The sequence below is a fragment of the Falco cherrug genome, chromosome 10, assembly GCF_023634085.1.
Source record: "Falco cherrug isolate bFalChe1 chromosome 10, bFalChe1.pri, whole genome shotgun sequence".
Taxonomy (NCBI): domain Eukaryota; kingdom Metazoa; phylum Chordata; class Aves; order Falconiformes; family Falconidae; genus Falco; species Falco cherrug.
The window spans coordinates 38887068-38947232 of record NC_073706.1 but is presented as its reverse complement, the minus strand read 5'-3'; the positions used below and the strand labels follow the sequence as shown (position 1 = coordinate 38947232).

The following is a 60165-nucleotide window of genomic DNA, read 5'->3' as shown; positions in this document are numbered from 1 at the left end:
GTCCTTCTCCTCAGGGCTGCTCTCCATCCGTTCTCTGCCCAGCCTGTGCTTGTGCTTGGTGTTGCCCCAGCCCACATGCAGAACCTTGCACTTGGTGCTTCTTTCCTACTTTCCGTTAGATCTAAAGATGTGGGTGACTTCCCTTCTATGGAACATGCAGCAAGAGCACTATGTCAAATCAAGGTTCTCTCTCTTTGAGTTTCAGATTTTTTTCACAGATTGGTACTTGCGTAATGGCTGCTTAGAAAAGAAATCTTTGCCCAGAGGAGCCTGCTGTGTGGCCCAGCCCTCAACGAGGTGTTCAGGCCTGGACATAACTTTTAATACCAAAGTGCAAACCAGTTCTGTTTTGATGGAGTTCTGAGAGTTCTGACACCGTTTAGGTAACAGCATGAAATGTTGGCATGTGGCTGAACTTTGTTGATTCCATAGCTGGTAAATATTCCCTGGCCAGCCTTCCAAAAGTAATCTGCCCAGGGGGATGCAGGAGGCTCGGCAGCAAGTAAAGCAGGGCTTTGCAGGGTGGGGGGTGGTTTCTCATTGAACGTGTCCTCAGGGAGACTGACATGTTTGAAGCAAACGGGAGGCTGGTGGAATAGGTGCACACAGCCAGTGTGCGTGTTGTAAATAGATGTTATGATTGCTAGCCTTAGACTCTGTGTTAGCAATTACTATATCCAAATATAAAAAAATTGGAAAATATCAGAGCTGCACAACAAAGGACAGCCCTGGGAAGCACAAAAGCCGGGAAACAAAACCAGTGCATTTACAGGTACCTTAACTCTGCATCTTCGTGTTATATGGTTTGCTGTTAGATGCTGGCAAAACAGAGTGTATTACTTCTGGAAGAACTAAATTCTGCAGCAGAGTAATAATGGGTGCTGCTTATCGTATGGAGCCTTTCCCTCTTTGTAGACAAGTCAGCTAAGAAGTTAACTGTATTTGTGATTGCTTTTGCTAAAAACGGTCTGGCGCTGGAGGCTGTCCCAGTGTGCCTCCCCAGCCGAGGGCAGAGCCGTGTCTTTTTGCTACTCTAACGTTGTTCCTTACTTGATAATACCGCTGTAAGGGTACCCAGTAATTCACAAGTGGAGCTGCGACCCTTTGCAGCCTGGGATCAGATGAGAAGATGCCAACAAGTGATGTTGCAAGGTGGGACGAGTGCTTGCCCCTGTGTCTCTCTCACTTTCATGCACTCTTCAGCCTTTGCCCTCAAGATCGAAGTCTTTTGGCCAGGAGGCTCGGTGAGGCCGTGGCTGCTTCTGGAGTGCCTTGTGCTGCATGAAAGGGGAAGAGATGAGAAGCCCTACGCTCAGTTCCTCCTCCTCCTTGCTCATAGTTCAGGAGAGAGCGCAGAACCCAGCTGGAGTGTGTGCATCCCTGTAGGGACTCTGTAACCGTAAGGCTGGTAGACTTCAGAGCTTTGGGAGAGCAGCTCTGAATTCATTGGGTCACAGATCTATACAACTTGCCACCAAAGGTACCACGTGATCAGTTTTCTATACAAAGTGTAATTTAGCTGTTAGGCAAAGCAGAAGTTCAGGTCTCCATCTCTGGGTCCTCAGTGGAGATGTACAGCAGAGATGCAGGAGCCTCCAGGCACAACAGTGAATTGTGTAAAACAACGCCAAGGATGCAGTTAACTATTCAGCTGACTGCAGAGGCAGACGGGCACTGTATGCCAGCCGCTCCTCGTTATTACTCTGTCTGCACAGCCACCTTGAGAAGACCTTGGGACTATGTTAGCGAGAGAGCTCCTCACAGACGCTCAGCATCACCTTGCCTTGTTCATGCTGCAGTGGCTGTCGGGGCAGCAGCGGGAAACCAGCGGGCGTTGCTCCAGCACCATGGCTGAGCGCTCAGTCTCGGGCTCTTCAGATCACGCCAGAGTGAGCCAGGAGTTTAGTTGAGACTTGAGAAACGAAAGCACCTGTAGACGTGCCTCTCAGCTGGGAACCTTTAGGTGACAGCTGTGTAAACCCTCTCTCGGCTTTTTCTTGTTTCAGGCTAAGCTGTTTGGCTTTGCGTTGTGGATGAGCACTTTTACAGCCAGAAAATAACAGAGAGGTTACTTGATGCTTTCTGGATGATTGCTGTGGGCTAAATGGCATGTACTGATGGTATCAGATGCACTTTAGCCTTGTGCTCCAAACGAATCTGGGAGTAAAAACTCAACTGATAAACTACAAATGCACCGCATACTCTGGCTTTGGGTTCTTGAGTCATTAAAAGTAAACTGAGGCTCTCTAAAGAATAATTTTGTCCACATATGTTAAAACACGATGGCACCTTCTGCCATTCCAGTTTCAAGAAAGGAGCTTTTTCCTTTCCCCCCCTCCTCCTCCTCCTCCTCTGCGGTGCGCGGCGGGCAAGAGGCACGGGCATCTCCTCTGCCGGGCAAGCTCAGCCGGCAGCCTCTGCACTGCGAGGCCCAGCCAACTCGGGCGAGTCGCCAGAGCCCCGGCGCGGCAAAGTCCCTTCAGTCCCTTCTGGCCACCCTGTCCGGACTGCGCGGCCGGGCTGAGGAGGGGGGCGGCTCCCCCGTCTCTCCCTCCCTCCAGCTCCCGGGCAGGATGAGCAAGCCAGCACCAGTGGGAAGCGCGCGCACCATCATGTCAAAAAAAAAGAAAAATGGACTCCGAGTGCGGGGTGTTCCAAGAAAAGTGGACTTCTGATTATTTTTTCAGGGAGTACAAAGAGCGAGCTGTTTGTCTGATATGCCAGAATTCAGTGTCTGCGTTCAAGGAATACAATTTGCGTCAACACTACGAAACTCAACATAAAGATAAATATGATTCTTTGGTCGGACAAGTGAGAAAAGTTAAAATATTAAGACTGAAACATGGGTTGACAACTCAGCAAAATACTTTTGTGAAGCAAAAGCAGCTCAATATATCATCACTTTGAGCAAGCGATCAAGTTGCCAAGCTTATAGCATGCGCTGGCAGAGCATTCATAGAGGGAGAATTTGTTACGTGTTTTGGTAAAGCGTTTAGAAGAAGAATTAAATTATTTAAACTAACCCTGGTACTGAATTGGAAATTATAATTGAAAACCATACCTGCATTGTGGCAAAATACGTAGATACACTATTCATGGTGGGTGGGTGGGGTTTTTTTGTTTCGAATGATCTACGCAAGTGAGTAAAGTGCTTCATATGTGAAACTGTATTAGGAGTCATCTGAAAATACTGAGGAAAAATAAAATATTGTGGAGGCAATATTGAGGCAAAACCCATCACTTGGATGCCTGGAAAAGGCAAGAGCACGCCTGCAGTCCAGGCAGTGAGGCTGTAAAGAGGCTGTGTAAGGGCACTGGTGATGACTGATAGGTTGTCCTCTCTAGATGCAGACTTGTGTGGTTTGCAGCAAAACAAAACAGCACGTCAGCACAGGATACGGATGCATTTCCACAAGTCATGACAAAACGAGCTGGTTTGCCTTTACAATTCATTTATCAAAGCCGTGGGGGTCCCGGTCCCGGTCCCGGTCCGAGCCCTGTGGTTCCCGGTCCCGGCCTGGTCCGAGCCGCAGGGGTCACTATCCCGGGGTTCCCGGTCCCAGTCTAGGTCTCGAGCCCTAGTCCGGTGAGTCCCGGTCCGAGCCCGGGGGTCCTTGTCCCGCTCCCGGTCCCGAGCCGCGGGGGTCCCGGTCCTGGGGGTCGCGGTCCTGGTCGTCCAAATCCCGAGCCATGGGTGTCCCAGTCCCAGTTCCAGTCCCGAGCTGCGGGGGTCCCGGTCCTGGTCCCGACCTCAGAGCCTCGTCCCGGTCGCGGTCCCGAGCCGTGGGGGCGCCGGTCCCGGCGATCCCGGTCCCTGTCCCGGTCCCCAGCCGCGGGGGTTCCAGTCCCTGTCCCAAGCCGCGGGGGTCCTGGTCCCGGTCATCCTGGTCCCGGCGGTCCTGGTTTCAGGCCCGGCCTGAGCTACGGGGGCGCCTGTCCTGGCTGTCCCGGTCCCTGTCCCGGTCCGAGCCGCGGGGGTCCCGGGCCCAGACATCTCGGTCCAGGTCCCGAGCTGCGGGGGCGCCAGACCCGGCTGTCCCGGTCCCCGTCCCGATCCGAGCCGCAGGGGTCCCGGTGGTCCTGGTTTCGGAACCAGCCTGAGCCGCGGGGGTGCCGGTCCCGGACCCGGTCCCCAGCCGCATGGGTCACGGTTCCGGGGGTCCCGGTCCAGGTCACAAGCCGCAGGGGTCCCGGCCACGGGGGTTTCGGTCCCGGTTCGAGCCGTCAGCCGCAGGGGTCACGGTCCCAGGGCTCCAGGTCTTGGTCTCGCTGCGAGACGCAGAGGGTCCTGAGCCGCAGGGGGTCCCAGTCCTGGTCCCTGATCCAAGCCGCGGGGGTCCCGGTTCCGGCCGTCCCAGTCCTGGTCCCCGTTCGAGCCGCGGGGGTCCCAGTCTCGGTCCCTGATCCAAGCCGCGGGGGTCCTGGCCCAGGGATCCCGGTCCCGGTCCCGAGCTGCGGGGGTCCCGGCCCCGGAGGTCACAGACCTGGTCCCGGTCCGAGCTGTGGGGGTCCCGGTCCCGAGGGTCCCGGTGGGTCTCTAGCCGCGGGGGTCAAGGTCCCGGGGGTGCCGGTCCCGGTCTTGAACCGCTAGGGTCCGTGTCCCCGGGGTCCCGGTCCCGAGCCACGGGGGTCCGGGACCCGGTTCGCTCCCGAGCCGCGGGGGTCAAGGGTCCCAGTGGTCCAAGTCCCAGTCCTGAGCTGCGAGAATCGCGGTCCCAGTCCCGGTCTCGGTCCGAGCCGGGGGTCCCAGTCCCGGGGGTGCGGGTCCCGCTCCCGAGCCGCGGGGGTCCCGGTCCCCGGGGTCCCGGTTCGGTCCCGAGCCGCCGGGGTCCCGGTCCCGAGCCGCGGGGGTCACGGGTCCCAGTGGTCCAGGTCCCAGTCCTGAGCTGCGAGAATCCCGGTCCCGGTCCCGGTCCCGGTCCCGGTCCGAGCCGCGGGGGTCCCAGTCCCGGGGGTCCGGGTCCCAGTCTCGGTCCCCAGCCGCGGGGGTCCCGGTCCCGGTTCCTGGTCCGAGGCGCAGGGGTCCGGTCCCGGGGTCTTGGCCCCAGACCCGGTCCGAGCCGCGGGGGTCCCAGTTCCCAGTCCCGAGCCGCGGGGGTCACGGGCCACAGTTGTCCGGGTCCCAGTCCTGAGCTGCGAGAATCCCGGTCCCGGTCTCGGTCCGAGCCGCGGGGGTCCCAGTCCCGGGGGTCCGGGTCCCGGTCCCCAGCCGCGGGCGTCCCGGTCCCGGTTCCTGGTCCGAGGCGCAGGGGTCCGGTCCCGGGGTCTTGGCCCCCGACCCGGTCCGAGCCGCGGGGGTCCCAGTTCCCGATCCCGAGCCGCGGGGGTCCCGGTCGCGGTCTCGAGCCGCAGGGGGTCCCGGTCCGAGTCACGTGGGTCCCAGTCCCGGTCTCGAGCCGCAGGGGGTCCCGGTCCCAGGGGTCTAGGTCCCGGGCGGGTGCAGTACCCACCTTTGGTCAGGAGGTGGCAGCAGGTCCCCACCAGCCCTGTGCTGAGCACAGGCCGGGCGAGCACTGGGCCGGGTCTCAGCCCAGTTTACACCACCGGGCCCCGGGAGTGCTCGCTGCGGCTGCGGGGTTCCCTGCGCTTTGCCCTTTGCCCACTCGCAGCCGGCATTCACACTCATTGCCTCCGTATGCAAAAGCATCTACGTGCCTCAAGCATTTCAGTCCTTTGCGTATGATGCGCTCTGTTTCGCTGTGGGGAACGGGTGCATTTGCTCTGTTTGCATTTGGAAGCAGCTGTTAGTAACAGCACCTTTAAATTATTTTTTTACAAAAGAGAAGAGACTTTGCAAGACTGCACTTTCTGAGTAGGGAAAAACGAGCGGTGTAAATGTGTGGCTTAGGAGAAGCCCCCACTAGGTTTCCCCTTGCACCACTAAGCCATCACGAGCTCTTGTGTTCATAGCCGCTCCCTGCGACGGGAAAGTGAGCCGTTACCGGAGTGAAGGGGTGCAGAGCACGCGGCAGGGCTGAAAGGTGGGACAAGGGAGCGGGGTCTTTCCTTCACCTGCCTCCCTCCCTCCCCCCCACCCGCCGCCCGCCCCCCGCCCCCCGGCAGCGGGTACCCTCCGGCGAGGATTTGCTTTCCGCCGTGCCAGCCGCTCGCAGGGGCAGCTCGGTTGCTCTCGGCAGGGCGTCTGTAAGCAAGTGCAGCGCCTTGCAGGGCGGGGTCAGCGGCGGGCCGGGGGGCTGTGACACCGAGCGGCAGCTGCTCTCGGCCAGCAGCTTCGCCTCGGGACCGAGCCCCCCCCAGGCAGCCGCTGTGGGCACAGCCCGCACCCCGCGGGCGGCCCCCGCAGAGCCCCGGGGCCGGCAGGCTGAGGGGAGCCCGCGGCGGCACCGAGCCCCGGCCCGGCGCGGAACGGCAGCCCAGCCCCCGCCCGCCGCGGCTCTGAACGGGCGGCTGGTGCTTCTTCTCGTGGTGGTGCTTCTCACTTTGCCCTGGTAGCCATGTGCAGCGCACCACAAGAGCTGTGCTGCCCGCTTTCTGGGGCGAGATGCGGAACCGCGGCCTTTTGCACTTGTCCGCAGCCAAAATGCTGCGTAAGCCTGGTTTTGGCTAGCTAACGACTGTGAAGTTGTTCTCGAAGCAAGTGGTGGAGTCATAGTGTTACCGAAATCTCGGAATGAAGAACTTATCGACACCAATGTGATGTAGATAAGCAGACACTTCTTTATTGACGGTCGGGTGCGTGAGCGAGTCCTCTCACGATCAATGCATGCCAGGTCTCAAAATCAGACACCATATATAGAACTTATTCATACATATTAAGTATTCATACATAATCATAACATTTCCAGTAAATCATTAACATACTCTCCTCCTATATCCGATTCTGCGCAGTAGAGCTTAGAAAGGTCTAGAAATGGGTCTGGGGTACGATTTGGGTAGGTGGTATGTGAGTCGGTGGTTGCGATCTCCCCCTGCCGGAATTACCTGCTACTAAAGTTCACGGTTTCTTGGCAGGTAACCACAAGCTGTGCCAGTCGACTCTTCCCAATTTCCATTAATCTCATATTCTGACATCTCAATACACTTTCTACATACAGAAGACTGGTCAGATACAAAGAAACCTTTCAAACCCTAAATTATTACCGAAGTTTCAACAATAATTCCAGCCCATTCTTCTGGCCTTGGTACAGGATGTACAGAGGGTCTCATAGCAGCTTTTACTGAGCAATTATAAGTTTCCTCAAAATATATTTTTATCCTTCTATATTTCTATTCTATAAAATAATTCTATAAAATCAAATAATCAATCAAATAAAGTCAATCAATCTTAACTTATTAACAAATCGATAACATTTCCCCCCTTTGAAAGTGTTGAAAATCATTATTTCAATACTTTCACATTATTTACATATCATTTGTTTCAACATATTTTGGTGGTGGCTATACCTTGGTGGACTGGTTGATACTTCTCTCATAATCATATGATTGATTGCAGTTCTATTGGTAAACTGCTTCTTCAAACATGCATATACCAACATGATCATCAAAAAGACAACCGGTAACAAAAACAAAGTTTTGATTAGGGATTGTATCCAAGAGCTCAAGTGTTGCAGAATGGCTGTGTGATCACGGCCATGACTCCCTTAAAGATCTTTGTGAAACAAAGTTAGCGTAAGTTAGCTGAAGCAGGCCTTGCAGCTATGCTGAGGCATGCTGATAAGGAAGCTGAGAAAAACTGACCTTGTGCCTAATGTTGTAAATAACTTTGAGGAATTCGCGTAGACAAGAGAGAAAAAAAATATGTAGCTAGCTAACCGCAGAAACCGCAAGTAGGAGGACGTATGAAAATGTAACCCTTTAGAGCTTAGCCAATCAGCAGATGACTTGTAGGCATAATTAACTGGAACTGTATATAAGACATAATCGCGCCGTAATAAATCGAAGCTTGCTCTATCACTCATATTGAGTTTGCCTGCTTGACTTCCCTCGCCGTCAACACTCAAGTTCCATCCTAATTTGTTAAAAATTTTTCCAAGCCAATCTCTTCTGACATATCCTTTTGAATTGTTTCAGTTTCTTTTTCAGTTTTTCCTAATAGGTCTAGATCATGTTCCACATCCTGAGTGGCATTTGGAATGTGGATACAACAGTGCTCCAGTTCATCCTTGAGATATCCACATACTCCATGTTCTTTAAGTAGGAGCATATCTAGTGCCATTCTATTTTGTAAAGTCATTCTAGAGGTCGCCTGTAATTGTATGTTCAATTCCTTAAACCCCTTTTTAGTAATGTTTGCTAATTTTTCCACTTGACCAGTTAACTGATAGAGCCATGCTCTGTTTCTATATGATGCTATAGGATTTAAAAGTGATTCACGTGCCCAGCCAATTTTCACTCCTGTAGATGGTTCATTCCAAGTATCATCATTTGTCTCAGATCTCTTTGTTCGTTTCAGTTCTATATTCTCTAGGGATCCTCTAAATGGTGATTTCTTCCAAATCGGACACAATGTTGGCACGCCTAAAGTTATTTGTTTCACTTTACCATCTAATGGTAGATGAGTGGTCCAGGTTCCATCTCTTAATGCCCGAACTAAATGTCCTGGACTTCAAATAGTAGTTTTACTACAACTAAACAAAGTTCCTTTTCTAACTATAAAAGTGCTGGTTAAATTGAGAGTGTTCTTAAGACCTCGACAAAAACAACCATATGTTAAAACAGTGGCCTACAGAGGAATTCTTTGGATTACTAAGTGTGCATTACTGCAATCATACACTTTTTCACATTTCCACCATGGCACTATTTTATTTTCCTTCTCTCCCGATGAAGTTGACCTATCATTGACCCAGGGTAATACTGAAAAAACTTTTCCATCCCAGGTAAAACACCAAGAAGTTCTTGCCATATACTGAAAATGGGAATATAAGGTCATAGACCATATAGAGTCCCATTGTGCTACTAATTGGGTACCTTGGCCCATTTTGTTACACTTCCATTTCATGATACTTCTGCTCACATTGGTTTTAAGTTGTTCATCATAAGAACACCATCCTAAGTGGAGATTTGGACCCCCAGGAAGAAGAACGCAAGCTATGGCACTAGGTCAGGATCCTGTTATAAAATCATAATTCAATAGTTTGGTTGTTTTTTTTTTTTACAATCTGTTTCTTTACCTGGCGACTTCCACTGTTTTCTAATAACCTTTACGTGTTCATACCATTGAGTCACTGGCCTTTGTTCACAGTAGGTGGTTTCATTTTTATGTTCCAGATTGGTCAGATTCATAGTTAAAATTCCCCATGGAATAGGTTCACCTACTGCCCTCGGTATTGGCAAACAAGCAGTGATCTGCGTGACATTTTGTAAATTGGCAAATTCTTTAATCAATCCTACCATCAAATTTTCCTCAGCCATTTGTTTGGGAATGTCAATCACTTGTTCTGTTTCTATTTGTCTTTTGTTCCTGTCCACCAAGCCGGCCCATGATCCCACCAACACTACCGACCAAAATAAAATCCAATATAAAAATTAGACATGTTTCAGTGTCAATTTTAAAGTCTCTGGGTCACGATTGACAATCTTCCATGGAATAGGTGCTTTCTTCACTCGAGTATAATGGATCCAAGCATCTGATTCTGCTATCCTGATAGCTGTAAAAGTGGTTAACAGTATCTGGAAAGGTCCTCTCCAGCACTCCTGCAAAGGTTCAGAGGCCCAGGTCTTCACATAGACATAGTCTCCTGGTTGGAAATCATGCACTGAATTTTCCAGGGGTAAAGGTCTATTCCAAATTACTACACTCCAAATCGCAGCCAAAGTTCTCCTTAGAGAAAGCAAATAGTTATATACATCCTGCTTTCCTTTTACATGTACGTTTGGATTTGGTTCTGGAGACTCATATGGTTTTCCATATAATAATTCATAAGGACTGAGTGAGGTTCCACTCTTTGGCTGTACCCTGATACGTAATAATGCCAATGGAAGTGCCTGAGGCCACTTTATAGACTGGTTTCTTGACAAATTTTACTTATTTGTCGTTTCAAAGTTTGATTCATCCTCTCCACTTTTCCACTAAATTGCGTTCTCCAAGACGCATGCAAATCCCAATTAATACCCAATGCTTTGCTAACACTTTGGACTACTTCAGCAACAAAGTGTGGACCTCTGTCAGAGGAAATTCCAATAGGAACTCCAAATATCAGAATTATTTCTTGTAATAACCACTTCACAACCTCCTTTTGCTTGTGTGGTGCGACAGGGAAGGGCTTCTGGCCATCCTGTAAAAGTATCAACCCCTACCAGGATGTACTGGTACCCATTCTGTCTATAGGTAACTCTGAAAAATCTACTTGCCAATCATCTCCAGGTTCTGTACCAGATTTCAGTCTACCCTTTTGAACCTTTTTCTTAATCACTGGATTATTTTTCAAACATACTTCACACTTTGAGTTACCATTTTAGCTATTCCCAACATCTTAACTGATATTACTTGCTTTCGTAAAGATGTTACTAAGGCTTCTGCTCCCCAGTGACATTCCTGATGTCTCGTTTGAATTCTCTCTCTCATCACAGGAGGTGGAATTACTACCTGTCCATTAGGAGTTACCCACCATCCCGCTAAGTTTTTCTTAGCATTTAATAACTGACCCAATTTGTCATCTTCCTCTGAATATCTCGGTTTTTCCCTAGGAAGGGTTACTGTTTTAGAAGGAATTATTGCCATTTGCGATGCTTGTTTCTTTGCTACCTTTTTTTTTTTTTTGCTGTTCTATCAGCTAAATTATTCCCAGCTATTATTTTTGTATTCCCAATCTGGTGTGCCTTACAGTGCATGATTGCTACTTGATCTGGCTTTTGAACTGCTTGCAATAATCATAAAATTTCTTTTTGATGCTTAATGTTTGATCCTTGAGAGGACAATAACCCCCTCTCTTTCCACAAAGCTCCATGGACATGCACTACCCCAAAGGCATATTTTGAATCAGTCCAAATATTTACTCTCTTTGCTTAGTTCTAAGGCTCGAATTAAAGCGATGAGTTCCGCCTTTTGGGCTGATGTGGTACTCACCAATGCTCCTGCTTCTATAACTGTGGTCTCTGTTGTTACCGCATATCCAGCGTATCGGACTCCTTGTTCCATGAAGCTGCTTCCATCAGTATACAATTCCCAGTCTGGTTGCTCCAGTGGTACATCCTTCAGATCCTCAGGACTGGAATAAACATACTCGATGGCAGCCAAGCAATCATGTTCCAGTCGTCCTTCTTCCTGTATGGAACTTAAAAACACTGCAGGATTTACCAGGTTAGTTGTCTTTAGAATCACATCATCTTGTTCAGTCAGTACTACCTGGTACTTCATCATTCGGCTGGGAGACAGCCAGTGTCCCCCCTTCTGTTCTAGGACAGTTATCACCATGTGTGGGACATAGACTGTTATTGTTCTTCCCAAAGTCCATTTCCGAGCTTCTTGTATGAGCATCACTGTTGCTGCCACTGCTCAAAGGCAGTTTGGCCACCCTCTACTCACTGTGTCCAGTTGTTTAGAGAAATATCCGACTGGTCGTTTCCAGCTTCCTATCCTCTGGGTTAACACGCCCAGTGCAAGGTGTTGCCTTTCATGAACAAGCAACTGGAAATCTTTGGTTAGATCCGGCAGTCCCAAGGCAGGTGCAGACATTAAGGCACGTTTCAACTCTACAAAAGCCTTTTGCTGTTGTGGGCCCCATGCAAAGGGAGAGTTCTTTTGGGCCTCGTACAGCGGTTTAGCTATTAGCCCATAGTTCATGATCCAAAGGCGACACCACCCAGTCATTCCCAAAAACGCTCCGAGTTCATGAATATTTCTCGGCTCAGGTATACCACAAATAGCTTCTTTGCGATCTTTTCCTAATTGTCGTTGTCCTTTTGAAATCTCAAAGCCCAGATATATCACAGTCTGGCAGGCTGTCTGGGCTTTCTTCCTGGACACTTTGTATCCATTTAGTCCCAGGAAATTCAAGAGGTCGATAGTCACCTGTATACAGGTAAGTCTTTCTTCTGTAGCAATCAATATGTCATCCACATATTGTAAAAGTAAATGCCCAGCTCTTGATTTATCCTGTTTCCACATTTCAAGTTCCTTGGCTAAGTGATTTCCAAAAATAGTTGGACTGTTTTTAAATCCTTGGGGTAATCTAGTCCATGTCAACTGCATCTTTTGCCCGGTTTGAGGATTTTCCCATTCAAAAGCAAACAGTTTTCTGCTTCCCTTTTCCAAAGGTATACAAAAGAAAGCAGCTTTTAAATCAAGCACTGTAAACCACTGATAAGTCTCCCTCAATGCCGTTAACAGTGTATAAGGGTTTGCTACTACAGGATAAATGTCCTTAACTATTTGATTTACTGCTCTCAAGTCTTGTACCAGTCTATATTCACCCAAAGGTTTTCTGGCTGGTAAAACAGGAGTATTATACTGTGATTCACATTCTTCCAAAATTTTATACTCCAAAAATTTATCACTCAATTTCTTCAATTCCTGTCTCACTTCTGATTTGATTGGATATTGTTTAATTCTCACTGTTCCTGCGCCTTCCTTCAAATCTATTTTAACCGGTTCTGCTAGTTTTGATTTACCAGGAATATTTGTTTCCCATACAGTAGGGATCACTGCCAAATCCACCTCCAGTGGAATTTCTTGATCCTTTACCTTTTCTTGTATCATCAGGATTTCTCCCGGTTTTGACTCAGGTATTTTCAAGAAAAGTTCTCCTTCGTCAAAAACAATCTGTGCATTTAATTTGGATAACAAGTCTCTTCCTAAGAAGGGTATCAGACATTCTGGTACACACAAAAATTCATGTGTAATTATCTTATTTCCAAATTTCAAATCCAGGGGTTGCAGGAATGGCCTGTTTTTGTTCCAATTTTTCCTTTACAGGTATTTAATAGAAAAAATGTTGCTCCTGTATCCACTCCCAATCTCACAATTTGAACAACACTTTTTTCCACTTTCTTATTATCAGAAGTTATAGCCATTACCAAATTATCTCTAATAGTTAGCTTACATTCATCCTGCCAATCCTTTCTTTGTCTTAAGGAAAAAAACCCAAATCCACATTTGGCATTTTATTCCATTTCCCTTCTCTTTTACAATACAGCATTAATTGCAGAATAGTGTTATAATTCAGTGTCCCATTCGTGGGCCACTTTTCCTGATCATCCAATATACACAAAGGCCACCAATTATTACAATACTCAAATTATTACAGTACTCAATCATCTGGCTCTTTTGCAGATCATCATATAAATTTCCCCAATGTGCCAATAAACATCCCAACAAAAAATTTTTCGGGATTTTGTCATTTACAGCAAGATTACCCATGCTTTTACTTTTAAACAACCGAGTTAATTTAGTTGCCATTGTGTAATCACTCACAATACAATACACAATTATTCAACTCTGTCACTCCGATCCGCGGATCCACACTCCACACTCGCTTTTGTTCTCAATTACACATCTCACCCTTACAACCACACTCACACTTTCCCACAGTTACTTTAAACAAACATATAACACAATATTATACCTCTTAATTTTCTTCTTAATACACAAACTCACAAAAACAACAAAAAACCCCCAAAACTTCTTCTAACTTCTTGTTAGAGGCACTACCTTAGAGAACACTATAGCATGTAGTTTCTCTTGTTTCCACTTTTGTCCAACCCTGCAATAGCTTTCGCTTATGTCTTACGGGCAGGCGCCTAGGCTTCCTCTTCCACAAGGATCCTTATAGTCCAACCCTGCGCAGCTCTCACCGCGTCTGACAGGCAGACTTACTCAGTGAGACTCAAACCCACTGGTGGGTCTCCAACCCACTGCTTACCATACGCTTATTATAGTGGGACTCCTACCCACTTACTACAATTACAAGAAGAAGTGTCTTACCAAAATCCAGGGAACGTCGCAAAGAGCCTTATGGATCGGGGATCGATGGGTGTCCCCGAGAAATCCTCGGTGCCGGCTGGAACCGATCAGGTCCCCGACTCCTCCGGTCTCCTTCAGCGAGGTCCCATCTGGGTCGCCAAAACTGTTACCGAAACCTCGGAATGAAGAACTTATCGACACCAATGTGATGTAGATAAGCAGACACTTCTTTATTGACGGCCGGGTGCGTGAGTGAGTCCTCTCACGATCAATGCACGCCAGGTCTCAAAATCAGACACCATATATAGAACTTATTCATACATATTAAGTATTCATACATAATCATAATATTTCCAGTAAATCATTAACATACTCTCCTCCTATATCCGATTCTGCGCAGTAGAGCTTAGAAAGGTCTAGAAATGGGTCTGGGGTACGATTTGGGTAGGTGGTATGTGAGTCGGTGGTTGCGATCTCCCCCTGCCGGAATTACCTGCTACTAAAGTTCACGGTTTCTTGGCAGGTAACCACAAGCTGTGCCAGTCGACTCTTCCCAATTTCCATTAATCTCATATTCTGACATCTCAATACACTTTCTACATACAGAAGACTGGTCAGATACAAAGAAACCTTTCAAACCCTAAATTATTACCGAAGTTTCAACAATAATTCCAGCCCATTCTTCTGGCCTTGGTACAGGATGTACAGAGGGTCTCATAGCAGCTTTTACTGAGCAATTATAAGTTTCCTCAAAATATATTTTTATCCTTCTATATTTCTATTCTATAAAATAATTCTATAAAATCAAATAATCAATCAAATAAAGTAAATCAATCTTAACTTATTAACAAATCGATAACAATAGTATACTACCATGTGTGGGTGAGTGTCCCGCAACCCAGGGGAAAAGTGTCTGAGCTGCAGCAACTAGCAAACTAGTTGTCCGATACAACAGTTGAAGGGAAAGCCTCGCGCTTCCCCTGTTCCAGCCTTGCAGTCCTGCTACTGCTTGTTGTGTTTGGTGAGCATAAGGACCGCTGAGCTGGCTGGAATTGACTGAAATAAGGACTGGTTGAGCTGACCGAATAGCGAGTCTCCCCTAGAAAAAGACCATTACTATAGTTATACAGCAAACACCCTAAAAATCATTCTTCTTGTTTAAGTTTTATAAGAAACATATATATATATATATATAAAGAAATATTTAAAGAACTGTATAGATCTGTGCTAGAAAACCTAGGACATCTACTTACAGGTAGTAGAGTAGAACTCCTCCTTAGTGATTCAAAACAATCCATCCAAGACACAAGCTGAGGAAACACTTCTGCTGTTTTTGAGTCGGTTACTGTACTCTGTCAGCAGCACATTGCTGGAGACAGAAGAGAAGAATTAATGTCTTCTGGAAGAATACAGTGTCCAACAGAAACGCAAACCCAGCATCACTAAATTTGCACCCCAATCTAGAACGTTAACTGTGTCCTCAGCAGCATCAAAACAGGTTTGCAAATGCACGAAATTTATAACTATTGCATGTATTCTTGTGATGACGTAATGAAAATAAAAAGGCATGCCCAGTGACTAATGTTCACTCAGATTGAATACTTATTTCCATTGAATTTTAAACTCATTGGATGAAAAACTTGCTCAGCAACTTTTTTTTTTTCTGGAAAAGAGCCGTTTATCAAGTGTTGTGACCACTCCTTAAATGGTTTTCAGTTCATTGTTCCCCCTAAAGAGTTCTCCAGTTAAGCTCATTCTATTATGCAAGTGTGAAATATTTTTTTTCTTCCTAGCCTGAAGTTTTCTTTTAACCTAAACGTAGATAGCTTAAATTGATATCACCTAGGCTCTTTTATCTTTATGCTACTCTTTTCCAATAGCCATGATGTTTTGTTCGCCTCTCAGATGGGAAAAGTGTGTGGTTGTAGAATGGTAGTGCATTTTTTTCTGTGGGGCAAAAAACCAAGGGCGTATTGGAACCCTGCTGTGACAGGTCTGAACGTTAAAGCTTGATCTAAAAATAAAAGAGTTAACAGAATAGTGATTTGAATTTAAAAAAAAAAAAGGGAAAGGCGGGAGGGTGGGGAGACACGGACACGACACACCAGAATACAGCAATATTATCCAGAAATCCTGCGTCTTTGCATCTCACGTACATTCTCATTGTTTCTTCGCTCCTTTCCTGTTTGCATAGGTGAAATGGATCAGCACTTCATCTGGCAAGCTGTTTTTCTTCCCGTCCTCCTGAAGGGGAGGCAACTCCCTGGTACTCTTGGACTTCTTTGTTTCAGCGACACCTTGATGGAGCAGACAGAGATAAGGAGCATTAGATGCGGGAGCTGGAGCAGTATCAGAAGACTGAAGCCTATAAATCTTTAGCAGGAAAGCACAGGACAGACTAAAGGCAAATCACACAGACAAGGTATTGAATGGGACAAAAATATGTGCCTGGAACAACACAAGATTCCCAGCTGGTTGTGCAGACTGACACTCGTTTACAGCCTTTGATGTAAAGGCTTGTTAAAACATGGATGCTCATCTCAGGGAGCTCATCTGTGGGTGTGAAATAGAACATTTTTCTTCCGGCAAATCCTAGTTTCATAAATACGACATACAGCAACCTACACCAGAAATAATAATTGTCATTATTTTGTCACAGCAGTGACCAAACCATTGTTAATTGTTCTCCATTGTTCTGGTATTGCTTGTTAAAGAAAATGTGTTTTGAATTCAGAAATTTAAAGTGCTAAAGCAGCTAAGTGGCAGAACCAGGCCCTGTCCCCAGTATAGCCCTAATCCAAGGCTGGTTTAACACCCAGTCCAGTTAATCACTGGGAGAACAGAGAAACAACAGATGATCACCTTGTGCACACAGGTGCTCACAGAAATGCAGGTGTTTCAAGAAAAAAAAATCAGTATATGTGAATAGGAATTGCTGTTCAAAGACTAAGTGTGCTTGAAGGAGTGTGTGAGTTAAAGCAGGCAGAAAGAAGATCACGATCCGAGGAGGAGCTTGGAACCGAGGCAGAGACTGGAAGCAAATAGATGAATCAACAGGGACAGGGTCAGGTGATGGATTTGCAGAATGGACAAGACCAAAGGAAACTTCTAAAAACTTTGGACGTTGACTAATGATTTGATAAGTGTATATAAGCTGTGCTGTATCCCTTTGCTCTCTGCCACTCGCTGGGGCGGTGGCCCAGCTCTGAGTGGCGATTAAAGCAAACCTAGTGGTACCCACGTCTGTGTAAATTTCTCCTTTAACACTATATGTGAAGCATATGACGGAAGTGCTGGTAATCCACCGGTGTTGTGACTGTTGACTGATGTCCCGTGTTAGAATAAATACAAGTACAATGGCTAACAGGCCTCACATGCATGAAGAACACGAGAACGGTGGTGCTGGGTCAATGGGTCTGTGCTTTTCTCTAGTGCTCTCCTTGCTACCACCTAGCACTCAGCTGGCAAGCTCATGGGCACAGCCAGGACCAGTCCAGCCTCTTGTTTTCCAGGGAGCCGATCACAACACGTATGGGAAACAGACAGTAGACAAGACGTAGTTCTTCATATCCTTTCCGTTGTTTTGCTAGAGAATCTAAAGTTTGATAGACCTTATTTTGTTTGTATTTACATTGGCACTTCAGTGGGTCCAGACCAAATGGCCACTCTCTACCTGACTGCTGCAAAAATTGGTTTGAGCCCTCGGTTAGTAACCAGCCGTTGGTTAACTTTGTCTTTGAAATACAGCAACCTATGGTGGAATAGGAAACTGAGACAGTTAGGGACATCGGTTGTATTTACTCGAAGGAGGTGGAAAATTTTCTAGGGAAATTTTTTAATAGTGTTAGCATAAAAATCCTGTATGTGGCACATGAGTGACTGCTCTAGGCATATGACTTTTTAGAATTAGAAGCCATCCCTGCCTTAAGTGACACATTTAGAAAAAGTCTCTACGTGAATATTAAGCTCACACAGCAAAGCTGCAGCTACCTGATAGCACAGTATTTTTCCTGGTTTGGAGGATTTTTTTATTCACCTAAAACTTTCCAACAGTCGTCACAGCTAGTTTATTCCCTGTATGACAAATAAGTAGTAAATGAAGGTGTTTTCATACAATGGAACAATCTGCATGCTTGCATTTTTTTCACAGCTGTTGCAAAGGTGTACTTGAAACCCTGAAGAACTTTTGCTTTTTATACTACTGAAAACCACACTACACAGCTTTTTGCAAATTTCCAGTCTGGAGAATCGCAGAGTAATTGTTCATTTGTTTCCGTGAAAGAAAAAACCCCAACACATCTTCCTTTAGAGGCAATATTTTGCTGCAGATTTTAGTTCTATCTTTTCTATTTCATCTACCTCTTCTCCAGCTCAGAAAGGTCTAGTTCTTTAGAAATTCTTTTCATTTGATGTGTTAGAATATCTCTGTGTAGTAGTCGAAAAGGAACTGGACCTGCCCTTTGTCTCACTAAATTCTCATTTCTATAATACATGCAGTTTTCCTTTACTTACTAAAGAAAAGTACCAAATCCCATACAGCTACCTGGGATCATGGATCAATCCGAATATGCGTGGCCCAGCACTACTTTTTGCAACTGATCTAATATTCTGTGCCAAATTCTATCATAACCCAGGAATGGAAATAATAGGGATGACATACTTTGCATATCTTCTCTGCAGGTTGTTACGACCCGCTGCAAGTATATAAGAAAAAATACAGGTAGTGGACATTTCTCAATAAACCTCTGACATCTGAAGAAGTCATTTTAATATCAGATTTATTCTCACCATACTTTCTGCATGGAAGACCAGAAGAATCTATGCTTTTAATACAATTTGTGCAGGAAAGCATTGGCAAAAATACTAGAGTACTTGTAATGTTTGTTCCTACACCAAACATGCTGAGGTGAGGCTTAAAAGCCCACCTGTGAATTCACATTTGCCGCAGTGCTGTTAGTAAAAGCTGTAACTATCCGTATTTTTTTGAGAATGCTTAAAATGAAACACAACCTAACTCTCAGTTATAGAACAGTGTAGCACAGCAAAGACGTTATCATCTAATTTTTTCATTATAAGATGTGGGTGCATAACCAGGAAGAACACTAACAATTATTTCTTAGTAAACCTTTCCAGCATAAAACTATTTAGTAGGGCAGTGCAAATCAGAACATACTCTGACTTTAACACGAAAGAACACTTCTGCTGTATAGGTAGACAAAAAAATTGACTTAGTGGGATATTTTCGTTCTCACAGTGCTGTTTCCTCTCCTTTCATTGTCAGTAATGCAGTGATTCTTGTGGGACATTAGGGTTAGCATAGATGTTAGGTTAGCTTTAGATGCTTTACATGTTAGAGATGTATTCCTCGTGATTCTGCTCCACGCACAAGAAAAAGCCCGGTTTGCCTTTGCCTGGAGCGGGACTCAGTATGTTTTCAAACAGTTTTCCGCAAGGATACGAACACTGCCCCACTATCGCTCACAATGCTCTGGCCACAGCCTTAGCACAGATCACCATTCCACCTGGCCTCACAGTCTATCGATACATCGATGGCATCCTCAGCAGGGCAGACGGGCCAGAAAGCATTACAGGTGCAATGAAAACCATTTGGGCAACACTAATCAAGTTGGGACTGGAAGTCCCAGAGTCAAAGTGCCAAGGGCCAGCACGAGAAGCTAAATTCCAAGGAGTCTGGTGGGTTGCAGGAGCTGCCTCTCTTCCACCAGACACACTGGAAAAGAAAGAATCTGGGCACAACCCATCCAGTACGCTGGAACTACAACAAGTTCAAGGGACTGTGAAGTACTGGCGTAACCATATTCCTGCCTTTTCCGTCATTGCTCGTCCCTGGTAGAATTTGTTATAAAAGGGAAAATCATGGCAGTGGACATCTCATCAGCTCTGTGGTACCGTCAAGTTCCCCTTCCTGCAGGAGCATAACAGGGCCTGGCCGCGGGGTCTCCACTCCGCTCCAGCCCCCGTTACTCCTGTCAGCACGTGCTGAGGTTGCAGGCTGCGCTGCTTAGGGAGCCGTGGCAGCACACATTTAGGATGGTGAATGCCAGCCATCCTGAAAGCGATAGCTGTCTCTTACCCTAAAAAGTTTCCTGTAATACTATGCTTCTCTGAGGTCCCACTTTTCTCGAATTGCCCCCACCCCAAAGCAATTTCCCCACAGGGTCCCTAAGCAAGGCAGTGGAGGAGTGGCTCTCTCAAACTCCCTCCCAGCCCTGCCCTGGCTGAAAGAAGGCAGAAAGAAGCCTTCAAATGAGGGAAGTTCTGGCTGCAAGAGAATACAAGCTGACCAGGTCTCGGGATCCACTGACATCAACAGAAATTTAGGTGAAAACTCCCCTTTGACATGAAACTCAACTCCCAACCCAAAAAACAGTTGTGATGGGAAACTATGGTGGGGGTGGGAAATCAGCGCTGAGGGCAGGAAGGCATCAGCAGGATGGGAAACCATTGAGTTGGGAAGTTGTTCTGTCATTAAAAGTCAAACTGTCACAACGCTGGCTGACGCAGGTGCTGGCATAATGATCGCCATGGAGATGGAACCCCAGAACACTGCCCCAACAAATGCCACACTGGCCAACTGCCGCAGCACAGAGCAGCACGCTCCTCGTGGTGCTCCTGCCCTTCGGGTAACCCCCAACCAGCTGTGCCGGCCAGCACCTCACCACATCACCCCCCTTCGCTTCTGCCCACAGAGAGGTTCCCCCTCCAGCTGCCGACAGGACCAGAGGTGCCCAGCATGAGCTTCACCACCCTGACCATGCCGCCACCGGTCACTTCTGGTGTGCTGCCCTCTGTCCCGGGGCTGCTGATCACCGTTCGGCCTTCCCAGCTCCACATTGTCACCCACCAGCCCGCCCAGGCAACCTGGCAGGGGGTGCAGGGCCCCCTGGGGGACTCGGGGCAGGTCGTGCAGCTGCCACACGTGCTGCAGCTCCCCAGCGGTGTGCAGCTGCCCCCTCTGCCTGCTCCTTGTCCCCCTGCCTATGGCCAGGGACAGCAAGTGGTGATGGGGACACTTTGCCCCACCAGCCAGTGGGGCTGGGCCCATGGGACGTGGGCCAGGGACAGCCCCTCTACCCTACGGGCTGCACTGTGCTGAATGTCCCTGCCCATGCTGGGCCCCTGCCACCCCAACACCCTGCGGCTCAGCACTGCGTGCAGGTCTCCCCTGTGCTCCGCACCCATCCTGGCAGCGCCCAGAAGCTGTTGGAGGCCTTTAACAACGACGTGGTGGCCAGTGAGGATGGCGTCCCTGCTGCCACCCCCTGCCAGCCCGCCCTGGATATGCTCTCTGGCAGAAGCAGGATCAAGCACCAAGGTGAGGTCTGCAGGGTGGCAGAGCCCATAGGGGGTGACCTGCACCAAGGAAGGCTTGCATCACCCTGGGGGTGGCTTGGCTTCGTTTGCTTTTTCAGAAGTGGTGACCACCCCGCCAAGCCCAGAGAATCTCCTGGACCTGCCCGAGCTGGGGCCAGATGCCTTCAACGAGGCCTTCCCTGAGCTGGCAGAGGACAATCTGCAGTTTCAGGATGAGCATTCGTCCACCGTGGACAGCAGCGACCCGCTCGCCTGGCTCGACAGCATCCTGGAGCTCCCTGAAGTTCTCAGCAGCTCCTGCTTGACCACCCTCCTCAACAAGTTCCCGGAGTTCTCAGAGTACATGGCAAAGGGCGGCTGCTCCAAGGAGCAATCGCTGGTGGCAGGGCTGGGGGACAGCGAGGACACCAACCGTGGTGTCCCTGATGTCCCTGTCTTGACCACCACCCTCAACAGGATCCCTGACCTCTTGGAGTGCATGATGGAGGGCAACTGTCCCAAGGACCAAGTGGTGGCCGCAATGCAGGAGGACACCAACCCCTCCTGGCAGAGGGTGGCAACATCCCCCCTGCTGGACGCCAAAGGCAAGCAGGGTGGGCTGGCAGCGGTCTTCCCCACCCGGCTGCCAGAGAGCCCCATGGAGCCCTCTCAGGAGGGTCCTATGGACACTTCAGAGGAGAGCCCCTTGAAGGGATGCTCAGAGGGTGCCCACAAGGGTCTCCCAGAGGGTCCTCAGCAGATCCTGCTGAATAGTCCCCTGGCCAGCCCCCCGACTGCACCCCAGCATCATCTGCCCCGCATGGCCCAGCTGGTGGAGGAGGTGCTGCGGAGGCAGCCCCCGGTCATTTTGACCCGCTTGCCACCACCACCGGGCATCTTCTCCTGCCGGGTGGTGCCCAGATCAGGCAAGGCTGCTGGTAAACAGGCCAAGCGCCCCACATTGGCTGACACCCTCGGGATGCCAGAGATGTCCCCATGGGGCAGCATGCCACCCAAGAAGAGGAAGAAGATGGTGGTGTGCCCGGTGGCAAAAAGCTCCAAAACCCTCTGGGAGGGGAAGCCACACAGGGATGCCACGGCAGTGGGCTGTAGTGGGGAGCAGGGGGGCAGCAGCAAGCAGAGGCCATCCAATAGCGACTACGTGCCCAGCAAGCGAGCCAGAACCCTGAGGAACACTGGGAGACAAGGTGCTCCACGCTGCTCCAGTCACCGTTGATATATTGATAGAGAAGGTGTGGAGCACAGATCCCTCTGACGTGTGACCTGCACCCACCCACTGCAGCCCCAGCCCTCTACCAGATCTGTCTTTCTTAATTCATTAAAGGTTTGATGTTCCTTGCACAGTGCCTCTGCCTGCGGTCATTCACGCAGCGGGAGATGAGGGTTAATGCAGCCCCTGCCACATGCAGAGATCTGACGCTCCACCTTCTCCTCTGTCGAGGTGACACCTCCACCGAGCTGACCCACTCTCTAAAGTATTTACAAATGAAGGGACTTCCCATCAAGGGAGGCAGCCTTGGCAGGGGTGAGAAACAAAGAGCAGGTAGCGAAAAGAGCACCGTTATCTAAGTTGCGCAGGAAGAAGACTTCCAATGAGGAAAGTTCTGGCTGCAAGAGAACACAAGCTGATCAGGTCTTGGGATCCACTGACATCAACAGAAAATGAGTTTAAAATAGGACAAAGATAATGGTGGCAGTGGGAGATGGGGACCTCTAACTGAAATAGTTCTGCCCCAAAGAGGCCAAAATCCCACTTGGGGAGCATGCGTAGTCCGTAAAACACTTCAGCAGTGCTACTGAGGATGCGTACGCGTTTGCATTAGAAGCCAGAAACCAGCCACCAAACCTGTGTATGACACATGACTATGCAACGTGCGGCGCTCTGAGAAAGGCCCCGAACCCCTTCTCAGTGTTCCAATTGGACCTAAAAACTTTGCACGCACTTTTTAATCGCTGCCCCCAAAGCGATTTCCCCACAAGGTCAGTAAGCAAGGCGGTGGCGGAGTGGCTCTCTCAGACCCCCTGCCAGCCCTGCCCTGGGTGCCGGTGCCTCTGGCCCTGCCCCAGCAGACGTTGCTGTGCTGATGGAGGGGCTCCCTCCCTCTCCACTGCATTTGCAAAGGGAATGGCTGGCTCACCCTTTGCTGCCCACGCAGCCAGCCCTCACCTTTAGCTGCTGTCATTCCCAGGGGCGCCAGCTCTCTCCCAGCACCCTCGCACCTTCTCCCTGCGACACTGCGAGAGAAGCATTCGCCAGGCACACGGGTGCCATCACTGCCCTGCGCAGCTGGGCACCCCAGACTGGCCCTGCCTGACTGCCTCCCTCACCAAGCACCTCCACCTCCACAGTCTCAAGCTCCATCCCTTTAGACGGAAAGGGGGTCACTTTATTTCGAAGTAACCGTTCCTCATGAGGAACACAGTCTCTTCAGGAGGCAAAATACTTCAATAGGACTTAGAAATAAAGCTGGGGCATCTGGGGGGCCACCTCATCACTACTCCAAACAATGTGTCCTTTGTGGAGAAAAACTGAGGAGCTAGACAGTTTCCAGAGGACAGCAAAACCTGACCTGCTGAGAGCTTAGGACAGTGCACATCATGTTCTTCTTCACACTTGGTGCACGTTTGACAAGCTGCGAGATGATGGTAAATTACTTCCTTCAGAGAGGACAGCAAGACACTGTTGCCAACTCAGCTTAGGGTTTTTTGGCTTTTTTCTCTGGTTGGCTAAGCAAAGAAACGGAGGCAGTTTCGAAGTGCGCAGAAGCACAGCTGCAGACATAATTCCTGCTGTCACACAGGCAGGAGGAGTGAACTTCATCCCTTTGGGTCCTTTTGAGAACACCAAGCACCCAGATTGTGCTGAAGGATGCTTTGTACATAGGGGACCCTCGGAGAGAAGCAAACATGTCCAGTTTTATTCCCTGGGAAAGTGTCCTGACACTGTCCTGCCTCTCAGGTGGCATAGGACAATTAAAATACAGGAACTTATTAGTAAGCATGGGCTAATTCCTGGCCCACTGTGATGCTAACAGTAGCCCACAAATCTCTCAACTAGTTTTGCTCAGCCTGTATTTATGACAGTTACATTGCTCTGTGTTGTGGGGGAAAGCAGATGACACAGCTTGCCCCTTTGATGCGCAGGGCTGCGTTTCAAAGGACTACGACAATCCCAGAAAAGCACAGCATAGAACAGCTTATATGTAATTAAGTATCACATCACGAAACATACTGCATGCATCTATCCATAAAAATGGGGTTTATGTAGGCACATGCAAAATGGGTCTGCTGCTCAAAACCCAGCAAATCCTGATTTTAAAAAATCATATACTGAAATGTAAGACGACATACGTTTGGATTTGTCTCTAAATCCCCATGTCGATGTAATTCCTTCACTGCCATCTGAAATCGTTCAGGTTAAGGCACTTTCCACGTCAAGCAAAGAAAGCTCAACTCAGAAGGGAAAGATCCTTCTTGATGGGACACATCATCTGTGACAACCAGACACCTTCCCTCTCGTTGAAACATAGCAGCAGAGTTAAAAGCAGTTTTAAATGCCAAGTGGAGAGGTGCAAAGTTTGAAAACTACAGGACATTCCCTTCCTAGCACAAAATAATCAACTTTTTCCCACTTCTCTGCAAACCTTAACCCCAGTGTTTTGTGTTTTTCACACTGCAGCACAGAAAGCCAGTACCCACAGCTGCACAAGGACTTCCAGTGCCAGTGTGCAAAGCATTGAGGAGTCTGGGCTCAGTCCTGGCAGTACAGGAGTGATCCACCTCAAATGCACTGCACAGTCTGCACCTGGGGGTATCACAGGCCAATAGTTAATCACTGCTTTTCCTCCCAGTAACAATAAAAAGAGAAAAAAAGAAAATCTCCTTACATCCATGGCTCTTCTTTACAGGCTAGAGGTTTATGGAAGTGATGACCCATTTCACCCAACATTCAAGACACCTTTTGAACAATTTTCAGAACTGTCCCCAAACCCCCAGATCTTACACAACAATCAGTTCAAAGAAAGTACAGAGGTCTCTGCGCTACTGGACACATGCAGGAACACTTGTGTTTACTGGACACCTTTGTAAAGGGAAAAGGCATTACACCAGCGTACCAGATCCTCGCCCAAAAGACTTTTCAAACCACCTGTTTGTTGATTCAGTCACTGCACTTCAACCCTTCCACCCACGACAACATCCTCTCAGGGGGCAGACTTGCCTGCTCTTGATCACAGAATCAGTCAGCAGAGTTCATACTGAACCAAGCTAAAAACTGGGCCCAACCTCTACGTTCATGGTTGGGATACACGGCTCCTATCACAGGGCTCACATGGCAGTCCCACCTGGGTTACGTATCTGAAGTTGCATTTCCCACGGGTCAAATATTCCTCTTCACATCTGCCTTGAAACTGAGGGCTCATGGTCAGCGAGAGAAGAGAGTTCCTTGCCTCCTGTGCAGTCAGGTCATGTTCCCCTGCTAAATGCAGCCTGCTCAGGCCTCCCATTTGTGTACAATCTGTTAAAAGAGTAAAATCAAGTCTGAAGGTTATTCATTTGCTTCCTTAAACATTCTACCATTTGCAGCATTCGGCCCCCAGAAGATGACTTCAGACATAGCAACTTCTCCAAGCAACCTGCTATAAAAGGCAGTTCAACAGAATCACCAACAGCCAGGTCTGTACCCTTGGGGAGACACTTTCAAAGCTCTTTGGAGGATCGCACTGGATCTGTGTGCTTTAGACCCCACTGCGTGGATTTACTGTTTTACTGGCAAAGGTTTTATGTACCACACGTGAACATCTTCAAAACACCTACTGTAATGGTCTCATGCATAAACAGACACAATGATCCTCTAATATCACACATGAAGAACTCAATGGATGCTCCCACCAAGGCAGTGGTTCCCTTCTGTAGCCACTGAACAAGCAAAAGGATGGATCAGAATGACATTATCAAGCTCTGAAGCAAAACTTCTGTCTTCCTTTAGCTGTAATTTAGAGCTTCATTGAGTGCTGAAGAGTGTCAGCCTGAAAGCTCTGAAGCATGAAGAGCTTGATCCTCTGTGCCAGAACCACACTGGCACTGGCCACACAAGCTGCCTGCGTACTCGCAGGGTCAGGGTCAGGGTCCGGGTCCGGGTCAGGGTCTGTACTGCCCTGCCACCGCAACACAGAAGTGAGGAAAGTGAAATGGAGATAGAAGTGTTCATTCTCCACGTAGTTGATGCTGGCAGCTTCTTGCCTCCAGCATTCCTGCACCTCAGGAGCCTGGGAAATGACAACAAACGTGAAGGTTCCTAAAAATAATTTGCCTAACACACCACAGCGTAGCACTTCCATATGCCCACACCACACTTCTGGCTCCCAGCTGCTCTCCTGTACTTCCCTTTAGCTACCTGGGAGGCACCTTTTCCATCTCCTCAGATCTCAGAACACCCAACTCATGGCTCTAACATTCTTCCCCTTCCTCTCAACATCTTCCTGGTGGTCTCAGCTTTCTGCCCTCCAGATTAGGGCCTTATCATAACAGGACAAGGATAGCACTGGGGTTTTTTTCTGTAAGGAAGCCAAATACTTAAAACTCTTAATTAAAATATGAAAATTAAGAGGAAGGGAAAAGCCAAAATGACAGCCAAGTGGAAGTTTCATTTGGTGCTCAAACCACCTGAATACTTATGCTGCAGCTGCAGCCGAGAGCTGGCCCTTAGATGCCTGATCAGGATAAAGCCCCAAATCCTGCCACTAAGGTTTCAAATGACAAAATAACATCATCTAAGGGAAGGCAAAATGGATAAACACAAACATCGCCGTATGTTTACAGGGCCTTCACAGCACAGTGGTTCTCTGATGGCACCCAGAACTTAGCAGTATGAAGAATTACAAAGGTCAAGTGCTATTTATAAGCAATGCACCCTTAAATCAACACTAGTGACAAAAGAGCCAAGCACTTGACTTGCAGAACGGCAGATGATTCGTGACTTTCTCCACAGCTTCTACTACTGATGAAGCTTACAACCACCTCACCATTTGGGAACGACATCCGTTGCTAGTGTTGCTCTGGTTGGAAACTCAGCAGGCTGGCACGTTCATTCCTTCAGAGCCAGAAGGAATTTGTTATTACAGGAATTCTCATGCCACTGAACTGGCAGCAAGGTACACAAGCCTCTTAATCTCTTTTTATACTTCTACACTTGTGCCATAAAACCATTCTCCACTCTCCATCTCACTACCTCTCCAAGCAGAAAAGTCCCATCTGCCACACACTTGTCACAAACTTCGTAGGATATGACACAGGTTTCAAATACATCAGAAAGTATCAAATCAGAAACTTTAAAACATAAAAGAAAATTAAAAAAAGGTGGCAGTGGGAAATTATTTTCTACCTTTAGGTGTTAGGTTCACAAGCTGCTAGTAGTTAACATTAACGGCTCACTATTTCAAGGTCATGATGGCAACAGTTCTGCAATGTGTGGATATCAGCAAGAGAATTGCTGCCTTGCACCCGTTCAGGTGCTCCACCTATACCTTGTCACAGATTTGATTTTTTTTGATTTTTTTTTTTGTTTTGTTTTAAATGCTTATCAGGGTAGGATCTGCCTACCAAGACCAGATTTTAAGTGAAGTTACATTATGCTCCTCTTGATTTAAATACAGCAAGATAGCTCCACTGCTACATTCAGCCACAAGAACGTAAACACCTCCAGCTCCATAGTCACCCATACATTATTTTTGTAAGGAACAAATGACTAAACATGGAACAACACTATGAAAAAGCAAAAGAATGAAACAATCAGCATTTCCCTATTTGGACCAAAACCCGAACATCTCTAACAGCAGATAAGTCTGAATTAAAAATCAACCACATCCAGATCCCAAATGGGGTAGGGGTTATTGTATGCCACAGACCTGGACTTGACTGTTGAAGGAAATCACGCACTATGGAAAATTTGAGGTGGTTCTGCAGAAGTTTAACTAGAGCCTTGGCAACTTCACTTGGGACATGAAAGGTACGTGTGCTACAGTACCACCCACAATAAAGGAAACTAGTCTCGCAGTTTGAGTTCAACACCACATCCGCAAACCAAATGAGGCTGCTACGTTTGAGGAAGACTGATGGAAACCTCACCTGCCATCCCAAAGTTATGCTACGGCATTTCTTCCCTTTTTGCCAATTTCCTCAGCCTTGGTACATCTTTTGCAGAATCTGAAGCAAGGGCCCACAGCTTCTTCCTGTTTCTAACAGTGAATGTCTGGGTTTCACACGTTGGTTTCTTGTGCGGCGCCAATAAGACCCAACACTTGCCTTCATAAATGCATCCGTACACTAGGCAAGAAAAGGAAAATTACCAGTCACGACACTGTACTGCCCACAGGGCAACAAAGTGCCCCACTCGTAAGAGGATTGAAGACAGTAAATTACCCTCAAATATCTTCATAAAGAAGCACAGTTTAATCATGTGCTTTTAATCTGACTACCGACACAATCTAACAAGAAGACACATTAAGGGAAGCAGAGCTGTAGTTAAAAAAGTGGGGCTTCTCTTTCCTCTCCTGAGGGTTTACCATCCAGAGCTGGCTGAAGTTCTGAACCTGTAAACCGCTCCCCCATGCTTGTATGCTCGCTCTGGGAAACAAAGACGGCCGTTTGAATTCTTTTGCAGGTACAATCTTTCTTTACTTTTGAGTTGGAATGAAATGAAAAGCTACCAGCAGTCCCACTTACCGCACCATAGAGACACACCTATGGTCCATGCACATGCCTGCCCAGAAACGCATGCAGAGGGAAACCATCCCTTGGGTATCAAACACAGAAACAGCACTGAAAACCTTGACTTCTGAGAGTCCCTGCAGCGTTCTCCCAGGTCAATACACAGCATGCTTGTGGCAGGCTCACCATGCGTGTGCGTCACTTGCTTTCATTTCCATCTTCATCTCTAACCTGGCACTTGCCACCTCCAGAATGCAGCATGCATAAAAGCAATTGCGTTTACTACAAGCACAGCACCGTGTGAACCTTCTGCACGAAGCCCGGTATTTAAAAAAATTGCTATAAAGAATAAAAATCTGCCGGCACCACTGACACACAGACACGCTGTGTTTTCTGAACAGGGCCGATACATTAAACCTGCAAACTAAGGACTGGGACAGCTTGCTCCTTGCCCCTCTTCTTTTGCCCTCAGGCTGGTGCAGGAGCTCCTTTCACCAGAGCAGGCACACCACAGACACAGCCTCACCGAGGGGAAGGGTGGGGAGGGGATAAGGGCAGAGGGGGAAAGGAAAGACCCACAGAAGCAGCTTTGCCGCCCACTGCCAAGGCCACAGCCTGCTCATCCTGTCCCCTCGCCCTGCCTGTGCTGGTCTGTGCCTCTGTCCCCCTTCCCGCCCCTCCGCTCCACTCCCTAGCCCTCTCTCCTGCTGCTGATCCTGCATTCTCTGCGGCACCCCCTGCCCCTCTATCTCTGTCCCGCTCCACCCCTCTGCCCAGTCCCTGTCCTTTCTCCATCCCTGCCCAGCCCCTCCTGCTCCCCCTGCCCCTCTGGCCGCCTCCTGTCCCTCTCCGGCCACCCCTCCGCCTTGACCCACCTCTCCCTGCCGCTTGGTGCCTCCCTTCCCCTCGTCCCTGTCCCACGGGGGCTCCGGGGCCGGGGCCTGTGCTTGGGCAGCCCTGGGAAGGGGCCATGGGGCCTACAGGGCCCGGGCTGGGGGCTGGTGTCCCCCCAGGGCCCAACTGCAGGGCAGCGATGTCCCATGGCCTGCTGGGAGAAGGCGTGCCCCGGGGCATGCTGGGAGCTGTAGGCCCGGGGCTGCCCCATGGCCAGGTTGGTCCCGGGGCATGCTGGGAGCTGTAGGCCCGGGGCTGCCCCATGGCCAGGTTGGTCCCAGGGCATGCTGGGAGCTGTAGGCCGGGGGCTGCCCCATGGCCATGTTGTTCCCAGGGCGTGCTGGCAGCTGTAGGCCTGGGGCCGCCCCATGGCCAGGTTGGTCCTGGGGCATGCTGGGAGCTGTAGGCCCAGGGCCACCCCATGGCCTGGTTGTTCCCGGGGCATGCTGGGAGCTGTAGGCCCGGGGCCGCCCCATGGCCAGGTTGTTCCCGGGGCATGCTGGGAGCTGTAGGCCCGGGGCCACCCCATGGCCAGGTTGTTCCCAGAGCATGCTGGGAGCTGTAGGCCCAGGGCCGCCCCATGGCCCGGTTGTTCCCAGAGCATGCTGGGAGCTGTAGGCCCGGGGCCGCCCCATGGCCAGGTTGTTCCCGGGGCATGCTGGGAGCTGCCATTTCCCACCCTCACCCTCCTGGCAGCCGTGTTGGGCTGGGCAGGCACAGCCTGTGCTGGGGCTGTGGCCCGGCTGAGGGGATCTGTGGCTGGCCGTGGGGCGAGGGATGCCCCTTGGGCTAGCACAGGGGTGTCTGCTGCCTGCTGGCTGCCCGGGGGTTCTGTGGGGGGGTTCCAGCCCCCTGCTGTGCCAGGCCCCGGGGCAGCTGGAGTCAGGCCTGGCCGGGGCAGCCCTGGGAGTGAGCTGAGAGCCAAGGAGGGAAAGAGGCGCCGGCAGGTGCCCCGGGCACCCCGACTCACAGAGCCCCCTGGAGCCGCCCCGGCGTCTGTAGGTCCTGCAGGAATAGGGCCAGCGTGTTTTTCTGCTGACTCTGACAGGGCTCTGGCTACACCTGTCCTGCTGAGGGACTGGGAACATGCAGCTGCCTGGGAGAGTCACCAGCCAGAGTATGAGTGCTCCAGCCTTGTTTCCCTTGCTAGAAAACACTTCATTTTTAAATACAGCCTCTCAGCGGCCAGATCCAGGCAGTCGGGATTGCTTCCTGTAGGGAGCAGCCTGGTGACTCGAGGCTGCTGCCTTCAGTGGCAGAGCTGGACACTTCTCCTCGCTGACAGGATTAAGTTATGAAGAATCACTCGGAGAGGCTGCAGCTAAAGCAGTGATTAACTCGACTTATTGAATAAGCTCAGTAAGGGGTGGCAGCTTTCTGAGGCACCTGGGCTATACCGATAGATGAGGGTAGTGGGGTAACGGTGCGTTGCCTTCAAGACCATACAGCACAGAGAAGAAATGAAGTTCTATAACCACACGTAGAGTACAGGTGCCCCAGGAAAGTTCAGCTGAAGTTCACCGGGTTGTTGACCACCAACAATCTCTAAAGACCCCAAGAAAGGCCCCCAGGAACAAAGTGACATGTGCAAGTGCCTTATGCATATGTAAATAATTTTGAGGAAGTAGTTAGTGCAAAGTACATCTTCCCATCTGAACATGCTCAGAAAGGACCCTGAGGGGCTGGATATTGAACGGTGGAGTGTGTTGATGGGTTGTAGCATGTTTTTTTTCCTTCTCACACAAAATTCATTTTGTTTTGTGGGTAAGCAAAACTGCATATTGCAATGTGTTTCCTTGATTGGTAGTTTTTGCATAACACGTGGGATCTCCAAACCTGCAAACCTGTTCTGCAAACGTGTTATGCAGTTTAAACCCTGGTGCCTGAAAATCCCAACAAGGACACATGCCTGGAATAAGGGTTCGCAAGTCTGGGGTGTACCATGGTTCTATTCCACGATTCACAACAAATCGTTCACGAACAATTCCTGAGCGCAGTGTTCTGATGGGGTGGGGGACTTATTCCGTGTTTCAACTCAGACAAATTTCAGTCACCAAACCCACTTTTTTTTCCCCTTTAAATTAGCCACCCACTCCTTTTCTATCACGTTCAGCCTTCTCTGCCGGCTTTCAAAGAAATCCAGCAGGTCTGTGATGACAAGGCATTGTCCCACATTCCCTTATCGTTTTACCTAGAAGGGTTCCCAGAAATCAAACCTCTTCCACGTGCGGTGTCGCACACGGACCCCGTACGCTGCTGTGCCTGGCTGCGCACACAGCCCTGACGGCAGCTGCCAGCGCACAACCACGGAAGAGCAGCTCTGAGGCCCCAGCACAAGTCACCGCTGCCGGCCGTGGCCCAACCGCCTCACTGGCCGCCTGCGCCGCCGCCAGCCGGCCGGTCCCCGGTCCCCGCGCCCGCCGCCCCCACGCACCTTCCATGGTCTGGGTGTTGGTGACCTGCAGGTCGCAGTGGGTCGCCTCCAGCCTCTCGCGGCCCATGATCTGGTGCCTGAGGTCGCGCAGGGAGATGTGGGGGCCGTGAAAGGTGACCACATCGGAGTTCAGCCTGGAGGAGAACTTGTAGTGGACACACGACATGGCCGGGGCCAGGCGGTGCCCGCTCCGCGATGGCACCTCACGCAGCAGCTGGCCTCGCGGCCCCCACAGCAGGTCAGGGCCCACCGAGGGGCTGGGGCCAGCAGCGTGGGCTGAGCCCGCCGGCTCCTCCTCGCAGCCCCGGTGGGAGGACGATGGGGACAGGCCCTGGCTCGGCCTCCGCTCCCTCCTCGCACCAGCGCTGCCAGGCCAAGCTGCTCGCTATGGCAACCCAGGCGGCTCCGCATTGTGACAGAGGGGCTCAGGGGGCCACTCAGCGCCCCTGGGGGAGGGGCCTTCATCAGCCCCGCCTGGGCCGCCGGTGTCCCTGCTGTCCCCCAGCCTGTCACCGCCCCGTGCCCTGTCACCCCCCAGGGCTGCGGTGTCCCTGCTGTCACCCCCTGGGGCCTTCACCACCCAGTGTCACCTGTCAGCCCCTGTGCCTGTAGTGGCTCTCCCAACAGCCCTGGGCACATCACCGCCCCGTGCCCTGTCACCCCCCAGGCTGTCACGGCTTGCTGTCCCCTCCTGTCCCCCCTCAGGCTGTCACTGCCTGCTGTCCCCTCCTGTCATCCTCCATGCTGCCACTGCCTGCTGTCCCCTCCTGTCACCACGCAGGCTGTCATGGCCTGCTGTCCCCTCCTGTCACCCCCCACGCTGCCGCTGCCAGCTGTCCCCTCCTGTCACCCTCCAGGCTGCCACTGCCTGCTGTCCCCTCCTGTCACTCCCCAGGCTGCCACTGCCTGCTGTCCTCTCCTGTCACCCCCCATGCTGTCACAGCCTGCTGTCCCCTCCTGTCACCCTCCATGCTGCCACGGCCTGCTGTCCCCTCCTGTCACCCCCAGGCTGCCACTGCTTGCTGTTTCCTCCTGTCACACCCAGGCTGTCCCCAGCCACTGACCCTTCCCATCACCCCCAGGCTGTCCCAAACAGTTGTTCCCTCCTGTCACCCACCAGGCTGTCCCCACCAGCTGTCTCTCCCTTCACCCCCCAGGCCTCTTACTACCAGCTGTCCCCTCTTGTCACCCCCAGGCTGTCCCCACCTGCTGTCCCCTCCTGTCCCAAGGCAGCCTGGGGGAGATGCTGGGGCTCTGCCGAGTGGCACTTGGCTGCCTGCACCGCAGGGACAGCGCAGGAAGGGGACATCTCAGGGTGTCGCAGTGTTGTCCTTGTTGTACTCCTCCATGGTATTAATGATGGTTCCTTTTGTAACTGGCTTTTATTCACTCTGTCTGACGGGGCTTCCTCTGGTAGAACCAGTGCCAAGAGGAAAAAAGGGCGCAGTCCAGTCGCAACGGGCGCGGTGCACACTGTCATCTTTTGTAACGCTTCATAAAATAGCTTTTATTTAAATTCTGTATCTGCAGTATTTTTTCCAAAAATGTTCAGTTAAGGAAGACGAGAGAAAGGGTGAGTCCACTAGCACGAGCGGGGAGAGCCATGTGACCTTGACCTTGAGCGGGGATAACCACGTGACCTTGACCTAGAATGACAGCCCCGACTCTTCTCTCTGCCTCTTCTTGGATATGGTGCTGATCGTGGGTAGGAATGAGAGGGGGCATGACTAGATGATTGAGAGCAGCAGCGAGGGTGGGAAGGACCTGATCTTGACTTGCAGTAGGTATGCGAACTTCTAGAGCGAGAAGAACTGGCATAGGGAGACCTGGACCTTAAAAAACAAAACGCAACACAAAGGAAATGAATGAAGTTAATTCAAAACAGTCACTCACACCATTTTTTTTTCTCCCAAATTTGTTTGGGTTTGGGGTTTTTTCCTCTCCATACGCTTATGTCAAAGCTTCTTTCAGCTGCTGATATACTGCTGCTGCAAACCGAAGAGCATGGCGGCGTGTAAAGGTTTCTGCTTACGAGCCAGAACGGCTGCTGCTGTGGTAGTGTAAAAACACGCAGGAAGGGTAAGTCTGTTCCCACTCACTTCTATCGCATGGACTGCCCTAGCTATGGATGGATTTCAGGGGTGTCTACTGGTCTCTGCTGGTACATGGACATGCAGATGTCTCACTACCCAGCATCCACCTGCAGCGCAAATCACTCTTGTTGCCGTAAGATGCAAAACAAGTGAGTCTCAATGGCTACAGCGCAGTATCAACTGTCAGGAAAGCAGGGTTTAGCCTGGAGGCAGTAAAGCTCCATTTGAAAATGCCAGCTTAGTCTATTTAACTTCACTACGTATTTGGCAATTTGTACAGCATGCAAAATGCCCCACTTCTAGCCAGTGGTAGCCAAATTCTGCACATACCTCTAGCTCCAGCCAAGGCCGGTGACTGCATTTCAAGAAAAATCCTAGCTAAAAGCTTCTAAACTCAGTCTCCAGTAAGCTGACGGAATGCCACTACTCTGGGAAAGATACTGACAGCATTACTACAGAGAGCTCTTCAGATTCCTGCCCAAGGGCTTTTTAAGGACAGAAGACAGCAGCTATCTTTAGATTTTTCTTCACAAGTTATTCCACGTATGTTCATTCCTCCTCCAACTTAAGATTTCCTTACGCAAGTCTGATCTTTTAATTTGTAAGAAAAATTTAAGGATGTCAGCAGAATCTGAGCAAAAGGCGCCAGTTTGCAGTCCAGGTTGCAATCCGTCTGTGCGAGATTAGACGACAGAGGCAACAAAGGCAATTCCTCTCACATATCTCCTCCAAAGTGCTTTGAGGTAACAGTTACAGTCAGAGCACGGAGGCACAGGAATCCACACCTGTCCAGTTTCTAGCCTCCTCAGGGCTGTCAGGAGGCGAAGCATGTCACTACAGAGAAGCTTTGGCAAAAGAGACACCCGTTCCTTCTCAACTGCTGCCCAGTTATAACTATCAGTCACCTGTAATCCCTGCCATCTTTGAGCTAGTGACCTACATGTGGAGCTCCCATCACTGCTCGTCCCTTGAACCATCCAACCCACCTCAGGATAGAGAGGTGGACTGGAACTCCTCCTGATTCTTCTAGACAATCTGCTTCTCCGTTAGGGACATGCAACGCAATTACCTGGGAAATGAATGCCTGCGCTCCTCCTGAAACTCCTCACGTGCCACCAATTCCATAGAAGAAGTGTTTGTGAACACTTCGGGTCTGGGCTTTTTCTCTTCCCTGTTAAAATCAGTTTGACCATTATTACAATTATAGTTGGATATTTATTCCAAACAGACACCAAAATACAAAACACGGCCAAGATGAGAAAATGTTTACTGCATGTAATGCCAAACACGAACATCCTAGTCAAGCAAAACGAGTTTAGAATTCCCCCAGGATTCAGGGAAAGTTCTACAACTCCATTTGTCTTGCTTGAGTTTTGCACATTTACCATCTGCAATGAAAAGGTCTGTTGGATAAAACACGATGCCATTTTTGCTTCTGCCAGATGCACTTTAGTGTAACTGCAGTCCAAGGTGCTAACGAAATACCAAAGCGCAAACCCGTGCAACTTCCTGGAGCCAAACACTTACTCCTTTTGAAGTCTCCATTGTTCCCGTAAAACTCCTCCCTAGACAAGGGAGGCCAACGGCATCCTGGCTTCTGCCTGAAATACGGTGGCCAGCAGGACCAGGGAAGGGATTGTCCCTCTGTACTCAGCCCTGGTGAGGCTGCACCTCCAACACTGGGTTCGGTTTTGGGCCCCTCACTACAAGAAAGACACTGAGGTGCTGCAGTGTGTCCAGAGAAGAGCAACAAAGCTGCTGAAGGCTCTGGAGCACAAGTCCTGTGAGGAGCAGCTGAGGGAACTGGGGTTGGTTAACCTGGGGAAAAGGAGGCTGAGGGGAGACCTCACTGCTCCCTGCAACTACCTGAGAGGCAGCTGTAGTGAGGTGGGGGTCAGTCTCTTTTTTTCCCAGGTAACAATCGATAGGAGGAAAGGAAATGGCCTCAAGTTGCGCCACAGGAGCTTGAGATGGGATATTCGGGAAAATTCCTTCACCAAAAGGTTTGTCAAGCGTTGGAACAGGCTGCCCAAGGAAGCGGTTGGGTCACCATCCCTGGGTGTATTAAAAGAAATGTAGAGGTGGCGCTTAGGGACCTGCTGTCATGGCAGACTTTGTAGGTTTAGGTTAACTGCTGGACTCAATGATCTTAAAGGTCTTTTCCAACTAAACCTAAATGACCCTGTGATTCTATAAAGAAAGTGCTGGTGTCGCTGGGAGGGTATTTGAATGAGTCGCTGGCCGTGCTGTTGGCTGATGACATGTTTGCAGGAGCTGGGGGATATTCTGGAGCGGGGCGGGGGTATACCCAGCAGATGGAGGCTGACCAGGTGGAAACTGAGGAGGTAGTGGTGGTGGTGGTACCGCCAGCGGGAAAGGAAGCGCCTGGGGTGGGGGAGGATGCAAGGGAGGTGGAGGCACAGGTACAGAGGCTGCTGTTGATGATGGCAGTGTCGGGGCCTGAGTCCTCTGGGTACGTGTGCTACGTGGATGTCCTCCATTTGAACTCCCAGAGAAACCCAAACCCGCGTGTCACTGTCACACTCTGCCCTGATTTTAAAGAGGAATGTGAATGAAGCGGGAGCACGGTGGCGAGCCCTTCTTGTTCTCAACCTGAGCATTTTTCTGGCAGCTTCCTGTCCATTTGAGCCTACCCTCATTTCTGGATCCTCACACTTGCCTTCCACATCCTCACCCCAAGTAGTTGCCTCAGGCTTCTCCCCCTACATTCAGCTTTGTGACTGTGGGCAGAGGCTGCCCATGCTTAAAGGAGACTCCTATCTCCCAGGTGCCAGGTGCCCACAGCTCCTCTGCCACTCCTCGATACACTTCCTACTTCACACTTCCGAGCTTCAAAGTACTGCACAGATATTAACCAAGCTTCTCTCCAACTTCCTTTCAATTCTTCCCCACAAACTTCCTAGGTTGTTGCCTCGTGATGATCTGTTTGGCCTGGTCTTGTCCCTGAACTGTTCTTTCCTTGCTTACTGAACCTGAGAATTTTAGGTATCTCTGGGACGGATTGCTGTGTTTTCTTTTGATTTATCTTTAAGATTTTATAAACACGATGCACACTTATAATCTATCCATAACAAATACATACCAAAAGGAAGAACTAACTGGTAGGGCAATAACAGCAAAAACAGATTCCTCTCTCTCCAACGGAGAGAAAGCAGCTTGGCTATTTGAGATGACTAGACTAAAGAAATTCAAAATGGTCATAAAAAACCAGCACTGACTCTTCCAACAATTTGCTCCATCACTAAGTCATTAAGAATCAAATGTTGGAGGCTGACTTCAATTGGGAAATCAGTTTCTTCAGCCCTATCCAGCCAGTAAGTAATTCGAAAGGGTGGCTTTGCACCTCATCCTGTCGTTGTGTTTAATTTTGATATATACTTACGGTTTCCTCCAAAAGCGTTTCTTTTTCAGAGTCTACTTTTGGGTCACATACTGGAGTTTTATTTGTAATCGTTTTACTGCAAGCACAGATCCCCTTTGTTAGAGCCAACTCAAGCTGAGCCACTTAAAAATGAATTGCCACTTGTATTCTCCACAGCTATCTGTGCATATGCATTTCATTATAAATCAGCTACTGTAGAAGTAATGTAGGTGTTACAGCCTGGTTTAACAGGTTACAAGTCGTCAGAGACTGAATTTCTGTGAAATACTTACAGTCCCCAGCCTGGTCTGCCACCTGCTGAGCGAACCGCACTGGCTCTCATCGGATGACCTTTTGGAGTGGGGAGAGGAAAAAGAAATAAATCCCATTCAGTTCATCTGAAGATAATTTTTTTAGAAGAAATTCTAAAGTTACGGTCACTCACCAGGTGTGGGTATTTTTTGCTCTTGGGGGCCCAGAAGACATGGTACTGCCGGTTGTCTTGCTACAGGAACCAGAAAGCCCTTGTGAATAAATGCAAACAGTTGGAAAATAAGCTCTAATAAATACTGTATTTCAAAAGCATATGTTGAAATAAAACTTAACAGACCACTGACTGACAGAGAGGAAGATTTAGAAAGTTTGGTGGCAGTCACCTGAGCAGCAGGTGTCACAGTCACAAGTGGTCGTGCAGGCGGTGACGGCGGCTGTCGCTGCTGCTGCTGAATCTCCTTATGGAGCCCTGTTGTGTAGCCGGTTCCATTGTGGAAGTTGTTCACAGCCTAGAGGCAGAAGAACATGGACAAAAAGATCAAAGTGTCAGATTATGATGACAATAGATGAAGAAAAGCCTCCACAGGGTAAAATGACTTGTATAGTCCTGTACATGCTATCAAGCCTAGAGTAAAGCAGCACACAGAGATAGGAACACATCACATGAAACACTGCTATTAAGGACTGGTAGCTCAGAGTATCTGTAGTTAAAGGACTTCAGTGTTAACAGCGAATCTGAGAGGCAGGCAAGCATGTTTAGACAAAAGTTTGACCTGAGTTTGCCTGATTATCTCTAAAGAGTTGTCAGCTTCTGTAACAACAGACAATGCATTTGAAAAGTAAATGCAGCCTTATTCAGTTTATCCTTCTTTAAGGAGATGTCAATAATTTCCTCCCTTTCAGCTTTTTACAAACAGACTTTCCTTACAAACAGTTGATGAAAAAGTCACCACGTTACCTGGCGCAGGAAGTTGTTGGCAACTAAAGCGTCAGGAGAAACACCTGTCTGATGACACGCCGGGCAAGTATGTTCCTCCGATTCCAGTAAAGCTGTTCTAATACCTGTGTGTAATTAGAAGCGTCAAAATAGGTTTCAGCCAAAGTAGGGAAATCTTTGGGGTTCTCATCAATTATAAGAACACACAGACGATTAATGGCTGGATATGGTCTTGAATGGAGAGCATGAAGCTATAAATGTTCATTAGTGTAAAAAATGCCCAGTATGCAGCAAATCGCTATACAGTTTTGACATTTCCCTGTTGTAACAGCTGAAGACCATAGAGTGGGCTGTGTCCTGATGTTTGGACTAGTCTTTTTTCTACTACCGAGTACAGCAAGAAGCCACCAACATCAAGGCTAATGAACAAAGCACATCTCAAAAAGCCATGAGTCGGTTCGAGTTTTGAAGGTTTAACCAACTCCTGTGGCAAAGAATGTAGATTAAATGCCCGACTGCCTGTTTGTGGCGGACCAGAGTCAGTCACCAGAGCTGGCTCTATAGTTGTGTATGAGAGAAAGAGCTGTGGACAAACTACGTGCATTCCATATCTAATACTGTATTCACCTGCACAATTATGCACTCTTCTCGTACTCGACCTTCCGCATGTGAAGAAGATTTGACTAGATACACAGAAAGGGAAAAAAGCTCTTTGGCCTTTGGGGTTTTTTTTTTCCCCCCCATTACGGAGAAGAGGCCTTTCCTACTCCGGGCGTACTGAAGTATGAAATAGACCTGGTAGCACAGGTGATCTCCTATTCCTGCTTTCAGAAGATCTGATGTGGTGTTTTGGATTAAAAAACACGGGAGGGGAGTTTACTCCTTACATTACATTACGCACTTACATTCGTCACAATAACTTGCTCCACAGCATGGAATAAGCGCTGCGTCCGTCACTGGATCTTTACAAATGGGACATAACAACTCGTTTGGAACAGGCCTGTCTGCGGAGGAGGAGGAGGGCTCCTCTGGTAAAAAGGGTGGCTTTTCCTTTTTCTCTCTAGCATAAGCTTCCCTGGAGGGCAGGTGGGGAAGGAAAAAGAAAAAAGTGAAAGATGGGAAAGGAAAAATTTTCCAAGCTTTGGATTTTATCAAACAAAGGTAATAGATGGAAGTCTTCTCACTCCACATTGGCTTTCTACAACGTAGGCATTTACGCTAAATGACTTCTCTAGAGCCACACTATCAGAAGAAGAAGGAGGGGGGAACATTTTTCCTTCTGCAGAACTCTCCCATCCGTTGGATCAACTACGAAATGAGCTCAGACTAGAAAAATAATTGCTTGACAGCTAGAGAGCAGGGGAAAGGAATCCCACCTCTCCTTTGCCAGAGGGTAAGTGCAAATTGCTGGATCAGGGTAAAGTTCGTCCCCAAGTAATTTCATTTTGTAAATGAAAGAAGTCTGTGCTACAGCTTCTACAACAGGAGATCCATGACAGAAAAAGGGAAGTGCTACCGAGTGCACTTTCCAACAGCCACTCCTGTCAGCACACAGCAGTAATTTCTTAGTTTATAGCAACAGGAACACTTCAGCCCGTTTCACACATGAGATTTGTTAAAAGTCAGAGGAGGAGGAAATCTCAGTCCAAGGGCTATTTGTTAAATTTTGCAAGAAGCCTTTGAAACATAAACCAGAAGCAAAATGAGCATTCAGAGAGAATGATGCCAGCTGGAAACACTACTGAAATGCCTTGCAGAAATACAGGTTCTTAGCATACCCCAAGGTCAGCCAGCTTCCCGGGGCATGAACAGTAGGACTACTCTATTTCAATATGGGAAAGTATTGCAGATTTTAAGGTTAAGATACGACGGTAGTGCTTCCTCCCTCGTAATTAGAGGCTGGCCACCTCGGCTGCATTGCCACTCAGACATTTACGCATGGTTGCTCTCATTCGCATTTTGGTCGGTCCGATTAATTCCATACTTACGCATTAATAGTTGGTATTGCGTATTTCCCAGCCTTTGTCAGCATGGCACCTTTTGTGTTGGGATCCTTCACCTCCACCAGGAAACTCCTTGGAATTCCGGTGCTCCTTTTAATTCTGCAAACAGGCTCCACATTTTTGTCCTGTTGAGAACAGAAATGCAGACATCTCTCCTCTTCAGACGCACACTTAAAATGACGTTTCAGAGATAATTTTAAGCAGCGAAAGCCTTTAATCCCCTCCTTTTACCTAACATAATGGCTGCTCGACTCAAACTCCTGCTTTCCCCAACGAGCATAGCCAGGATGTACCACAGGTTTGAGCAGAGTTTTGAACCCAGTCGTCATTCTTTGGCTTAACTTCAGGACCCTTCAGGGTGAAACAGCCCTTTGCTCACCGTCCGCTCAGAGCAGAGGCACAAACCTGTTCCCCCTCCAAAGCTCCTGGGCAACGTGTGAGAGCTTAATTCAGGGTCTCCAAATCAGCCCCCATGGAAACTTACATTCACATCTATATAGGAAGGCTGAATTCATCCCTCCTGCACGTACATTCAGGGACTGATGTTAAACGGCATGAATATTCAGCCAGAGGCTTCTGTAGTTAAAACTGACAGATACTCAATAGACGGGGTCGACAGAAACCTCTTGTTTTTAGAGGAAATACCAACAACTTTGAACTGTCATTAGAAAGAGTTAGAACCAGGAACATTTCCAGTACTATTGAAATAGATACAAATATGTATGAAAGTTCACTGAGAAAGATCTATGGACATCTTTAATGTCTGTGACCTAGAGAAAAAAAAAGTTTCACATTTAGAATTCCAAGTTTCCCTTGAATTTGGGAGGGCTTTGCAACATTGCCATGTAACATTTCGCCCCGAGAGAAACAATTCTTACTGGGAGTGTTCATGTCTTTGTCACATAAATGCCAAGGTAAAAAACCCTAAAAGCTGGGTAACACCAGAGGCCTGCCCCAATCTTACCCTATTTACCGGGCAGTTCTTGGCATAGTGGCCAGGTTTTCCACAGCAAAAGCAACTGGATGATGGTGGAGGCAGATCCAAGGGTTCCCTCAAGTAACTAGAAGGTTTGGGGAAAAAAAGGAAAAGCTATGCATGTGTCTCTCTTCTTAAAAGAAACATCTCCATACTTCTTCCATAACCTTTGAAGGTCACATTTGATACTTACTTGGATGGATCGTATTCATGGCAGGACTGTATCATCATCGCCTTTATCTTATCCTCTTCGGAAGCATTGGCTTCAGCCAGGTTGGCAGTCTGTTTAACAGGTAATGGTTATTTGACACACACATTAGGCTACAAATAGGCTCTCTTTGTACCTTACATAAAGACTTGTGAAGCCAATCCAAGTTTTGTCCAAGCGGACTGAAGCTATGTGTAGAAAAAAGCCCACCAGCCAGCATTTTGAAGCTGGTCTTTAAGCTCCAGACTAGTCAAAGAAGCTAGCCATGGTACATTTAACTGAGAAAGATGTGTGCAAGTAGCAGTATTTACATTCTGCAGTGTCAAAAGGACACACAACTTCAGAGTCGTGGCAGTTGGTTTTGCTTGCTGAAATTCAGCTTCAGACCCAGAAGCATTAAAAGGAATCAAGCTTTCTATAATCCCTCAGCAAGAGAAAAGATTCTTTTCAGCAGACATCTGACCATCATGTGCTGTAGGCAGTCCAAACCGCACGGTTCCGCCCCCTCCCCCACCGCCACTCGCTTCTTCATAGGAAGTGACTGAACTACAATTTTTTTCCAGTTGGCACTGTCCTTTTAACACGCAAATTGTAATATAAACCTTACGCAGAACTAGATCTTCGAACTATGGAAGCCAGATGGGTTTTTTTACACAGTACTTCTTCAAATGTTTCTATTACACACTAGTCCAGATACAAGCAGGGTCAAAGGGGGTGACTGTAAATTATTTGGAACTTCAAGCACCTATCCTACAGACCAACTGCTCATGTTTTCCTTTTTACATGCATTCACTCACGAAAGCAACCAACTAGTTTCCACATGTTACTTCATCTAGCTGTTCCATATACGCAGGAACATAATCCAGATCTCCATCTATGAAATCATTTCCAGTAACATTTGCAGAGAACTTTTATAGACACTTGACTGATTTGTCTGAACCCAAATGGTTTACAAAACACATCCAAAACCCACAACACATTTCTAGGAACAGACCACCATTCAAATATGGCATTCAATACATAGTCATAACAAAGCAGAAAAGTTCTTACTACACATTGCCTCCTGTGCCAGCCTGCACTAAAGAGGCTAGGGTAACAGTTCGGAGCTGCTTTGTTACCTATCTCCGTATTTCTGAAATCTTTGAATTTCTCAAAAGCTTGGACAGTTTTCCACATTTTAGAGTAAATTTCACATGACTTTACAGAACCAAGGGACAGCCCTGAGGGAGACCAATGTCTTTTGGTGGCTGCTTCCCAAACTAATTCTGCACACACCTCCACCCCCACCCCCACCCTGCCGCAAAATGTTAATTAACACAATTAAATTTATTAAGAAAATAAATAAATGCAGCGAGCGAGGGAAGACGTTCCCAGTGGGAAGGATTTCTTTCTCTTGGACATGAGCTCTGGCCTTCATTTTCAGAGGAAAGAACTAGCTCCTCTGCGTTAGGCCCTGCCTTCTCTAGTCTTTGTAACTTTAAAGACTATGCTTTTAATCACTTCTGTGGCTAGCACTACGCCTCTTCACCAAGTGCAATCACTAGTGTTTCCCCAGACAACGTTACACGTTGCTGAGCACAAAATACAAGCAGTTCCATTACAAAATATGCTTTCAGGCGGTCACGTCTGCTGATGTGCCTCGCATAAACACTGGCACAGTCCTATCAACAATTAGGTGCACTTGCACACTTTTCACAGTCTGCACGTAAACAAATTAGGTTGCGTCGTCCTCTATCTGTATGCCACAATTCAAGCAGTCCCGCACCATTCAAAGAATGGATCTGTAACTGTAATGACTAAAAATTCAAAAACAGCCATGCAATTGTCCATGTTCCAGAAACACGTCTGTTCCGGCTGTTGCAAAGGCCCTAGAAATGTCCATGACTTACAGCCAATTAAATCCTGCTGTAAAAATGGTGTTAGTTTCCAATGAACAATGAGCGGGACGTATGAAAAATGGTAAACAGCTTCTGAAGTGCTGCTTCTTTGTGTCTTGCAGATGAGTAACACTGCAGCATTACACTGAGGCCAATAAGGTGCTCCCCTTCCATCTTCCCAAGCTGGGAACTACTCTCTACAGGATAGTATCAAAGTAATATTTTAAAGTTAGGAGAAACACTCTGAATTATTAACAATTAATGTTTTGCTCATATTACAGCAGTTATCCAGCTAGAGAGCACAGTGTAAGGTTTGAAAATACAAGGATACACACCCACACCCACCCCTTTCTTTTTAACACTATTTCACAAGCAAGTACATCTAAGCATACCTTAATAAGCTGGGCCAGAGAAAGAGGTGCGGAAGGGTCGCCAATCTATTCAGAAAAATTAAACACATACTCAAGTTCTACAATCAAAACAGAGCAATAGTTCACCCCTACTGCTGTATGAAAGCCTGCGCTATATCCTCTGAGTGTCACTGGAAGAGCCACCTCCAAGCCAGTGGAATTTATACTTGTTCAAAACAAAGTCCAAACCTTAAACAGCTTAAGTATGCCTACGTTGTTAATGAGAAGAAACTAAAGCAACCAACCCCTCCTGAGATCAACCTATTGCTCAGAATACCTCAGAGGGGGACCCTTGTTAAATGCTCACAACTGCTTAAAAGACGGAGGGTTAAGGAAGCTGTCCATTTGCAGCTCGAAAGGATCTAAAAAAATTATTTCCGTTTATTTGAGTAGGAAGTGTCACTACAGGAAACATTGTCAGTGCAGTTTATAAATTAATCAGTTAATAGCTCATCATTTACTAAATGCACACAAGTATGATTCATGAATGCAGTATAGTTTTTGCGCTGTCTTTCATTTACTTTAATTAGACCCCAAGTTCACGAATTTCTAGATTAAGTTATCCTAAGAGCTTACAAAGTGATCAGATCCAGTGACCTAGAGCTCATGTAATGCCTCACTCCATTCTAGTGAAGAACAAGCAGTTATACTTACAGATGAAAACCAACCACCACCACAAAGTAATGTTTGTACTATGAGGGCTATTTTGAAATGCATCGTTGCACGTAGCATACCCCCCAAGGGCCAAGTGGAGATCTAGGCCATTACTAGTCAAGTGTCTCCTCGAGTTACTTATTCATGTCTTAGCAGCAGAACAACAGTGTTTTCTGACCGGAAGAAAAATGCTGCCCCTTTTCCAAATGTAAATTCAAAGTGGTGGCGTACTGAAGAGTGGCACCAAGTTCAGTGGTGCAAACCTTGAACCTACAAGCTCTAAAAATGAGCATACATTATCGGTACAACACACAGTCACACAAGAAATATTCTAGCCTATTCAGTACGAAATGCAATGCGTTACTAGGCACAAATACCATTATTCACATTAGAACCGCGCAAATGTTGGCATTGCTCAGTTTTCACTATGCTGAATCAAATACATTGGATTTACAGCATACACTATGTTTCACTGGAAAATATGTTTGAGATATATATATTATAAATATTATATATAAAACATATATATTTTATATATTTTTATATATATTAAAAAATTAGTACAAGGCTACATTTCTTAGACTTAGGTGCAGCATGTAGAAAAAAGTTTCAGCTTGTGTTTTTACATACCTCTTTTGATGTTCTACTCGCTGGCCCAGTTCGATTTCTAGAAGAAGAAAGAAAGATGATCAGAACTTAAAATAAAGCACTCGTAACCAACATAAAGCAGGGAAAACAGTTTATACAACCTGAACATCAAAACATTGTGTACTGGTAGTCTTATGAATACGGAAATTTATTTCTATACATAAAGTGTGCTCTCCTGGTGCATTCAGTGCAATTGAAATAAAACCCAAAATCCCATTCCTTCTTTGCCCCCAATGACTCTAAGATACAGAATACAGCAGTGCAAGAAGAAGTCCTCAGATATTTTCTTTCTGCTCTCTAAGTACCAAAACTGTGAAGACTGTGCTACATTTTTCTGTTCTTAAATAGTCAGCCATCCAAATACGAAGGCACCTTCAGGCAATCTGTATAGCCCCACTACCACAAATAGGTACCAGATAGAGCACTTTGGTTTCTACACTCCTCTGACAAAACGAGAACAGTTGTCTGTAGAAAAGTGTTTCTTGGTGGAAGCCCAAGCACTGTGTTCAGGTACCTACCATACTTAGCCTAAAGTGACTACAAATAGCAGTAGAAACATCACCTGAAAGCAGTTCCTAGGATTTTCTGAGATCGAGGAGGCCTGTGTTAAAAAAATAAGAAAAAAAGTCTTGATTACCAGAACTTCCTTTAAGATCATCTTGAACATGCTACAATATTTTAGGGAACACTTATGACACACAAGCCCTTGCCGAGATTCCACATACTCATTGGTCTGTACCTGCATGCTACTCATGAATCAAACATGCAACCGCCCATCTAGTTAACAAACAATTCATACCTCATCCAAAGCGTCCCACGAGCAGAGGCAACCCAAAGGCTGCTGTGCAAGTCCTGCACAAATAGAAAGGCTCATACTTCCTGCCACTGCTACACCACCACCAGGCTCGCAAGTACAGCCACGTACCTCCTGAAGATGAGGAAGCGCGAGGAAAAGCTTTAGATTACCACACCATGGTTTCTTCATCCACTTGCCTTGAGGAAGATACTACAAGGTGACTAACGCATTCCTGAAGGCCTCTCCACCATGACAGCATGCATTCACCATTCCCAAACATTAACAACTCTACCAGTTGTTTCCACAATGGTTCCAGCTGAAGGAATAGAAAGCTGACCTGCCTGATCCATTTGCAACTTTAGCAGAGCAGCGGCATTCATCCCTTATCCCCACGTGCAGGTGCTTCTTGGATCTTTGATGCTAGTGGCACCTAGCCTCTCATTTTAGGGCAGCATTCCAAAACCAGGAGAGGGTGTCATCCAACCAGAAATGGAGGCTATATTGACAAGACAGCACTAAGCATCCCGATCTAAATTAACCCCCCAAACAAGGCCATGCTTAGCAGCACAGCGCTGTGGCATCCAGAAACTCTTGGTAGTGCCTGAAAGCACTAATATGCCCAAAGCTTACAGGAGAGCCACATAAATTCAGGGGGGTTTGCTTGCAGATGCTTCATGGGTACTAGGATGCTGCTGTACTGTTTGTTTGAGACACGCTGTAACTCGCCGGTATACTTTATTTATTGAGAACTAACATTAGAAAGACACGGCATAACCACAAGTCAATAATATCTACTAATGGTGGAGGAGAGGTCTGTCTTGAAGAAGGCTGGAAAACATGACCATTCAAACCATGCTGATGCAGCTGATACAGAACTGGACTGAACGAATACATCGATGCCAGCAACAATGCTGTAGTCAGGCTTACATTTGAATATCTGCAATTGTAATCAGATCTCTGTCCTCCATAAATCTGAGGAATACAGCAGTAATACCTGGAGCACAGAGAGCAGCTTAGGGTGAAATCAAACTTAGAAAGGTAACTACCAACATTTGGGAATGTGCTCAACTGCTTTCTGAGCTTCAGGTTTGGAAAAGATCAACTGCTCCTTCACCGTCCTGGCACAAAAGGCAATACGCTTTAGGACGTTGCTCTTTTTCTCTTGCCCGACACAGGCATTGTCTTTAGGAAACTAATAGGAATCACTTAAGAATGAAACTTCTTGTTCGCACGGTTTGCCAGCTGGCCACTCTCAGTCTTTCCTCTGGAGACAGCATGCAGCCCCGCCACCCCCACCCCTCTGGGGTGTAAGAATACCCTGCCCCCCCGCCCCCAAACAAAGGAAGCAGTCAAACACTGGGACTCGGACTGCTGGCAGATGGGAACCAATTACCAGTTCACACTGCAATGTGTCTCTCCGTTTACTCTAAAAGCAATACAAGCAAAAGCATAAAATAAGGAATCTCTCTGCATAGAGGAAACAGGATGGAGAACTTGACTCTCAGAAAAACCAACCCCAAGAACAAACCCAATTCAAACGTCTGAACAGCTACCACTGTTGGACTTTGAATGCCACGTCCCAGCGGGCTGAAAAATCTAAGTCTGCTTTGGGACAGATACATTCAGATCTGCCCTGTCACAACACAATTTAACAGCAGCTTTAACAAGAAAGAGACAACCGGAATGCCTCCGTAAACCAACAGCCACAAAGAAGGTGAACACACTGAAACCCCTCCCAAAGAACACAACGCGTTATGGCTACTTACCCAAGGTCTGTCTTGCCGGTAGCTTTAACTCCTCTAACAGGGACTCTCCTAACAGTTACCGATGAGTGCCTTGGAATCAGGGCATTGTCATCTGTGTATTCTGAAAACAACATCAATACAGAGAAAGCATCAGTCAGTTCGTAAGAGTGATATTAATATGTCATGACATAGCACTTCAGGGAACGCTTTACGGATAGAAAAGCAACATTTTACACACAGCGTCATGCTTTTATCATGTCCACACACTCACGGTACCTTTCCAGAAATCTTCAGGTCTGATAGTCAAACACAAGCAGCAAAATCTTTTCCATTTGTTTTGAATCGTTTCAATGCCAACAGCAAAATGGTCTCTAAAGTCACTAAAGCAGAGTCTGCTAAAACATGAGGCTCTTTCCTGATCTAACTTTCATTGCTTTTGCTCCTGTTAGCTTACAAAACCCTAGAACATGTCTCTATAATAGCGAGCACGGAAGAGGACACTCCCACCCCGCCTCCCACCTTTTAAAACACATCCCAACCATCCATTTTGCCTTCCCACCATCTTCAAAAAGAGTCCACCATCTCTTTTTTTTCCCCCCAGTGATGTGTAAAATCCTGTTTACTTTTAGCTTCTATTAGCATTGCTTCTATTACGAGATTTCCGTGATCACGCGGCTCGGAAAACTCTGAACAAGTTGGCCATCTTCACTCAAGGTTCACTGAAGGGTCTTTCCAAGATCATGCCAACATTTAGTCAGGACTCCTGCACAAAGTTATAAAACCCACTACCATATCTCCACAGGGAGGATCTCCAAGAACCCCCTTTAGGCAGAGCATCCAGGCCTAGTTCTTTCCTTCATCTTCTGAAGGTGACTTTAAGCACGTAGATGCTGTCCAATAAAAACGGAAAGTCACGGTTATGTATAAAACCCCAAAATCTGGCATACACATAAATGACACCGAAATGTATTCCTTAGCTTTGCTCTGACAACCGCTGGGGGATTTTTTGCATTTTCACGGGGAAAACACCCTTACAAAAGTTCCAGTAAGCATCTGTGTCACAACCTGTACGTCTGCCTCTACCTGCATGTTTGTCTCTACTGCTGTATATGACACGCGATCCCGTAACACCCCCAAGACCCCTAACACCGTGCTGTTAAGTCTGCTCACAGATACTCTCCTGAACCTACTTTACCTATCTGTAGGTAAACAGCGTGTTTAGGTCCAACCACTTGAAAGGCTGGGGCCAAAGTTACAGTTACCGCAGCAGGCATGTTATTCTGTTTAAGTTTTAATACATCAAAGAGGAAGAGGAAAAAATCCTATGAGTACACATTGTAAAGACAAGACTGTTGTGGGAATGTCACAGAACCACAAGAAAAAAGAAAAAAAACCCCAACCGATAAAATTTGAATGTTTAAGGAATGGAGATGGTTTCCAAGTCTTTGTATTTCTGACAAGTCATATTCCAAAGTCTTTAATCACATGCAAGCTTTGCCAGACGGTAGATTACCAAACTGAAACAGCACACTAAGTAATACAAAACCATTACCGTCTCTGAGAATCAAGCACCATTTCTCAGATTCAAAAGAACTTAGGGTTTCTCTAATAACATTTCTAGGTATATTCACCATAACTGATCTGCCATAAAACTTCAGTACTGCCCTGACACCGTTTAACACGCAGTACCACGACAAAAATGCACCGTTTGAAAGAAATGAAGAAATGATGCTCAACAGCATCTGAATGAATGTGTAGCATGGTGCAGCAAAGAAGCTGTATTAGCAAGAAATGCCAAGTATACTTTAGACAGAACACTCGTCTACAAGATGGCTTTCCAGGGTCTGCATAGATTCTCACTCACAGATACACCCTTGATCCAAAACGTTGCTACTGAGCAGTTTCTGCAGCAGCCAAGCACCGCTTTTCCAATGCGGTGGAGTAAAAGTAGCTGAAGACAAATTTCAGTCACCAAACCCACTTTTTTTGCCCCTTTAAATTAGCCACCCACTCCTTTTCTATCATGTTCAGCCTTCTCTGCCGGCTTTCAAAGAAATCTGGCAGGTCTGTGATGACAAGGCATTGTCCCACATTCCCTTATCGTTTTAGCTAGAAGGGTTCCCAGAAACCAAACCTCTTCCACGCGCGGTGTCGCACACGGACCCCGTACGCTGCTGTGCCTGGCTGCGCACACAGCCCTGACGGCAGCTGCCAGCGCACAACCACGGAAGAGCAGCTCTGAGGCCCCAGCACAAGTCACCGCTGCCGGCCGTGGCCCAACCGCCTCACTGGCCGCCTGCGCCATCGCCAGCCGGCCGGTCCCCGGTCCCCGCGCCCGCCGCCCCCACGCACCTTCCATGGTCTGGGCGTTGGTGACCTGCAGGTCGCAGTGGGTCGCCTTCAGCCTCTCGCGGCCCATGATCTGGCGCCTGAGGTCGCGCAGGGAGATGTGGGGGCCGTGAAAGGTGACCACATCGGAGTTCAGCCTGGAGGAGAACTTGTAGTGGACACACGACATGGCCGGGGCCAGGCGGTGCCCGCTCCGCGATGGCACCTCACGCAGCAGCTGGCCTCGCGGCCCCCACAGCAGGTCAGGGCCCACCGAGGGGCTGGGGCCAGCAGCGCGGGCTGAGCCCGCCGGCTCCTCCTCGCAGCCCCGGTGGGAGGACGATGGGGACAGGCCCTGGCTCGGCCTCCGCTCCCTCCTCGCACCAGCGCTGCCAGGCCAAGCTGCTCGCTATGGCAACCCAGGCGGCTCCGCATTGTGACAGAGGGGCTCAGGGGGCCACTCAGCGCCCCTGGGGGAGGGGCCTTCATCAGCCCCGCCTGGGCCGCCGGTGTCCCTGCTGTCCCCCAGCCTGTCACCGCCCCGTGCCCTGTCACCCCCCAGGCTGTCACGGCCTGCTGTCCCCTCCTGTCACCCTCGATGCTGCCACTGCCTGCCGTCCCCTCCTGTCACCACGCAGGCTGTCATGGCCTGCTGTCCCCTCCTGTCACCCCCATGCTGTCCCAATCTGCTGTCCCCTCCTGTCATCCCCAGGTTTTCACGGCCTGCTGTCCCCTCCTGTCACCTCCCAGGCTGTCATGGCCTGCTGTCCCCTCCTGTCACCACCCAGGCTGTCACTGCCTGCTGTCCCCTCCGGTAACCCCCAGGCCTGTCCCTGCCTACAGTCCCCTCTGGTCACACTCCACACTGCCACTGCCTGCTGTCCCCTCCTGTCATCCCCAGGCTGTCACTACCTGGTGACATAAGCTACATAAGATAAAAAAGAAAAAAGAAAAAAACCAAAACGAAAACCTGCTTAGGTGAACACCAAAACACCCATGACTTTCTCAGACTCTTCACTACCCCACATGTGAGTCAAGGGACAGGATCTCCCAAAGGCTCTTTTGCAGGCACTTCCTGAAGACACCCCCACCCCCCACCCCACCCTGCTTTTCTACAAGTGCACAAAGAGGTGAAGAAGAGTTTCATGTTTAAGTTAAAGGAGGCAGTTTCTGAAATTAGCTTAGGTGAAAAAACCAAGGTGGTGTACTCATGGATTTTCTCCTCTGCAAAGCCATGAAGAAAACATGAACCGCACTCCCCAAAGGCAAAGGAGCAAACTGAGGGAGAGCAGCTCATCGGCGCCTTTCAGAGCTTCAGCAGTCTGGGGAAATGGGAAAAAAACCCATACAAAGAGAAACAGCAGCCAAGAAGCACTTTTATAAAATGCATATTGGGGCCTGTTCCAGACCTCAGAATGACTTTCAATATTGCTTTGCATGACTATTAGACCAAGGCCTAAAGTGGAGTGATAGCTTCTGCTTGCCGGGGCATGAGAAGATCCCTCAAATGAGCGACACAGTAACAAGTAAACACCAAAGGCAACAGCGGAGCTTACCATTTCCCTCCACTGGCGACCAGCTGTGCAGTAAACCAGCTTAACCAGCCTCCCTAAGGATGGCTCTAAAGTCACTGAAAAGGAAAAAAAGAAGGTAAGTTCCTAGCCTGGAATGCAAAGGCACCATCTTGGCTCCCAGGCAGGTGGCACTGATGGCCCAGCAGGGTCATGTCCCCACGTTCCAGGAAAGATAAAAAAAGTGCAGGACGTGTTTGTGGGGTGGGTTTGATGCATCCTTTCCGTTTGGTGAAAGCCTGAGGAAGGATGTACCCCACGGTAGGACCGGTGGCACTTTAGACCTGAGGTTAAAAAAGTGCTGCACATCAGTGACACTGCCCAAGCTGCTTTCACCACCAAACAATAAAAGATTTGCTTTCTCCAGTATGGTGGGAATGATGCCATAAAGTCGGTCATGGAGAGAAACCCTCTAAGCCTTGCTTGCAAGTTTCAGAAGGCAGGCATTCTTTATGGCAGTGCTGGGAGCACGGGGGAATGTTTCCTCTGAGCGTGCTCACCCAGTTACTCGAGGGCACGCGCTATGGACAGCAGAGCACTTGCACACTCATAGCGCATTACACATGCATTTTCAGTCAGGCACAGGATGGGTTACAAGTTTCTTGCTTTAATACAAATGAGCACACACCCTCAGACAGCACTGCTGAGGTTTTTTACTAGCTCCCCATGCTCCCCAAGGGGGCCTTGCCCTCTCTCGGGGGGCTATCTGAGTCAGAGGTCGCGATCTCCCCCCACAACAATTACCTCTGCCCGACTTCCAACCAACAGTCTGCGGATCGCAGCACTCTATCGGCTTGTCTCCTCCTGTGGCCACAACGTCCTCACCCAGAGGCTCTTTCTGCATCACTGAAGAGAACGGAGATCTTTTCCCCATCCATTCTTTGTTCCCCATCATTCCCAAGGCTGACTCCCTGGATGAGAGGTCCCTTAATTTGTCACTTCTAACAGCTTTAGAGAGTCAGCTTGGCCTAACCTTTGTGCGCAGGTGTGTTTAACGTAGAGCTAAACACCAAATCAGTGTGGTAACTGGGGAGCTCAGACATCTTGTCCCTTTGCCGAGCCAGCAGCCTTCCCTTAACAGAGTCCCTGGACATAAACGTATATACAGTGGAATCTATACGGTGGCATCAAACGTCCGCCCAGACACCACATCCGTCCCTAAAATCCTTCCCCCCAAACAACCCTGAAAGACTTCCCTTGACCCCCTCCTCCACCCTGGCTGTTCCTGAAGTCATCCCCCACCTCCACCTCCCCGCCCTGTCCCTAAAACCTTTTCCCCCAGACCCTGGTCCAGCCCTCCCCCACCCTCGGCCCGTCCCTAAAATCCTTCCCCCAACCCCCCGGTTCTTCCCTAAAGGCCTCCATCAACCCCCCATCCGTCCCTAAAACCCTTCCCCCAGGCCCCCCAATCTGTTCTCTAAATAACACACACACCCTCAACCCCCCCCACGCCCCCACCCCCGGTTTATCAATACACACACACACACCTCCCCCCACCCCCCACCCCCCCCCACACCCACTCCCACAAACACACATCCTTGCCCCACCCCCACACACCCCGCTCCATCCCTAAACACCTTCATCCATTCCCACCCGTCCGTCCCTAAACCCCTTCCCCCCGCCCCCTCCCCTGCCCCCGTCCCTCTGTCCCTGGCACGGCCCAACTGCCCAGCACCACCAGACCACTCTGGCCCAAACACCGTAAGGCAATGGTTCCCACCTGCCAATAGCAAGTCGAGGAACATTTTTTCTTCTTAAATAGAGAGAGTTTTACTTCATACGATGCCGACTACGCCAAATTATGTTTTGCTGACTGACTGGATACACAGCAAAGCTGAACTCTACATCAAATATAATCAAATCTATCAAATATATCAAATGATGGAATATATCAAACGCAGTTTCTTATATTACAATAAAAGAAAATAGCATGCAATATGATAAAAGGAACCAGTAGCAGTTACTGTGAGCAATATGATAAAAGAGCAACAGAAGCGAAACATCCAATTGTTATTCCAAAGTGTTAACATGCCTAAGGAAAGGAGACATCACCAATTCCCACCCCAATTCCCTTCGGCTGGGAGCCCCCTTGCAGCTGGTGCCAGGAGTCTCTCGGGAACTGGGAAATTCCCCTGGAGAAGGTGCCAGGAAGGAATTCTCTTGCTGCTTCCCACCGTGCATGGTAGCCATGTGAGGCACAGCGCAAGGGTTCTGCTCCCTGCTTTCTGTGGTGAGAAAATTGACACAGCACTTTAGAACTCATACAGAAGCAAAAAACATGGCTTGGGAAAGTGCAGGGCTGCTCCCCTGGAGAGGGTTCCAGGCAGGAATTCTCTTGCTGCTTCTCACCCTGCCCTGGCAGCCATGTGAGGCACAGCACAAGAGTTCTGCTCCCTGCTTTCTGTGCTGAGAAAACTGACCTCTTTTCAGTGGCAATAATGCACAGCCCAAAAAACTCACCTTGACAAAGTGCAGCAGTGCTCCCTGGAGAAGGTGCCAGGCAGGAATTCTCTTGCTGCTTCTCACCCTGCCCGGGCAGCCATGTGAGGCACAAAAGAAAATTTCTGCTCCCTGCTTTCTGTGGTCAGAAAACAGAACCATCACTTTTGAAATGGTGCAGAACCAAAAAAAAGTCACCTTGTCCAAGTGCAGCACAGCTCCCCTGGAGAAGGTGTGAGGAAGGAATTCTCTTGCTGCTTCTCACCCTGCCCTGGCAGCCATGTGAGGCACAGCACAAGAGTTCTGCTCCCTGCTTCCTGTGGTGAGAAAATCGACCAAAACCTTGTGCACTCATGCAGAACCAGAGCTCACCCTGTCAAAGTGCAGCACTGCTCCCCTGGAGAAGGTGCCATGAAGGAATTCTCTTGCTGTTTCTCACCGTGCCCTGGCAGCCATGTGAGGCGAAACACAAAAGTTTTGCTCCCTGCGTTCTGTGGTGAGAAAATGGACCTCTCACATTTGCAATCATGAAGAGCCAAGAAAACCCTCACTATGGGTAAGTGCAGCACGGCTCCCCTGGAGAAGGTGCCAGGAAGGAATTCTCTTGCTGCTTCTCGCCCTGCCCTGGCAGCCATGTGAGGCACAGCACAAATGTTCTGCTCCCTAATTTCTGTGATCTGAAAATTAACCCCTCACCTTTTCAATCATATAGAGCCAAAAAACCCTCACCTTGACAAGTGCAGCGCTGCTCCCCTGGAGAAGTGACAGGAAGGAATTCTCTTGCTGTTTCTCACCGTGCCCTGGCAGCCATGTGAGGCACAGCATAAAAGTGCTGCTCCCTAATTTGTAAAGTTAGCAAAATTGACCGTTCACAGTTGTACTCATGTTGAGACAAGACTTTCTTACTCAAAAGCAAAACCCAAGAAACCACATACCCCTGGGAACCCCCTTGTCCTTCCGTGTGGCTGGTGACTTCCCATGGCTCTTCCACAAGGCAGGAGAAATAACCATGAATTTGGAAGCCCACGTAAATTCAAGTACACTTAGTCCTCTGACAGTCACTACTTACGGGCCAGCGGTCCTCTCACCCCTCCACAGATCTCCCTGTTAGTCCTCTAGCAGTCATTCTCCATGGAGGGACCACAAGTCCTCCACACCTACCTACCAGCTCACCAGAAATGAGTCAGACCACGCCAGAAGTGACACTGCCTGACCTGCAGGAGATCTATTAGACCAGTATCGATGGTTTCAAGACAGAAAAGCCCACCACCATCCACCAGCACAGCAGAAAAACAACCAGAAGAAACATCATACACAAACCAAAGGCACCCATCCGTACCCCACAAAGGCAAAATAGCTGAAAAAAGACACTCTCCACAAAAAAAACCCACCACACAGATCACAAGATAAGATAAAAATGCCATAACCCCAGGAACACAGGGCCAACAAACACAGATTCTGTCCATAACAGTAACACACTTTGACACTAACTCGCTTGACCTCTGACATACTTGACCTTGTTGCCCCCAAACCACAGCACATCGTACCCCTAAGGCAAGACAAAACGGAGCACAAAGTCCCTGAAGATCTCCGCCAGGGCAAAAGCAAAGCACAGAGCCACACAGGAGGGTGGGGTTGGAAGGGACCCGTGGAGGTCCTCTGGGCCAAGCCCTCTGCTCCAGCACGCTCGCCTCGAGCAGGTTGCTGAGAACTGTGTGCCTTTGGCCTTTGAAGATCCCCAAGGACAGAGACTGCACAACCTCCTTGGGCAACCTCTGCCAGCATTTGATCGCCCCGAGGGGGAAAATTTGCCATTTCTCTCTCTCCTTTCACTGTACCGCATTCCAGAACAGCCATGAGATGACAAGCTCAGGCTTGAAAGCCAGTGCTGTGGCTGGCCTGAAATTCTGTCCCCCTTTTTTTCATCCACTAGTAGCTAAAGGAGGACAAAGAAGGATTTCTTTCAAAGGAGAACGTCTCTTTTCCTCTGTCCTTCTTCTCTACCAGTGATCTGGATTCTGAGTGCTGTGCCACTGTCCTAATGGCTGGGATAGGGATACTTCTTGTAGGACAGGGAGGAGGTGACAGTGGAGATGATCAGGCTGGGGAAGCTGAAGGAAAACGCAAGCAACTGGAGTTGCCTGGAGCAAGAGTGGCCAGCTTCCGAGCTAGGTCACCTCGTGTCCTCAGCTCCCATGCAGGAGCTGAACCACACACATGGACTGCAAAGCAGTGTGACCCATAGAAAAAAGTTTGCTTGGCTCGGGATCGCCCAGGGGCATTTAACTGCAATTCCGCCCTTGTCAGCAGGAAGGAAACATGCCCTGCAAGCACACACTGAGGCACGACACCTTGCCCGGGGCTAAAGGGTACCTCAGGAGACCTACATGGGACCCCCCAGCACCTGGATTGCTGGCTGGAGGATGGGTAGGTCAAAGGACCCTGATGGGAGCCCTGCAGGCTCTCGTACATTGGACCAACGGGCACCTTCCCTTGTCATACAGAGCATCCTCTCGGATGCTCTGGACAGTTTCTGGTAGATCTCTGGAGAAGAGCTTCTCCCCAGGCCTCTCCCATGGGCTTGCTCACCCCCGGAGCCCTTCCCAAGCACAGCCCCAGCAGGTGGATGCAACCGGCGTTGCAGGGAAGAACAAGCAGCAGGCACCACAGTCAGCACTGCGGGAAAGCTGGGACCCCAGACACCCACCCAGGCTCTCCAATCCCAGCCTGGCCCACAAGAGTGCCTTTATCTCCCTTTCCCAGAAGTGCTGAATTCCCCTTCCAGCATTAGCCACTGGACCCACGCTGCTTCTTGCTGCAGTGTACAACAGCCACAAGAGAATTTGCTAGATGTCTCTGATTTCCTGCATTTTTCCTGAACAGGGCGGGTGTGTAACTCTCTGAATCACTTCTATTTGAAGCAAGGCATTGCTTAGGGTCAACAGTGAAACGAGACACGGGCCATCAAAAGCTGACTACTTTTCCCCTTCTTTGCCATGGTCACGGCCTACCCCACAGACTCGCCCCTGGCCGTGTCGGCCACCGGCTGGGTGAAGGTCATGGCTAACCGGGCAGGGGCTCCTGTGTGGCGCTCATCCAGCCCTGATTGCCAAGGGTGAAGCCTTAGCACCCAGGTGGAATAAAGCCTTCCCAAGCAAGGGTGGTGCTCCAGGGGCACCACAATTCCTGCCGAAGCTCACCACACATTTCATTTCCCTGTGGCGCCTGGCAGGACACGAGCGGCTCTTGACTGCTGCTAGTCCCCCCGTCTTTTGGTAAAAATGGAAGTTTTTCCTCCTGCTGGGCCTGCTCCAGTTCCAGCGCCTTGGGGCCTGAGGCCTGGCACGGCCTGTGTGCCAGAGGCCTTCCGACCGCTAGGCCGGCCTCCACCAAGAGGAGTCTGCCTCAGGCCACAACGGTCATCTCTAGGAAAAACGGCTTCTTTTATCGAGCAGGACCCTGTCCAAACCCCAGGGCAAAGCGCTGGTCGCAGGCGCAGGGAGGTGGCCCTTGCCCCCTGCCCTGTCCTGCGCGGGGCTCCCCGGGGCGAGGCAGGCCCGGCCATACTGGAGAGGGCCCCAGCCCCGCCCCGCAGGCCCCGCCCACTTTCCGTTGGGCTCAGACCGTTGGTCACGGGGAGCCCACGGCCACCACAGGCAGCAGGGCAGAGCCGTGCTGGCACGCAGCGGCGCTGGCAGGAGGCAGCCTCTGGCCCAGCAGCGCTGCCACAGCACCAGCACCCCGCTTCCCAGCCTCGCCGTCGCCGGCTGGGCCCCCTCCTCGCTGCACGGCCAGGGCCCTCCTCTCCCGGGCAGGATGGGCCAGGCCAGCTGCTGCTGCGGCTCCAGGTGGGCTCCCCCCGGGCTCGGGGACACGCGGGCACAGCTGGGCCACGCAGCACTGGCGTTGCTCACGCCCGCCGCTCTCTGCTCTGCAGGGAGGCTCTCAGCGACGCTGAGCCGGTGCTGAGCGCGGACGTGCGGCTGACCCGGGGCCGCAAGAGGAGCGAGAGGCGCCTTCTGCTCCTCCACGAGGAACTGGTGGTCGCCAAGTTGCGGTAAGACCCTCAGAGCCCAGATCCTTGCCCCCAGCCCCGGCCCAGGGACACCCTGGCACCAGCCCCAGGCCCCGGCCCCTCGGTGCTGGAGGCACCAACGTCCGTCCCAAGGGCAGGTGGGGGACAGGGCTCTGCGCGTGGGGACCCAGCCCAAGGAGCCCCCCTCCAGCTCAGTGCCCGCCTCTGCTCTCTGCAGACACGGCACCAGCCTGCGCCCACAGCTCCGCCTGGCGCTGGACCAGCTGTGGGTGCTCAGCAGCGGGAAGGAGGCTGCGGGGCAGGATGGACAGGAGGAGGAGGAAGGCACCGATGAGGACAGCACCTCTGTCATCCTCGCCTGGCCCACCGGCTCCTGCATCGCCACTTTTGGGTGAGTCGTGGTCGGGCAGCAGAGGTTCCCAGCCGTGCCCACGCCATCCCATGAACACAGGCCTCTGCCTTGCGTGCAGAGCTGGGCAGGGAGCAGGCAGCCCAGTGGCAGGGAGGGAGGGATGTGGGATGTTTCCCCATCCTGCATCCCCTGGTCACCTTTTGGTCCCCAGAAGGGAAGGGCAAATGCAGCCGCTCAGGCAGGACAGAGCGACCCAGGGCTTGGACAGCGCCTCTGTCCTGCCCCACAGCACAGGGCTGTGCAGGCACCCACCTTTGCCCAGGGCTGGGGGCAGCAGGGCCTGACGCTCTCTCTCCTCTCTATCTGTAGATCCCAGGCACTGAAGGAGCTGTGGGTGGCCACGCTGCTGGGGTAAGCCGGGGGGATGCTCCAGGAGAAGCTGGATGGACGGGGGAACACAGCCCCCAGCTGGGGAAGGTGCCCCCGTGGCTGCGAGCAGCTCTCGGGCACAGCTGCCTGACAAGAGACAAGAGACGGCTTGGGGCTCACCCAGCTCTCTCCCTCTCCCTTCCCGGTGCACAGGACACCAGAAGGACGCAAGGGAGCCCGCGTCACCCATCTGACATCCGTCAAGCTCCTGGAGAGGGAGCTGAGCCGCCGCCATGCCGTGAGTGTCTCTCTGCTCTGGGCCCTGTCCCCAAGCACTGCTCCTGCAGCCGAGCAGCAGAGCCATGGCTGCTCACCTTCTTCCCCTCCTTCTCTCCTGCCCAGTGGAGGACACTGCGCGCCAGGAGCCTGGAGAGGCTGATGGAGGCACAGGCAGAGGTGAGAATGGCTGCCTTGCACCTGCCTCTGGCTGTGCCGGGATGCGCAGGGACTGGGGTGAGCTTGTGCGGGAGGGACAGAGGGTCTGATGGTGCCACTCAGGGAGCAGAGAGTTTTGGGAAGCCAGCAGCACGCCAGCACGTTCTGACTGGTGACACTGGGAGGAACCCTGCCACATGGGGAAGAGAGCCCGGGAGGGCAGAGGGTCCCAGCTCTGCCGCGCTCAGGCTGCTGGTGGCCCTTTCTGCTGCGGGGCTGCTCTCCAAGCACAGCCCGATTCTTGGTTCTTGCAGGCTCATCCCAAGCAAGGGCCTGCGACGGCCCCATCTGCAAACGCAGGGGGACTTTGCCCCGCACCAGGTGAGTTTGGGAAAGCAAGGC

General features: G+C 49.4%; 2 protein-coding genes and 3 long non-coding RNA genes across 6 annotated transcripts; all 5 read right to left on the bottom strand.

Moving 5' to 3' along the window:
• Nucleotides 1–24599: 24599 nt before the first annotated feature.
• On the bottom strand, nt 24600–29937 carry LOC129736978 (uncharacterized). Its single transcript, XR_008734219.1, has 3 exons — nt 29779–29937; nt 28322–28519; nt 24600–25712 (listed from the first exon to the last, which is right to left on the bottom strand). It is a non-coding gene; the product is annotated as an uncharacterized LOC129736978 (long non-coding RNA).
• A 5311-nt stretch (nt 29938–35248) lies between these two features.
• LOC129736987 (uncharacterized) lies at nt 35249–38206 on the bottom strand. Its single transcript, XR_008734259.1, has 3 exons — nt 38152–38206; nt 38000–38057; nt 35249–35393 (listed from the first exon to the last, which is right to left on the bottom strand). It is a non-coding gene; the product is annotated as an uncharacterized LOC129736987 (long non-coding RNA).
• Nucleotides 38207–38364: 158 nt separating this feature from the next.
• Nucleotides 38365–39862, bottom strand: LOC129736981 (uncharacterized). Of its 2 annotated transcripts, none has more exons than XR_008734233.1 (3): nt 39822–39862; nt 38938–39041; nt 38365–38488 (listed from the first exon to the last, which is right to left on the bottom strand). It is a non-coding gene; the product is annotated as an uncharacterized LOC129736981 (long non-coding RNA). The 2 variants fall into 2 exon arrangements; XR_008734234.1 differs by having other exon boundaries at nt 38366–38448.
• Nucleotides 39863–40657: 795 nt separating this feature from the next.
• On the bottom strand, nt 40658–42948 carry LOC129736967 (E3 ubiquitin-protein ligase RBBP6-like). Its single transcript, XM_055722592.1, has 4 exons — nt 42931–42948; nt 42089–42177; nt 41884–41980; nt 40658–41044 (listed from the first exon to the last, which is right to left on the bottom strand). Exons 1-4 carry the CDS (start codon nt 42946–42948, stop codon nt 40901–40903), a joined length of 348 nt encoding a protein of 115 aa, XP_055578567.1. The 3' UTR covers nt 40658–40900.
• Nucleotides 42949–45653: 2705 nt separating this feature from the next.
• LOC129737012 (E3 ubiquitin-protein ligase RBBP6-like) lies at nt 45654–50915 on the bottom strand. Its single transcript, XM_055723071.1, has 3 exons — nt 50586–50915; nt 48255–48354; nt 45654–45711 (listed from the first exon to the last, which is right to left on the bottom strand). Exons 1-3 carry the CDS (start codon nt 50749–50751, stop codon nt 45654–45656), a joined length of 324 nt encoding a protein of 107 aa, XP_055579046.1. The 5' UTR covers nt 50752–50915.
• Nucleotides 50916–60165: the final 9250 nt, after the last annotated feature.

Bases quoted from the DNA above. Each gene is read 5' to 3' on its own strand.
- LOC129736967 (XM_055722592.1), bottom strand. The intron at 41,981-42,088 runs GTAAGTATCAAA...CAAACCTTCTAG, and splicing joins CATGAATACGATCCATCCAA to TTACTTGAGGGAACCCTTGG. The intron at 41,045-41,883 runs GTAAGATTGGGG...TGTTCTCAACAG, and splicing joins AGAACTGCCCGGTAAATAGG to GACAAAAATGTGGAGCCTGT.
- LOC129737012 (XM_055723071.1), bottom strand. From the start codon at position 50,751: ATGTCGTGTGTCCACTACAAGTTCTCCTCCAGGCTGAACTCCGATGTG. The intron at 48,355-50,585 runs GTGCGTGGGGGC...TGTTGTTTTCAG, and splicing joins CAACGCCCAGACCATGGAAG to AATACACAGATGACAATGCC. The intron at 45,712-48,254 runs GTAAGTAGCCAT...TTCTTCTTCTAG, and splicing joins ACCGGCAAGACAGACCTTGG to AAATCGAACTGGGCCAGCGA.